Here is a 71,700-nt window from a genome sequence, read left to right as displayed (position 1 = left end):
TTGAACTCAAATTTGTCTGACTCCTAAGTCAGAACTCTTTTTTTTTAAAGATTTTTTATTTATTTATTTGAGAGAGAGAATGAGAGAGATAGAGAGCACGAGAGGGAAGAGGGTCAGAGGGAGAGCAGACTCCCTGCTGAGCCGGGAGCCCGATGTGGGACTCAATCCCGGGACTCCAGGATCATGACCTGAGCCGAAGGCAGTTGCTTAACCAACTGAGCCACCCAGCCCCCCCCCCAAGTCAGAACTCTTAATCATTAGGCCTTACTTCTAAAATGTCACACCTTCTTTCTTATTGCTGAGTCTAATGGTATTCATCTTTGGATGTCAGAAAAGTTGGGAACAGGGCGCCTCGGTGGCTCAGCTGGTTAAGCGATTGCCTTCGGCTCAGGTCATGATCCTGGAGTCCTGGGATCAAGTCCCGCATCAGGATCCCTACTCAGCGAGGGACCTGCTTCTCCCTCTGGCCCTCCTCTCTCTCTCTCTCTCTCAAAATAAATAAATAAATCTTTAAAAAAAAAAGTTGGGAACACCCCCACTCTCATGTCCCACTCTTGTTGAGCTTGAATTTTTTGCTACAAGCATGCTTTTAAATTTTTTTTATTTTTTTAAATATTTTATTTGTTTATTTGAGAGAGTGAGCATGAGCACTGGGGGGTAGAGGGGAGAGGCAGAGGCAGAGGGAGAAGCAGACCCCTCTCTGAGCAGGGAGCTCCCCCTCCCCCATGCAGGACTCGATCCCAGGACCCTGAGATCATGACCTGAGCTGAAGTCAGACGCTTAACTGAGCCACCCAGGTGCCCCAAGCATGCTTTAAAAAAATAAATAAATAAATAAATAATATATTTTTTCAAGTAATCTCTACACCCAGTGTGGGGCTGGAACTCACAACTCCAAGATCAAGAGTTGCCTGCTCTTCCAACAGAGCCAGCAGGCACCCCTACAAGCACACTTTTCAACTAGAAACATTAATAAGGAATTATGTCTTTTGGGGCACCTGCGTGGCTCAGTCGGTTAAGCATCTGCCTTCAGCTCTGGTCATGATCCTAGGATCCTGGGATCCTGGGATCGAGTCTGTGTTGGGCTCCCTGCTCAATGGGGAGCCTGCTTCTCCCTCTCCCTCTGCCTGCTGCTTGGCCTACTTGTGCTCTCTCTCTGTCTGTCAAATAAATAAATAAAATCTTTTTTTAAAAAAAGGAATTAAGTCTTTCAAGATCCTTAAAAAAATCTCAAAGAATATTAAATGGCACAAGAGAAATTGGGATGAAATATTTAAAATATATTACAGATTTAGAGATATCTTTGAAAAATATAAATCTCTACTCACCCCATAGAAAATGAGCAAAGTGCATGGAGAAGTAATTCACATGAGAAGACACAAATAACATGCACACACATGCACACACATACACACATATTCATTGAATCTAAATGACATTATTTAAATGGCATTATACCTTACATTTCATTCGACAAATGTTTTTTTTGTTTTGTTTTTTTGTTTTTTTGTTTTACTCAACTGTGTGTCTTGGAAATCTATCCATCTATCCATGTTGTTACCTACTGTGATATATAACAAGAAATATATTTGGTTTTTGTCTCCAGTTCCTGGCATAAAACTCCTCAAACCCTTACAGTTTCCTGAGTGGTTGGAATGTCTTTTGTCATTCATGAAGAGTCCCTTTTGAGTTTATGCTAATAAGGTGATCCGGGGTTGGGCCCTTTGATAGCTTCAAGATGGCACTGGTTACTAGAAAGACCAAGTTGAACTTTCAGCCCCTTTCAACAACTTTTGTGAAGGGGAAGGTGGGGAAGGCTGCAGACTAAGCTATATGAAAGCTTTTAAACAAGAAGATTTGATGAGCTTCCAAGTTGGTGAATGCATCCACATCCTGGGAGGGTGGCAAACCCCAGTTCTATGAGGACAGAAGCTCCTGCGTTTGGGACCCTTTTGGACCTTACCCTTTGTACCTCTTCATCCAGTTATTCATTCTGTATCCTTTATAACATCCTCTGTAATAAACTAGAAAACATAAGTAAATGTGAACCAATCTAGCAAGTTAATTGAATCCCCCGATGGAGTCATGGGAACCTCTGATCCAGTAGGTGAGAAGCACAAGTGACAACCTGGATTTAGGGTTGGCATCTGAAGGGGGTGGGGTGCAGTCTTGTGGGACTGAGCCCTTAACCCATGGTATTGGACACTCCCTCAGGGTCAGAATTAATTGCTTGCTGTGCTCAAAAAACCCCACGTTAGACCTATAGATTTAGGTCATATGTAACGGCTGCATACATTGCATAGTGTGAGTGAACATACTGTAGCTTATTCCTTAGTGATAGAGACTGAGATGGTTTCCAATGCCTTACTGTTACAAACATGCTGCAGTGAAATGTTTTCTGCATGCCTCCCTGTGCATATGTGTATTTCTCAGGAATTCGTGACTAGAAGGGGGACTGGGGTTATATGGTACATTTAGGGTACACTGCCAAACTGGCCTCTGTAATGGACATTTGTCATCTGAATTCTTGTCAGACTTTGACTGGTCTGGTCCAGTCAGACTTTTGAGGCCAAGCCTCCGTGCCTTTGCCTCAAGCTTTTTTCCCTGCCACTTCTGGGCCTCCCCTTCTCTGTTAAGCAGAATCCTATTCTATCATTAAAACTCAACTGAAGTATCATTTCCTCCCAGAAGACTTCCCTGACAGTCATCAGAGCAAGCTGAATTAGGTGTCCTTTCCTGGTGCTCCTAAATCACCAGGTGACTCAGACTTTATTATTATCATGTGTTAAAACTACGTTTAGGGGCGCCTGGGTGGCTCAGTTGGTTAAGCGTCTGCTTTTGGCTTAGGTCATGATCCCAGGGTCCTGGGATCGAGCCCCGCATAGGGCTCCCTGCTCAGTGGGGAGCCTGCTTCTCCCTCTCCCTCTGAGGCTCCCCCTGCTTGTTCTGTCTCTGACAAATAAATAAAATCTTAAAAAACAAAAACAAAAACTACGTTTAGACATCTATCGCCCCCATAAGTCAATGAACTCCTCAGAGACATTTGTGTCTTATTAATCAGCATATACAGGACAGAACACAGAAAGCACTCCTTAAATATAAGTTTTTTGAACCAATTATCCAAGACTGTGAATCAGTCTGCTCTATTCCAACCTCTGTCATCCAGACCTCAGACTGGGATTGTCCTGGGCCCGTCTGAGAGTCCCTGAGGCCAAGAGTAAGGCTGTGAGTGTGTATGTTGGAGCCCGGCAGGGAAGGCCAGCGTAGCACAGGTTCTGCGCTCTGACCTTGTCTGGATTGTGGGAAAAGCAGCACCACAGTCTGGAGAGGTCCCCACTCAGACCAAATGCTGTTCCTAAGAGAAGCCCCTCCTCACCATGGCAGGCAGCCTGGAGCTGGAAGGGACCTCATTCCTTGTTCTATGTTCTACCATGACCCCTTGCTCCACCTTTCAGGGAGAAGAAGGAGGACATGAACAGAGGCCTGAAGAGGAAGAGAAGCCTCCTGGGCCTCCAGCAAGTAAGTGACAGCCTGGGTCCTCCTGCCCAGCCCAGAGCCTGGTACTGCCTCCCTCTGGCCCAGGTCGGACCTGCCTTCCCAGCCTCCGAGTGTTTCCCAGCAGCCTGAGTTGCTACCCCACCTTTCCTCAGAGCCCCTTCCTTGTTTCTCTGGGCATAGGAGTGGGGACACAGAGAGAGAGAGAGAGAGAGAGAGAGAGAGAGAAAGTGTGAGTGTGTGAGTGTGTGTGTGAGAGTGTGTGTGTGTCCAGCCCCAGTCAGGATGTGGCCAGAAGCAGAAAAGAGAAGGCTCTTGTCTCTGCATTTCCCACTTGGTTATTTCCCCTGGGGCGAAAGTGGGGGAGAGCCTGAGAGCTACAGGCTGGACAGGGCCTGCTGCAATCCACAGCCGCTAGTCTTGAGACCAAAATGCTGCCATGGGTGTCATTAGGAAAGAATGCAGAGGTGGCGGCAGCAGGGGGAACCTCTGAGCTGGAGAGGGCATTCCTCCTGGACTCCAGGCGGACAGGCCCTGCAAAGTGAAACCAGACCTGCATGGAATCTGTGCTCTGGAGAGGCTCAGACGGAGGGGGCTCTGTTTCTGCCACAGAAGGGCAGCCTCACCAGAGAACGGGAATCCCTACACCAGAAGCTCACCCTTGGCTTCCTCAGATCCCCCAGAGGAAGGCCAGGGCCCTGGAGACCGTTGCCATGGCAGTAGCTGCCAGGGCCTGACTGCCCTCCCCCTTGCCTGCAGGGCTGCCCTGCCTGCCTTCTGATTCCTTCAGCTCCTGCTACCTGAAAAGGCCTGTACTCTCCACCCTGGCTGCATGTAAACGTGCCTGGAGCCCACTCTTCTGTCAGCAGCTTTCACCAGGGGAAGACCCCTGTAACATATTCTGAAAAACTCTGGAAGGTGACATGTGGAGAACAAGTCCCTCCTGAATGATATAGGCTAGTCAAGGAATCTAGTAAGAATAGTTGGGATTCCACAGACATGGTTCCAGGGGAATCTCTTTCCTGGCTTGTTAGATGAATTTAGGCATATATTTAATCTTCTTCTGTTTCTATTTTCTCATCTGTAAAATAGGTCAAAAGCATATTTATAAAATTGTATCCATATAGTGTTTACAAATTTATATTTCTTTTTTAAAAACATTTTATTTGTTTATTTGAGAGAGAGAGAGACAACAGGTGCAGGGGCAGAGGGAGAGGGAGAAGCAGACTCCCCACAGAACAGGGAGCCCGACCAAGGACTGGATCGCAGGACTCTGGGATCATAATCTGAGCCGAAGGCAGATGCCTAATTGACTGAGCCACCCGGGGGCCCCATATTTCTAAATTTTTAGTCTAGGGCGCCTGGGTGGCTCAGTTGGTTAAGCGTCTGCCTTCCGCTCAGATCTTGACCCCAGGGTCCTGGGATTGAGTCCTGCGTCGGGCTCCCTGCTCAGTGGGGAGTCTCCTTTGCCCTCTGCCCCTCTTCTTTGCTCATGCTCTCTCTCTCAAATAAATAAAATCTTTTTTTTAAATAAATAAATTTTTAGTCTAGTCCAAATTCAGAGATGTGCAAGAATGACGATTTGGTTTTGGTTCAAAGTGGTATGAGTTTGGTTACTACTAAAGTGGCAAATATACAATGCAAAGGATATAAAAGAGATGATAGTGCATGTGACTGAATGCAGCAATCCAGTCTGTGCCTTGTATGTCACTATGGTATGGCCAAAGCTCGGTGGTCTTGGCAGCCCCTGTAACATGAAATGCTCACCAAGTCAAAGGAGCACAGAACTGTGGGAGCACTGCTTTTTAAACTCCTAATCCTGTGAGCTCTCGGAAAAAATGTTGGACTAACCTACAAGGCAACACATCTGCTACTCAGTGAGCCACTTCACCAAACCCTAATGTCCAGGCTGTAAGCTTTTTTTTTTTTTTTTAAGATGTATTTATTTTTTTGAGAGAGAGAGGATGGTGGAGGGGCAGAGGAAGGGGAAAGGAATCTTAAGCCTACCTGACACAGGGCTTGATCTCACGACCCTGAGCCCAAACCAAGAGTCAGATGCTTAACTGACTGGGCCACCCCAAGACCCTGAGCCCAAACCAAGAGTCAGATGCTTAACTGACTGGGCCACCCAGGTGCCCCAGGCGGTAAGCTTTGACATTTTCTCTAAGATTGCCTGGGAATGCCTCTCTTCTGTGTTTGCTCTTCAGAGAAGGAGTTTTCAATGCAGTGCACCTAAGGGCTTTTTTCTTTTTCTTTCTTTTTTTTTTTTTGTGTGTGTGAGAAAGGCTGGTGAAGATCTACTTCATTGGGAGGAGAATATTTCCAACTATACTCAGTTTGGCAGAAGAAAAGTTCTAGAATGTTTATTCAAAAAGTGCACAGAAGGGGTGCCCGGGTGGCTCAGTCATTATGTGTCTCTGCCTTCAGCTCAGGTCATGATCCCAGGGTCCTGGGATCAAGCCCCACACCGGGCTCCCTGCTAGGCAGGAAGCCTGCTTGTCCCTCTCCCACTTCCCCTGCTTGTGCTCCTGCTCTTCCTCTCTGTCTGTCAAATAAATAAAATCTTTTTTAAAAAAGTGCATAGAAACAACTTGAGGAACTTATAGCAAAAGGGAGGCATGAGAAAGGATGGAAGAAGGGATCAGAAATGTTCAAAGTGAAGGAGATCATGTATGTACCATGATAAGTGATGAAATCAGACATAGACTACAAACCAAGCAATGGGTCTATAGTGCTCTGAAAGAATCCCTTTTTCTTTTTTTTTTTTAAAGATTTTATTTATTTATTTGAGAGAGAGAGAATGAGAGATAGAGAGCACGAGAGGGAAGAGGGTCAGAGGGAGAAGCAGACTCCCCGCCAAGCAGGGAGCCCGATGTGGGACTCGATCCCGGGACTCCAGGATCATGACCTGAGCCGAAGGCAGTTGCTTAACCAACTGAGCCACCCAGGCGCCCAGAATCCCTTTTTCTCTAGGTTGAACTAAACTAGCTGTTTCTTCAGAAGCAATGGTGGTGGGAAGCCTTTGCTGTCATAGGGCTGGCTTCTCATGGCTCTCAGACTTGTGGTCTACTTGTATGTTCTTTTTTTTTAAGATTTTTTTTTATTTGAGAGAGAGAGCACAAGTGAGAGGCAGAGGCAGAAGCAGACTCCCCGCTGAGCAGGGAGCCCAATGCAGGGCTCGATCCCAAGACCCTGGGATCCTGACCTGAGCTGAAGGCAGACGCCTAACCGACTGAGCAAGCCAGGGGCCCCTACTTGTATGTTCCTGAAATATCCCAAAGAACAATTCCTTTATGAGATGTATTTTCCTTTATATTGCCTATTCCTATTCCTTTATACTATCACGTCTGAGGGAATTTCTCATTTTGGGATAATGGTACAGCAAAAGCACAGAGTGGGTAAGTATAAAGCATGTTTGGGTCACACACTGATTAGGGGTCTCTTTTGGCTGGAGCAGAGGAAAAATGGTTGGCAAAGCTGAGAATATGTGACTCAGGTTGTATCCTGAAGAGCCCTGAATGTCAAGATGTAGAATCTAAGATTATTCAATGGATTATGTGGTTACCATCCAGAGCACTTGAGAATGGCAACATGAAGATTGATTTGGTCATTTACTGCTCCTTGAATTTTTCTCTCATAACTCCAATCCACACTGGACATTGTTCTCTCCAAATACTTATTTGGAGACTTGCTAATAATCCCTACCTCACAGACTGCTGGGAGGCCTTGTGTGGAATAACCCACTAGCCTATTCAAAGCAACCATCCTCATGTGGGGCACATAGCAGGCAAAGTATGAGGTTCCCAAAGGTCTCTAGAGAACAAGGACCATTTCTTTGTGGTTGGCCTTTGTGTCTCCCCCACCCTATCTAGCCTCAACCTAACATCCTCTGGTGGATATACAAGAAATCATGACTGCCTTTCATTGCATGCCCAAGACGTAGGGCTCTACCATCCCCAGTCTAGCTAAATGCAAAATTGGTGTTGGTCAATTTAGTTTATAACTTCTGTTAGAACTATAAGCAGTAACTAGTTCACGATTGTGTATGGTTGTGAGGTTTAAGGGTCCTGTTAGCAGGATACAGTTGTATAGGTGAAGTGAAAAACTCAGAATGGGTAGAGGTAATGCAGAGGTGAATTCACCGTGAAGCTAATGACACCTATGTTTCATGGCCCCTGGATTCATATGGGCACCATATAAGGCCTCTGGGAAGGGTTATAGTTAGCGAAATTCTAAGATGGTCCCCTCAGTGACCTTCACACTTATATAGTTCCCTAATTCCCTCCTCTTGATTTTAGATGGAACCTGTGAATATGAGGTATCACACCTGTGATTATGTTACATTACACCACAAAAGAGATTTTTCAGATGCTATCAGAGTCTCAAATCATTGAGTTAATTAAAGGGCAGTCACTAAGTGAGCCTGACCTAAGCAGATGAACCCTTAAAGAGATGGCCCATCCTCATGTGAGAGAGATTTGAAGCATGAAACGGATTCAACATGAGGGGGCTTTTCCACTTTGGCTTTGAAGATAGAGGGCCATGTGGCAAGGAATGTGACACCTAAGCTGAGAATGACTCCAGCTACTGGCTAGGAACAAAATATGATCTTATTAATCCTACAACCACAAGAAAATGAATTCTGCCACAATCATGTAAGCTTGAAAAAGGACTCTAAGCTCCATATGAGAATGCAGCCTGGCTGACACCTTGATTTCAGCCTTAAGAGATCCTGAGCAGAATACCCTGTTATAACACATCTGGACTTCTGACTTACCAAACTGTGAGCCAAATAAATAGGTGTTAATTTAAACAGCTGAGTTTGGTATTTTGTTACATGGCAATAGAAAACTAATATAGGGGCCATGCTATGTCTCATATGTTTTTATAAAGTTAGTTGAAGCAAGAATGTTGACTGCAATTTAAGACTACTCTCTTCTTCCACTCCTACTTCCTGTCGCATTTTTGGTGGTGAGATAGATGCAGTCATGTTTTACATCAAGCTAAGAGGAAGTGATTTGGAATTACATTTAGTTTAGGTTTAATTGGATAATTTATCCATGTGTTTCTCAGTCCCTTCTAGGTATAATTAAGTAATTACTAGTAAGGCTGCACAAGGTGGTGAGTAGAAACTCTAGGATTCAAACCAGGGTTGGTGTGAGTCTAAGGCTATTGAGCCTAATGCTGCGTTCTTAATGCATTTCATACACTTAGCGAACCATGAACAAATCTATTTTTTTAAGATTTTTATTTATTTATTTGAGAGAGAGAGAGAATGAGAGGGAGAGAGAGAGAGAGAGCATGAGAGGGGGGAGGGTCAGAGGGAGAAGCAGACTCCCCACTGAGCAGGAAGCCCAATGTGGGACTCAATCATGGGACTCCAGGATCATGATCTGAGCTGAAGGCAGTTGCTTAACCAACTGAGCCACCCAGGCGCCCCCATGAACAAATCTTATAACTCAAATTAAAGGCATGATTGTTTAACACCAGCCATGTGCCAGCATTTGACACTATTTCCGACTTCATTAGCTGATCCCAAGATATTTTTTTAGTCTTGACTTCCATTGCTGTCCTGTATGTACAATATGATTTATCAAAAATGGATTCCTGTCTTTCTTACACCAACCATGTTTGTGGATTTGCCCAATCATATCTATACAGGTTCATATTAATTTCTGGGTGATTTGGCATGAAATACTGACATTGACTAAGATACCATTGTAGGGGCCAAGGGCAGGCTGCCCTAAAATGTGCCATTTTGGCATATGATTTATTTATTTATTTATTTATTTATCTATTTCCTTTTAAAAAAAAAAGGAAACTCTACTCCCAACATGGGGCTCGAACTCAAGACCTCAAGATCAAGGGGCACCTAGGTGGCTCAGTCGCTTGAGTGTCTGCCTTCAGCTCAGGTCATTATCCAGGGGTCCTGGGATCGAGCCCCACATTGCCTCCCTGCTCATCGGGGAGTGTGCTTCTCCCTCTGCCTCTGCCCCTCCCCCGCTCCTTATCTCTCTCTCTCTCTCTCACAAATAAATAAAATATTTTTTAAAAAGAAGACCTCAAGAATTTTTTTAATCTTTAAATTTTTTATTGTTATGTTAATCACCATACATTACATCATTAGTTTTTGATGTAGTGTTCCATGATTCATTGTTTGTGCATAACACCCAGTGCTCCACACAGAACGTGCCCTCTTTAATACCCATCACCAGGCTAACCCATCCCCCACCTCCCTCCCCTCTAGAACCCTCAGTTTGTTTTTCAGAGTCCATCCGAAGACCTCAAGATTAAGAGTCACATGCTCTACTGACTGAGCCAGCCAGGCACCCCTGGCATATGATTATTTTAAATAAAATTTACTTAAGAAACAGCTTGTGCAAGAAGGACACTCAGACCCTCCTCTGTCCTCCTGATAACAGAAAATAAGCCTCCCATGTGAAAGGTCCCCTCCCTGTCCCAGGGGGTAAAGGAACATCCTTATCACCAGAGATAGGGAATTCAGGGCTGAGAAGGCTGTAGAAACAACTCTTGTTACTTTTTACTAATTTACTACCCCAGCCCAAATTCTTAAAGCTCCCAAAGTTAAGTTTTCTCTGTCCTATCAATTCCTCACAGATTTATTTAGTCTTTTTGTCTAAAAAGTATAAAAAGTAGCCACTTTGGTCATTTCTTTAGGTCTCAATTTCATTCCTGGGCCTCTGTGTGCACATAATAAAGCTTTTATTTTCCCCCTGTTAATCTGTCTCATGTAAATTTAATTCTTAGTCCAGCTGGATGGCCTTGAAGGGGGTAGGAGAAGAAAAATAATTTTCCCTCTACCCTTCTGGGTTCTTGGCTGAGAACCACCCCCAGCCCCGGCTCCTGTAATAAATGATTAACAGGAGAAAATCAAATAAGTTTAATAACATGTATATCTCCTGTATACATGGGAGAAGCCCAGAAAAACTGAGTAACTCCCCAAAATGGCCCAAGTCACCACCTTAAATACCAACTCCAGCTAAAGACAAAGGAAGATGTTGGGAGTGGGGGAGTCAGTTAAGGGAAGTTACCAGGCAAAGCACAGTAAACTAGGGTAAGGCTGTTAGGTAGATTTAGGTCTTTGCCTTCCCCATTGATAAGAGTTTCTATAGATTTTTTTTTTTAAGTAATCTCTACACCCTACATGGGGCTCAAATTCATGATCCCTAGATCAAGTGTCATGCTCCACCAACTTAGGCAGCCAAGTACCCCAAGAGTTCTTAGAGAATTAGTCATCCTTTTTTTCCTGGTACACAGAGAAGGGAGACACCCTTACAAAATGAGATTTCCCTTATAGATGTAAATGTCTCTTTCAAAAGGGTAAATTCTATTCAGTTTTCAGAGCTTTTCCTGTGGATGCTGTTTTTTATTTTTATTTTATTTTATTTTTTAAAGATTATATTTATTCATTTGAGACACAGAGATACAGAGAGAGAGAGAGAGCATGAGCAGGGGGAGACGCAGAGGGAGAGGGAGAAGCAGGCTCCCTGCTGAGCCAGGAGCCCGATGTGGGGCTTGATCCCAGGACCCTGGGGTCATGACCTGAGCCGAAGGCAGACACTCAAACATCTGAGCCACCCAGGCGCCCTTAGATGCTGATTTTTAAAGAATAATCAGCCTAAAATAATCCTTATGCCAAATATGCCAAAGAGACACATTTTGGGGTGTCAAATTCTGTTCCCCTTCAGGACACTGGCATGACACTGCATCATTATTAAGAATATTTAAGATAAGAATTTGCACAAGAAAGTTTAAAATAAATCTTAAGCCCACATAAGAAAGAAACTTGAGAGAGGTTGACAGCAATTTATTCAAATTTGACAATACTAAAAATCTGCCTTCACCATAATGAGTAGTAAAGTTGAAACTTCTATCAATAATCATAATAAATTGATTATAATCATATAATCATAATAATTTAATTTCCATGCAAAGGAAAGATTGAATTATCTTAACATTTTCTCTAGGAAAAATGATATTACAAAGATGTCATATGAAGAGAGGATCAAAGGATTTGTAGCCAAAAAAATTGTAGGGGAAATGGTCAGAGGTGTACGAGGCAGTTAATAAAAATGTTATTTGGGATGAGAGAAAAACTCTCTGTAAAGGCCTGATAAACAAGGGAAGTCATTTTAGATTTCTAAGTCAACATGATTCTATATAAACTTTGTTCAAACCAAAAGCCTGATTTATGGCCTACTATGCATGCATTGTATACCTGCTTTGTGAAAGAGTAGCCTAAAGGAAAACCATCTTGTCCTTGAGATATTGATCATTGCTCCCACAGCCTGCATTCCTTTACAATAAAACTCATGATTCCTGCCAATATGCTATAGTCTTTTGAGTTTTTCTAAGATGTAAAAAGTATATAACTCTGTAAAAACTATTCATTCTCCTGAACACTTTCTTTCCTGCAAAGAGCATGTTTCCTAGGCAGCCGTCCTACCTAGGGCTTGACTAAAACTCTTTCTTACTTTTAGAAATTCTAAAAAGTTTGTTCATTTTGTGTCAACATTTCTATGGAAATTGGGATGTTTCACATATGTCAGCTGTCCAAATTTTGTCATTTCTTTGCTCATTATAAATAAATACTAACTTTGGTACCTAATTGCATCACACATACTTCTTAATGCTTCTTTTCTTAAAGAGGGTCCCCCAAATTGTGTCAGGCCCCACAACCTAGATCTATCCCTGGGGTGTTAAGTAGTAGAAAATTTTTGGTTGCAATTGGAAAGGGTTAACAGGGATGTGAATGTGGTAGGGAAGTGGGAAATAGATCAACTGTGGAGGTTGAATTAATAATAAATTTGAAGACCAGAACATTGTGACCAGCTTTTAAAATTTGAAATTCCAAGGTGTCCTTGGTATTATGAGATTATATGACCTCAGAGGCTGACTTCGTGGAAAACCGTCCCTCCCCCGCAAGGGGAGCCTCCAGCTGCTCTGTACCTTTCAAACTTCCAAATAAATGGCTGCCTAAAGGATCGATATTTGTGTTGTTATTGAGCAGGGAAAACAGGTGGCTGGATTATTTGTTTACTGCCCCCCCACTTGAATCTACCGCCTGCTTCCCAAATGACAATAGATAGCTCTTTACTATTTTCTTTTTCTTTCTTTCTTTTATTTTTTAAGGTCGTTTTTTTTAAAGATTTTATTTATTTGAGAGAGAGAATGAGAGAGCGAGCATGAGAGGGGGGAGGGGAAGAGGGAGGAGCAGACTCCCCGCTGAGCAGGGAGCCCCATGCGGGACTGGATCATGGGACTCTGGGATCATGACCTGAGCTGAAGGCAGTCGCTTAACCAACTGAGTCACCCATGCGCCCCTGTTTTCTATTTTCTAATGACAAACTGGATGTAGGTGGATATTACTATTATCAGTAATGATAATAATCGTATAGAACAGAACTGACACATATATTTTTTAAAAAACTAGTATAAATCTCTCCGTCTCACACGAAGCCTCATTTCCTCAATCCCATTTAAGTGCCTGGGCAGGACTGCAAGGGATATGGCAGATCTCTGGGTCTTGGGGGAGGGGAGGTGGACCGTGTAGGGAGCAGGAGAGAAAAAAAGGAGACATGGTCGATTAACTCCAACGGGTTGATCCTCCCTGATAATCTGAGAAAGGCAAGTATAAATTCCAGGGCAATGATACACTTTTCATGTTTCTGGCAAAGACTGAAAAGACTAAGTCAAATTGTGTGGGAGAGGGAGGAGACCGGCTGGGGGGGGGGCGACCAGGCTTCTGCTGCAGTGCTCTAAGGAGGGTTAATTGGGGGGACCCGAGCTCACTGATAACACTGGCTTCGTTGGGCAAAAAGCAGACGTGAATTTAAGTCACTGTAGTCTGAGTCCTCTTTCCCGCCTGAGCACCGTCTCCCTATTACGTTGGAGGCAGGCGGGTGCGCTTCTGTACCCCAGACAGAACAGGAGACTACCGCCTGCCCTGGATCTAAGGAGGTTTGAAAGGGCAGAGGATATCCAAAGGCGAGGGCGAACACCAAAGCGAGTCAGGATTGCACTGCCTATACCCCTTTTCTGCCCCTGCGCGTGTTCATTTGGGGGCAAAAAATGTGGGCTTGGGTAAGCGAGCTGGGGAGGGAACGGGCGGTCAGGATTGGGTACCAGCTCCCTATTGCATTGAAAGCAGGCTGGTCTCTGGCCCAGGTAAAAAAGAGGAGAAGGAACACGCCTGGGTTCCCCGCAAATCAGTGTGAAGGTGGGAGCCACCTGCAAGTCACTGGAAAGGAAAAGGGAGGGTAGAAGGACCCCCGGCAGGTCCTGTTCTGCACTTCTCACACCACAGCCACGCCCTCTATCCATTTAGATTCAGAAAATGGTGGGCAATGGGGAATGCTGGGGAGGTGGGCGGGAACCCTGCGTGGGTGTCAGCTTCCTAGTGCGGAGGATGTGGACGTGTGGAGCGAAAAGATGGAGAAAGCGAGGTAAGCACCCCGGATACCAGCAGATGGGCGCAAGCGTGGCTGATACCAGGATGCCCCCACGGGTGGGGGCGGGCGGACAATGCTTTCTGGGACGGCATTCCCTACACTCCGGCCCTGAGGTGTACACTCCTGCGCGTGCGTGTGTCTATGTCCTGCCGCGCGCGCGCGCGCGCATGTGTCTGTGTGTACCCGTGCGCGCGCTCGCGCGGGGTGGGGGTTGCTAGGAGAGTTGATAGAACTCTCTCGAAAGGAGTAGTATGGATTCTTTTTTCCATTCCTATCCTGTAGGGAAAAGATGGTCTTTCTTCACAAGAAAATTCCTGACACAATAACATCAGAAGGTTAGCAATATCTCTGTGTGGCAGAAGTCTGTATTTTTATGTTAATTTTTCCTTTTTGCTTGTGTCTTCTGTTTTTCCAAAGAGTATCTATTACCTGGGTAACAAATACTATTATAAGGTTACAAATGAAAATGTATACAATTTTAAAGGATCTATTAAATCAGCTAAAAGAGTAATCATCACTAAGCCATAAATCTGTCCCCCAGTATATTTTTGTGACACAATAGGCATTTTAACAAGTTTCACAAGTGACTATTGTACTCTAAATTTTGAGAGCCATTGTTGTGTTTGTCAGGTTAAGCTAAGCTTATGCTGGGGTAACCACCCCCAAAACCCCTGTAGCTTAACGCAGCAAAGGTTTACGTCTAGCACACAATAAATGCCCAACATATGTTGGTGAAGGTCAGGAGTGAGAGGGCTCTGCTTCCCATAGTCTGTTAGGGATCCCAGCTGACAGAAGCTCCACTATCTGGAATATCACTGGTCATTGGCAAGTGGAGAGTGTCATGGAGATCTCTCACTCCTCCTGAAAATAATAGTCTAGAAGTAATATAAATCACTGCTGCACAGGGCTGACTAGCTCAAGTTAGTCATGTGGCCTTATCCAACAGCAAGAGGCTGGGTGCTCTGGGGATAGGAAGTATGGTTTTCTGTGTGCCCAGAGGGAATAAAAACTATAAAGTGGGAAAAAGAAACTAAAAGAAAATATTCATAAGAATTCAAAGGGGAGGAGGCGCCTGGGTGGCTCAGTTGGTTAAGCGACTGCCTTCGGCTCAGGTCATGATCCCAGAGTCCTGGGATCAAGCCCCACATCAGGCTCTCTCTCCCTCTGCCTGCCGCTCCTCCTGCCTGTGCTCTTTCTCTCTCTCTCTCTGTGTCAAATAAATAAATAAAATCTTTTAAAAAAAAAGAATTAAAAGGGGAATGCTTTTTCCAAAGCACTGAAACAAAAAATTACAAATTGTAAAGAAAAAGTGACACATGTGATATAAGAACATTTTCTGTTAAGCAAAGCAAGAATGAATGTGCCCTTGGCTTTTGATTTTCACTGTGATGCCATTTTGGGAGATCTTCACATTTCCAGACCATTCTTCAAGGTCATGGCAGCCTGATGGATGCTGGTCAGGCTGGATTCCAGTTGGAATGAGAGAAGTTTCCAGAGGCTCACTGTGCCAGTTTGACAAGACAGAGAGAATCCACCCCGCTGGTGCTCAGAGGGGCAGTGCTCAGGTAGGAGGTGGAAAGGCTCACCCAAGTCACACTTCTCTCTCCAGGGTGGGTCTGATTTTGGTTTCTCTGCTCCAGCCTGCAGCAGGCACCAAACCCTCTGAGGCTGGTGGCCAAATTGTCCTGGCCACACTTATCTGGAGGGCAACAGCGGTCCCCATTGCAGGTCAGAGCACTTTGCCTTTCCCTCCTTTGCCCCTTCTCTTTTGGGGAACTTTTTGAAGGGGAGGAGATAAAGTCCCAAGGATTCCTAACTGGAAGCATTGGTTGGGACGGTCTTTTGAGTAGGTAGATGTCTGACCTGGGTCTGACCAGGTAACCTGGGGCTGAAGCAGAAGGAGCTGGCTCTTCTGAGTCTAGTGAATTAGCTTTTCCACAAATGGGGTTAGACCTCAGACAAGACCTCACCCATCCCTTTTCGACCCTCCTTGCGCAGACTCCCCAAAGGGCCTCAGATGTGCCCCAGCCTGTGTCGGTGATTCTGCCCTGAACATTGCTCTGTGCATGCAGTGCCTCTGATGTCTGTGTCAACCCAGGCCCAGAGTCAGAGAAGACTCCGGGTAAAGGGAACTTGCAAAGGCATGTGGTCCAACAGCTTAGGAGAAAAAGGGTTTCACCTCCTGTGTGAACATCCCTATGCATTGCAGGCCCTGCCCGTGACTTGGGGGCCAGGGCCATCATCCAATTGTAAATTGGTGTGAAGATGATTTTGGAGGCATTAATGGTGGGTGGTCAGCAGCCTCCAGAGCCTGGTTCTCTGGGGTTCTCACCACTTCCCAGCTCACACGGAAGGCTGGTATCCCCGTCACATGTCTAATAAGTGACTTGCCTAGCCAACTCCAGAGCAGAAAGCATTGAGGGTCCCAGACCCTGGATAGAGCCCTCTGCTAACCAGGATACCCAGGCTTTTAGGTAACAGTGCTTGAGAGTGGGAGCCCCTCTGGTGGCTTCGTATAGAAGGGATTGGCTTCAGGTTCCTTGCAAAAATTCAGGCTCCAATCAGTAGAAGGTATGTGGATGACTGCCAGGAAAAAGTCACCAGGTCTGTGGTAGCCATGGAGACACACAGCTGTTTCCTCCAAAGAACCTTTGGAGCTCTCCTGACATTTATGCTAAGACCACACTTTCCCCAGACTGCTCCCACACTATCACTGAGCACAGTTGCGCAGCTAGAGCTGGGCCATTTCTGCTCGTTGGAGGATTCCTTTGATCTTTGCTTGTACTCTCCATTGGTCTGATACAGACTTTCTCCTTATTGCACTACAGTCTGGGACTCTTTCTGCCTAATCCTCCCTCCTTACCTCTCTTTTCACAGGTGTGAGATAGACCTGACAGTCTAAAGGCTCTCCCCATCTCCTGCTCCTTCTCCTTGTATCTTTCATAGGTGTTTCCCCCAATAAATCTCTTGTATGTCAACTCTTGTCTTGGTATTTGCTTCCAGGAGGGCCTGAACTGGTGACAGGGTCAGGGTCCTTTCACAGATGAGATTTCAAGTTTCACATTTCTCAATAGTTGTACTATTTTTCCAAGAGGCAGCCTAGTATAATAAAGAGCTTAACTGGGCCGCCTAGGTGGCTCAGTGTTAAGTGTCTGCCTTAGGCTCAGGTCATGATCCTGGGGTCCTGGGATCGAGCCCCACACTGGGTTCAGGGAAGCCTGCTTCTCCCTCTCCCTCTCCTCCTGCTTGTGTTCCCTCTCTTGTTGTGTCTTTCTCTGTCAAATAAATAAATAAATAAATAAATAAAAGAAACTAAGTTAAAAAAAAAGAGCTTAACTAACTGCTTGAGTCCCAGGTCAACCACTTTTAGCTCTGTGTCCTTGGCTTCTGTGCCCCTTTTCTTAAAAGGGTATAATCTCATTACTTTCTCTTAGGGTTGTTGTGAGGTTTACGTGATTTATTATACAGACCACTTAGTGTCTCACACATATTAAATAACAGCTGTTTTACATCTTTGATTGATTAAGGCAGAAGAGGGGAAGGGTATTACCAGGTCCTGTAGCTATTGATGAGTTTGGCACTGAACTCTCAATATAAAGTTCTGGAGCTCTAAGTATGTATGCTTTATTGATTTTCAACCTAGAAGTTAAAATTCAGGTTCAGGAAAACACATGAACCAGTTCAATGGCATGATTGTGTCCCCTACCTTCAACTCTGTTAGATGGGTAACTCCCAAAATGAGAATGGTATGATCATATCGTCCCTTTTCCTATACTGTATCCATTAGACAGCTTACTCTGGAATACAGAAATGGCACTGAAGAACATACTTGTATCTCCCCTTGTTACATTTACAAATGTTCTTTATGGTAGAGAGTGTCAAAGCTATGTTTTTCAAGGAAGGGAAAAGGCAGGATGGGAAGGAACCTAACATTTGCTTGAGTGCCCACTAAGGGCCAGATGCAGTGTTTGGCGTTTTGGTTTGAGTCTCTTAAAACCCTGTAAGAGGGACACCTGGGTGGCTCAGTCGGTTGAGTGTCTGCCTTCAGCTCAGGTCATGATCTCGGGGTCCTGGGATCGAGCCCCGTGTCAGGCTCCCTGCTCAGTGGGGAACCTGCTTCTCCCTCTCCCTCTGCCTCCGCCCGCAGCTCGTGTTCCTTCCCCACCCCTCTCCAATAAATAAATAAAATCTTAAAAAAAAAAAACAACGCATAAGAACCCTGTAAGGCAGGTAGCAGTATTTCCTTACATGAAGAAGAAACAACTCGGGGAGTGTATTTTCCAAGTCCCTAAATCTAGTAAGTTGTGGAGCCTGTATTCTAACCTAGGTTCATTATACTCCAAAATCCATACTCCTACCATTTAAATTTTTTTAAACTTTAGATGGTAATCTTCCAGGACTGGGAGATTGGTTGGTGTAAATATGCATGAGGAATGTTAAGTTGGAAGTTTCCTCTTTTGTACCAAGATTTAACAGATAGGAAAGTGTATCTGTTAAGCCAGATTTTCAAAGGAAATAACCAAGCAGCTCTAAAACTTACAAGGAGGACTAAAAGGGTCAAGAGAGAGGAGATATGGAGAAGGAATTTTTGTGAGGAGGATTTCTTTGGAGTGGGTGTCCAAGGGGGAAGAGTTGGGGTGCTTTCTCCTTCATCCCAAGGCTTTTGGCTGGGCCCCAAGAAGCTTGATATGTATCTCCTGGAGTTTGGAGGCACAGTGAAATGGGATCCGAATCCAGCATGAGAAATCTTATGGGCTAAAAAATGCCACTGTGATGATGGTGGGAGCAAAGGAGAGGTGACTGTATTAGGATGTCTATACTCCCAATTTGTTGGGGGCAAAAGATATATGGGTGTTTCTCATGTATCAAAAGTGGGTCATTGCAGGAGAACAATGTTTAGTATTGAGGGGCCTGCTGAAGAGAACTGTTTGGGGGTGCTAAGGATTCCATCAGAGAAACTATATGGAATGGACAGCTGGAAGACCCAGAGCTGAAGAGGAAACAGCAATAGAATGTTTAGCTTTTGACACAAGAGTTGCAGTGGGGGAGCCTCACATGAGAGTCTGCTTTAAACGTCAGCTAGACCCAGAAAGCATGAAGCCAACTTACTACACAACCATAGCTTTCTGTTTACTCCCTCCCTTCAACCCCAGACAGGCCTGAAGTCAAAATTAGCAAGCTGGGGAGGATGGGGAAAGAGAAGAAACCCAACACATCCCTTACCCCAAAGGTGGGAGGTCCACCTGAATTTGGTGCTAGCTGAGGGGAGAGGTTTAACTCTGAGTTCAGAGGGTTCTTCTTCTTCTTCTTTTTTTTTTTTTTAGGGACTGGGGGTTCTAGTCACTGAAACGAAGCTAGATTTATTATTTAAAGTGACTGTAGGGCTCTTTGGAGTGAGCAGCAAAGCCATGCGGCCTGGGCAAAACTTAAAGTATTAGACAAAAGTAAAGTTGCATTTTGGTTATATCTCACAGTTGTTCTTGATCAGTAGATTGACTACCTCTGCTTGGTATGATGTTTGTGATGTGCCATGCTATTGTGTTTTTGCATCAGTTTTCCTACACCAGCTTTCTTTTGCTTAGTATTTACCTAATATATATTCTTCCATCCTTTTATTTTGAACTTTTCTGGATAATTTTAAGGGCATCTTTGAGAAAAAGCATGAAACTAGATTCTGTGCCTTGAAAAAAAATCCAATCTGAGATTTTCTTTTGAGTTTAATCTATCTGCATTTATTATTATTGATGTAGATGTACTTCTGCCTTCCTAATTTGTTTTGTTTATTGTGTTTTTTCTTTGCATTTTCCCCTTCCTCTCTTTTCCTGCCTTCTGTTGGACCAAGGGAGTTTTCTTTGGAAATTTGGAATTTACACATTCTATTTTTATTTTTTAATTTGATAAACACATTCTATTTTTAATCTTTTCATGCTTATCCTAAGGCTTTTTCTAAATTGTTTATATTTTTAACAAAATATAGACTGTCTCCAGCTTCTGTCCTCTTCCTTAAACACTTTTATATTTTGAATTTTTTTCACAAAAACATAGGCACAATTACTAATAACTTTAATTTTTATATACAGACTGTTAACCATTATCATTCATAGCTCATGATGCACATTTAAATATATTATCTCATTTGATTCTAGAGAAAGCTAAGTGTTACCTTCATAATGAATTAATGAATTAAGAAAAAAAGAAAGTCCAGAAAAGAGCTCTTCAATTCCTTTTTTGAGAGAGAGAGAGCAGGGGGAAGGGCGGGGGGAGAGAGAGAATCTTTTTTTAAGATTTTTATTTATTTATTTGACAGAGAGAGAGGGAGAGACAGCGCAAGCGCGAGCTTGAGCACAAGCAGAGGGAGCGGCAGGCAGAGGGAGAAGCAGGCTCCCCACTGAGCAGGGAGCCCCATGTGAAGGGCTCAGGACCCTGGGATCATGACCTGAGCTGAAGGCAGATGTTTAACCCACTGAGCCACCCAGGCGTCCCATGAGGTCTTCAATTCTTAATGGTATCCTTAAAGTCCCTTAGAAGTCTGGAGACCAAACAACAACAACAAAAAAGTCTGGAGACCTCAGGTTGAGAACCACAGATCTTAGGAATATAGTCTTGACCCTTTCCTTTTGGGAAGGGAGAGAGGAGAGAGAATTACCATCCTTGAACTTTTATTCTGTGCCAGAAATTTGTCTTAGGCAAAACAAGCCTTCTATTTAATGGCTACCTTCTTTGCTTTCTAGGTGTTTGATGGGTGTCACGAGTCATTTCACAACATGCTTCTGTACCAATCCACATACATTCTCCTGAATGGGAAACGGGCCTATTTATGTTGATAATGATATTGATGAAAACAATAAATAACAATTATAATAACTATTTATTATGGAACCACCACTTTAGCTAGGTGCTGAATCTCATGGGAGAAATAAACTCTCAGATCCACCCTTCAGTTTCAGAAGGAAGCCATTTAGTCATCAAGATGGCTAGATGAAACTACATCACCTGTGTGGCTTCAAAACAGAGACACTTGCTAAATCAACAGAGATTCTGGTAATAGTTTGCATAAATTTATTATAATTGCCCTCTGTTTCTTTTTTTTAATCAATGGGATGGCCTGGTTTAGGTCCTAATAAAGTACTTTAGGCCTCTCCTGAATATTCCTAAGGTGTTGTCTTTAAAAAAATAAAGCAATTAACAAGAAGAAATCAGCTAAAGTAAAAAGAAACCACATATGAACTTAATTGGAAATGACTGAATTATCGGTCATTGGGATATTAACATGTGTGTTGGGTTCTTAAATTTTTCTCTGCTCCCATTTCTTACAGAGATCCAGGAGAGGGAGATTTGTGGCAGAGCTGGAAGTAGAAGCTGCTGGAAGCCGGTGGCTTTTATGTTTTGAAAAGAATTGTATTACTTGATAACATCAACCCAGATGTCTCTGGGTGGGAATGGAGGGCATTTGAAGGCAACAAGAGAAGAGAGGTCAGGGTTTGTGGGTCCTTCCAGTAGTGGAGACGTGAGTAGTTTTCCGAATCAGGATCCAAGGAAGACTATGGTGGGCTCAGGAAAGCTGGGTACCTAGTCTTACCAAAGATTCCCCTAATCCAGAGGCCCAGATAGAAGCAGCAGGAGCAACGGATCTGAAGAAATCATGCCAATTCAGTAAATGAACATCTGATCCCTAACCAGTGTGATCAGGTATCTGATGACAGTGGGAATCTCATGCTAGATCAGACCATAGCATGTTTGTGCAACTAATGGAGATAGGGAATCCCTAGTAACAACTGAAGTGGGCATCCCACCAACGTGCTACAGTTTAATGTCAGGATCTTATTTATGTTCATTTAAAGGCAATTTTATTTATTTTTTTAGAGATTTACTTGAGAGTGCGAGTGCACATGCATGCATGTGCAGGGGGGAGGGGCAGAAGGTGAGAATCTTCCAGCAGACTCCCTGCTAAGTGCAGAGCACAGATGTAGGGCTCGATCCCACAACCCCTAAGATCATGACTTGGGCCAAAACCAAGAGTTGGACGCTTAACCAACTGAACCACCCAGGTGCCCCTAAAGGCAATTTTAAAATGTGATTATTTCTAACATGTTCAAGCGTGTGAGCTAAGCTCCCTCTGTTTGCTAGGCCTCCTATTCAGTTTCAAAGAATGAAGGAAACAAACTCTTATACAGTGTTTTCTGAGTGTTATGAACTATTACACGACTGTCCTCTCAATATATGAGTCCTTAAGAACTTTTCTAGTTGGCCAGGCCTTGGTCCCTCAGAGGGCATAATAGTTCTAAGACTATATGGCAAAGTATGAACTATGGTTATTTCAGGTGTACGTGTGCTAGAAATCTTAGTTGTCCTCTCTGATCCATTTTTCCTCCCTGCTCTGTGTCCCCCAAGCTTACCAGTGTAGATTACATCAAATGTTTTCCATGCCCTTTGGCTTCCAGTTTGGTTAAAGGGTAATACCCAGAAGAATGAATTCAGGTATTTTTTATGCCCCCATCCTGGATTCTCTGAGGTCTCTGTGAGCTAACTGCGTCCTGAAGGTCCTGAAGATCACAGCTGTCAGGTGGCCCTTTCCATATAGCTGTCTACCAACCGGTAACCACTCCCTCCTCCCTCCTCCTTCTCACTGCTCCTACTTCCTCCCCTCCCCTGTTCCTCTCCCACCCCTCCTCCACACTCTCCCCTTCCACTCCCTCCCCTCACCCTGCTCTCTACCTTCCTACTCTACTTTTCTTTGCCTATAGGTAACACCATATGGCAGGCTGAATTGTGGAATCTTAACCCCCCAGTACCTCAGAATGGGACTGCGTTTGGAGATGGAATCTTTACAGGGGTAGTTAAGTTAAAATGGTGTCATTAGGCCTCCTTAGAAGAGATTAGGACACAGACAGGTGCAGAGGTAAAGACCATGTGAAGTCATAGGAAGGCAGCCAGCTACAAGCCAAGGAGAGGCCTCAGAAGAAACCAACCCTGCCAACACCTTGATTTGGGATTTCTAGACTCCGGAACTATGAGAAAAGAATTTTCTATTAAGTCACCTAGTTTGTGGTACTTTGATGTGGCAGCCCTGGCAAACTAATACACACCATGACTTTACTCCTCTGCTGACAATTTGGGAAAAAAATTTCTCTATTAAACTTCTCAAATCATCTTTTTGAGTCCCGTTTATTTCCTGCTGGGACCCTGACTGATCCAGTAGGATTATACAGGACTTTTTTTTTTTTTTGAAGATTTTATTTGAGAGTGAGAGCAGGGTGAAGGGCAGAAGAGGGTGAAGGGCAGACAGAGCAGACCCCCTGCTGAGTAGGGAGCTCTATGTGGGCTCCATCCCAGGACTCCAGGATCATGACCTGAGCTGAAGGCAGATGCTTAACTGACTGAGCCACCCAGGTGCCCCCATACAGGACTCTTATTTCTAGATTTGTTCTTACTGTATTTTCCAAAATTTCTGCAGTAACCACGGAATACTTGTTTTTTTTTTGCGCGCTAAAGAAGTAAAAAACACTATCATGGGACAAAACCTGGTTTGGGAAATTTCCATATAGAATGGATTCATAATTATAGGCCTCCAACATCAACCCTCCTCCACAAATCCCCTGGATTCCCACTGTTATGTCTAAGGGATTATGAAAACAGAACAGGACCTCAATGTTGGAACCAGGGAAAGTGGCCATCCTTGGTCCAAAATCTGTAAGTATTTCTACAAGTATTTCTGAAGGTGGCTGCCCATGCTTCTTTTTGTGGGAAAGAGCAAAGCTCTGCACAAGTGTAAGGGACTGTTAGAGTACCCACTAAATATTCTGTTATACCAGCCCAACTTACATAGGGACAAGGAGCATCAGGAACAAAACTGCCTCTTCTAAGCAGCACTAGAAAGCAATCACACTTTGAGAAGCCACAGTGAGAGGGCAGGGGAGGGGAACTGGCATGATAGCATACTCCTGGCTGCCACACCCAACAGAAAAAGGAATTCTTTCACTGGGAGTCAGAACTCTCCTCTGGTACCACCTAGATCTTTCCTGAGCCTGCTGACTTGTCAGCCTCAGTAATATTAAAGGCACGCTGCAAACTACTTGCTTTGAAATTTAGAAACAAATTTTATTTAAGATCTGAAATACAATTCCTAAAATATCAACTTCTCCAGAAAACCGTGGCTACACAATAATGCATTGCCTCTATCATGTTAGAACGTGCATTAGACTCAAATACAAAAACCATGAAACAAATCACCATCCTTCAACAATTTGAGCAAAGATAGAATGCCTAAGGAACAACATAGATGGACTTGCAGAGGATGGGCTGTTTTACTTCAAGCACCATAAAAAAAAAAAGAGCACAAATGCATGGGTTTTCAGGTATATACATTAAGTTGAACCTTTGGCACTAGGAATCAGGGCATTTTGTCACGTAGCATTAACACATATTAGAAAATTGTGTAGTGTCAAAGGGATAGAACCACCAGCATTCAAGCAATGTTGTCAACTAGGCAATAAAATGTTCTACTGAATGTTTCTTCTTTGTCTAATTACTGCGTACACTGGTAGCAACTTTGAAATGAGAAAAGGAGCTTGTGCTCCTTTCATTTTCTGTTCAAAACATAACAGAAAACAAACTGAAACATAAGCCCTGTTATACATTAACAATTTTAAAGAACATCAATTATACAAGAAAAAGACTAAGAACAAAAAGAGTGTTTACAGATACCAGACGTAACAGTGAGTGGTCAGTAGACCCTCACAGGGCTTTGCGGTGGTACTCAGCCGAAGCCACTTTGTAATCACTGGCAGTAAACAGAGATGCAGCATTCTTTGCCAGATATTTTAGGAAATCATGCAAATAGCCCAACAATAATGCAAGGCTCTTCTCATCAAGGGGCGTATATGCCAACATTGCTCCGATTCTCACAAATAATCTCAGTAGGTGTGGGGCTCCATAAACCTGGGACATTGGCGCATCAGGGTGAGCCAAGAGGATTTCTGCATACTGGGGCCTCTCAAATTTGTAGAGCAGCTGAGTGCCCAACATCACATTGAAATACTCTTTTATTCCTGCCACAACTTCATTAACCGCATATTCCTTATTATCAACATTTCCCTGCGACTTCTTGCAATTTGCATACTCTTCCAGAATGGCATCTACATTTTTCTTAGCAGGGAGCTGAAACAGCTGCTTCTGCCTGGTAACTAAGTCCCAGTCCTCAACAAGCCATGGTTTTAATTCTTCAGGAATCTTCACTTTAACTTCCATTCTATTCTTAAATGCCTCCTCACTTTCAACAGTGGGATCTGCCCGGGCCCTTTTCTTCCGAGGTGGCTGGGGTGCTTCGCTGGTACTGCCACCATCTCCGTTTCCAGGAGTCTTCTGCTTGTTCTTTCTTGTCTTCCTCACGGATCCCGAAGGGGGGTTCTCTGCAGAGCGACCCCCCCATCTGCCTGGGAGAGCCGGTTCCAGATTCTTCTGCTGTGGACCAGCAGTCTTCTTTCCTGAGGAGGCCCCTCTCATCTTACTTCTCTGCATATTGCTTCTAGTTGGTTTTTTGAAGTTGTCTTCTTCTGCAGATTGTTGTCCACGAGTTTGAGAACCCTGCTTTCTGGAACTCATTCAACCCTGTTTTTATTCCAACCACTGTAATATATAAAGGATTTTACTTGGTTGTTTTCTATTGTGACCTTTAACACACACTGCTTCTTAAAGGCCCACCAAAGTAAAACAGAAGCTATTCTCTGGGAATTTGGATTTCAAATCCTAGTTCAGGATCATCTGTAAGTGACTTCCTACTTCCACCCTCTTTGATCGTCACTACCAACCACTACTCTCACCCCCCATCCGATCACTCAATCGGACTTGACCAAAAGTTAGTTTTTTGGTGCCACTCAAAAGACAGGAATATAATTTTAGAAAAAGAATGAATTAAATGGAATAAAACTGCAGAAGGCAGAATTGAAATTAAATACTCTGAACAGGAGAAATGACAAGTTGAAAGAAATAAGAAAGATTAGTTGACTGGAGGCAAAATGAGTAACAGTAAAATGTTTTTGTAGGAGTCCAGGTAGGCCTGAACTAGGGTGGTGACAGAGTCAAGAGAAACCAAATATAGAACTTGGTAAATGAAGAGGGAGAAGTCAAAGGTGGCTCTGTAATTTTAAACCTGGGTAATTAATGAATTAATAAAAACACTGATTTTAATGGTTAGTTTAGAATCAGCAATAAAGTAATAGGAAAGAAATAATTCATCCATTCAATTAGTCATCATACATTAATGCATATTTGTTTTGGGACAGGTACTATGCTAGGTGCTAGGGATTCAAATATCTCAAGTGGCAATTAAAAAAACAAGGTTAGTACAATGACAGTTATAGGCACAGAGTACTTTGGAGCAAACAAGAAATGGTACATGACACTGCTTTCAGTCTCAGCTTGTTGGAGGAGGTGATAAATCAGTGAGGGAGAAGTCAGTGATGATTCCCAGGTTTTGAGAAGGGGTATTAGGTCATTAATATTATCACCAAATGAGAGTGCATCTAAAGGAGGAAGTGGATTAGAGAGGAAAGAAGTTCAGTACTGGATCTACGAAGTGTGAGGTATACAGTTAGACATTTAACTTTAAACCTCAGGTGAGGGTCAGAGCCATAACGGAGATCTGAGAGTAATCATCAAACAGCTGCTACTGGAAGCTATGAAAGCCATCAAAATCATTCATGGAAAGAAGAGGAAGAAAAACTGCACCAAAGTATGAAATTCTGGAAAAACCTAAAAAGAATATTTAAGGGGTGAGCAGAGAGACCAAGAACAGAACAAAAATGGTCAGAGCAGCCATAGAAGAATTAGGAGAATGTTGTTTTGGAAGCCAAAGAAGTTGAGAGTCTTAAGAAGGGCAAGGAAGAATATTCAGTACAAAATGCAGCAGAGAGAACTGTGAGATAAAGATGAAAAAATAGTGTTCTATGATTCTTATAGTGTGACAGATGAAGCAATTTTTTTGACTTACATAATCCTCTTCCTTCTTTCCCTTCCAAGAACTCCTAGTGTTTTCCCCGATGGAACCTCCTATATCTCCTGGGATGGTCTGGAAGAATGAGGTGGGAGACACAACCTAGAAAGGAAAACAGGTATCTGCAATGAAGATGAACTTTTATGAAATAATACAGAAAAAAGAAAAAAAAAACGTAATTTTTGACTGTAATATCAGAGAAAACATATGAGCTATATATATGATATATAATATCAGAGAAACTGTAGTATCAGAGAAAATATGAGCTCCACTGTTAGACATATTTCTACTTCAATTAGGCTCTGCCATTTATGAATTGTGAGGACTTGGGCAAGATATATAAGCTCTCTTAGCCTCTTTTTCCTCATCTATGGAATGAGGCAAAACTATCCCTTGACTTCACAGGTTCTTAAAAACTTTATAAATACGATTTGGCTAAACACGGTATCTTGCAGGAATACATGTGAATATGGATACAAAGATGTTCACTGCAGTGGTGTTTTTAATATTGAAGAACTGGAAACACCTATATATTCATAATACAGATTATGTATGCACACTATGGAAGAACATTGAAATGAATTAAGCAGAGAACCATGTACGAATATGGAAAGACGCTTGAGTCTACATTATTAGGTAAACAGGCATAAGGTATAATATGTACAACAGGATACTGAAGAGAGAGCACAGGTCGAGAAATTTTAACTATCAGTCCTATATAGTTCTTACGTAGAGTGAATGTGATCAAACTCCTGTTTTAAACTGATATAAATGCATAGGAAAAGTATCTAGATGAATCAATACCATACTGTTAAAATCAGGGTAACCTCTGGGAAAAAATGAGGGATGGTGGTGGATCAGACTTAAACCAGGTTTCTCCGATAACTATGACTTTCACCCACGTAAAAAGCTCCTCAGCCAATCCTTAGCCCTTAAAACGATGTGAGCAGGTGTCAGGGAAGCCCTAGGTGGGGAAATAAGAGGTTAAGAAATGCTAGACAACCAGAGCCTTGAATCAGAGAAAGCAGTTATTGGGGAGAGAGGCCTGAGTGCCAGAGCTTTCACTAACCAAATGAGATCCTCTCACTAAAAGGACACAAAGATCTAAGTAAAAAATAAAGGGCAAAGGGCTCTCCCCCTCAAGAAAGCATCAAAATCTGTGAATACGGATACTGACCCTGTGGGAATCAGACACCTGCCTGAGAGGGATAAACAGACACATCCTGTGAAGGATCAGACAGTGGCCAGCGTGTCATGGCATTACATTGTAAGCTATCGAAGCTTACAAAAAGGATGTTTCATTTCTAAACAAACATTCATTGTGCCCACGACAGAGGGGACGAGGTATATGAGGGTATCAGAGAATTTAGTTAAGTAATATAGACGAAATTCAGAAAACCCACCTCAGTTAATACAGTGCAGACCTTCCACTAAACAAGGGGTGTAGTTAAAATACCAACTAAAGAAACCAGGATGGCTCAGTGCCAGCCAGACTGTGTATAACAGAAGCGAGGCCAGGCTGGACAGGAAGTATTTTGGAAGTCTTAGTCTTCAGCAATTCCTTACTGAGGAGGAACTTGAAAATGATAGCTGAACCTACTGTACATCCTTGGCATTGATCTCATATATTCATTCATAGAACTAGAAAAAGGAATTCTATGTGGTTCTAATTAACTGGGTGAGTTCTGTCATTCTCTACAAATTCTTCTATCACTCTTACAAAGTCTCAATGAAATATCTGACATTATACAGAAAAATACCTGCACGAGTCAACATTTGTGACCAGTGAATAAAGCCATGGAAACAGCCTTTATAGAAGTTGTCTCAGTACCTTTATTTTCATCCGAGTATCCTACAGATCAAACAAGCAACTATTACTACCTGGAAGTCAGAAACCAGACATCAAAAGAAGGGAATACCTGTCCTTTTGATGTCTGGCTCCTACTTGTAATACAAGTTTCTGGATAGTTTTCCACTTTGTACCTCCCTTCCCAGCTTAACACTGCTCCATGATCAGTGACGGATGTGCTCTGCACTCATTTAAGAAGTTTGCACTATAGATTACTTAATTTGGGGCCATTTTAAACTTTGAGTTTGCCAGCTTGTCTTCAGTTTCAGGCTTTAATAATGGTTGTTTACTGGCTTAGTATACCTACTCTTTGCTCCCATCATGCTCTCTCCCTTGTCTCCATCTAAATACCACAGAAGTCTTTTCTCCTTTAATCTCCAACTCTAGTCCATGTTTCTCTCCCACCTCCAATACCATACGAAGTGGACGTTACTACTCCTGAGTTCAGTATTTAAATGTCTCGTGTTAGTTTTTGCTTATAGAACCACACCATTAATCTATTTGCCACAGGTCTTGTGTTACACATATAGCATATATTTTGGAGCAGCACTTAGGTCCCTGGTGGGTATACAATAGCGATTCAAAGTGAGGAAGTGATTCAACACATGAAGAAAATGGAGGCACAAATTAGGGACGAGTCTTCAAGTATTTTCTCACTTGTCTTCTACATGTCAGCTCTAGGGTAGGCCAGACACTGAGAAAACACATTCGTAGGTTTGCCCTAGTTTTCTAAATTTCTGTGTAAATGCTTAAACAGAGGTGAGCTTATACTGGTTATCAAACCTTAACCTTCCCTTTTAAAAAACGTGGTATCACAACTAGTTATTTTTTCCCATGTAACATAATATACGTAGATCTTGAGAGCTGTGTATTTCACCAATGGTCATACCTTAATCTAAACACCCTTAATGGAAAGTGATTCCTTTCCAATTTATCCTGCAGAAACTATTACAGCATTTTTGTCATTTCCTTTTATTATTTCCAGATGCAGACTTAGTGGGTCAAGAGGTAATAACACGTTGCTAAATTACTTCCTCCCAAGCTGTACCAGTTTTGAACCTTACAAGTAGTGTGTAAAACTATCACTTGTACTCTGGTCAGCAGTGGCTAGGCTCATTTACAGAATTTGATAAAATGTTTAGTTGTTTTTATTAGAGATGCTTTAACATTTAAAAAGCCTCTAATGGCAATATATGCTTTTGTCATGTGCCCATTCAGTTCTTAGTAATTTTAACATCTATAGGAGCTCTTTATATACCAAGAGTTGTCAGTCTGGGGCAAATATTTCCTAGTGTTCTTTTATAGTGCCCAATGTTAAGATTTTTAAGTTTTATATAATGAAATGTTAGTTTCCCCTTCCACTGTTAAAAGATGTCATTTTAATGGAGGTTTTATATTTTCTTAATCCATCCAGAATTTATTTTATAAGTTACAGACTGAAAATCTGCATTATTTTCCCCAAGCAGTTAATTCTGTGGTACCATTTATGGGTAATCTTAACATATGTATAAATTCCAAAATACATAAAGGTGGGGGAATTCTCCCTTTAGCTCCCCTCCCCAATCCCAGAATGACTGTGTAAGCTTTCAAATCCTATGTGCATATTCACACCAATATATAACCTTTAAAACTAAATGTGTATTCTATATTTGATTTGGTGAGACATATTGCTCCACACCTTTTTCATTTTGTCATGGGCATCTTTCTGTCCACACATACCTAGCTCATTCTTTTTAATATCCACATTACTCTATAATCTCTATGTGCCAGAATTTAGCCAGTCCCTTATTAACATTTAGGTTGTTCCCAATACTTCATTTTTACAGAAATGCTGTAATAGTCATAAGTGTACAGATATATTAGAGCATTAGGGATTTCAGGACTATCCTCAGAAGTGGAACTGTTCAAAGGATTGGTATACTTATAACTTTGATGAGATAGAGGCAAATTCAATTTGTAAAGAACCACTTTAATTTGTACTCCCAGCAAAAATGTTAAAGTTTATTCACCTACAGCTTCAGCAACATGGGATAAACATCTTCTGGAAAAAAATTTGCTTATCTAGTATGTAGTTAATATCATTGAGCATCTTTCACACATTCATGTGTATGTTTTGCTTATGTGAATATTTTTGTTCTTTTTTACACTAGGTTGTTTGCTTCCTTTACTGATTTCTAAGAATTAAATCGTAAGTATTCTTGGGTATGTTGGAAACATTTTTTCCAAACTCACTTTCCTTCTCTGGGTGTGTGTGTGTGTGTAATCACACAAGTATGTCAACCTTTTCCTTTGTGAAGTTTGGCATTTATGTCACATCCAGGGAAAATGCTCCCAAATCAATATTCTAATAATGATTTCCTGTATTTCTTGGTATTTCTATGGTTTCTTCCAAATATGGGACTTTTCCTAATATTAAAGTGGTCATCCTTTCCCCACTGATTTGAAATGCTATTATAGAACATTCTAAATTCCTAGATGTACATGGGTCTTTTAAGGTACTCTCTTCCCAATGATTTCTGATTATTCAATTGTTAGAGGTTATCACTATTTCTAGGTCACCTGGTCTGTCACAGTGGTATCTGTTCTCACACCAGTATCACATTGGTTTAATTATCATAAAGACATAAATGTTGCCCTAGAATAATACTTGTAAATGATTTCCAAGGATGTTTGATGCATTATTTGAAGTAGCAAACACTGGAGTCAACCTGGAGGTCTATCACTAGTGATTTGGAAAGATAAAATGTGGTTTATCCATAACATGGATTATCATTCTAGTTAAAACAATGCCACTGTGAAAGGAATCAAAAAGAACTCTATGAATGGACATGAAGACATCCAAGATAATTCGCTGAATAAAAACAGCAAGTTGCAAAAACAATACCTATAGCGTGATACCATATTTATGTAAAAGAAAACACAAAACATATTTTATATATATATCCATGTATGTTTTTAAACAGGTACATAATTTAGAGATCTAGAAGGAAATAGAACTGAGAACAGTGGTTAACTCTGGAAAGAGTAAGAGTTTGGAGGTGCAGAAATGGAAACCTAAGCCTACTCTGTAATATTTAAACCTTTTCATTATAAGGATAATATATTCACATACCAATTACATGACAAAATCTGTATTAAAATACACATATTCAATGATTTTCTGATCTATTCTTATTCTTAGATCTCACACATAGCTGGACTTTTCAGTGAATTATCACTGTGTATAATACATTTTGTAGGCATACCATTCAGACTGGTTTCCCTCCCCCCTCCTAGGTTCTGCCCATTCTTGGAGGCGCAGGTCAAGGTCCTTTTCCTCTCTGAGGCTTTCTCCATTTCAGGATACCCTGGACCTTGCCTTCTCTGAGCTCCTACTGGCCTAACAGCCCCCCTCCCTCCCTTTTGCCCTTAATCATTCTCCAAATGGCCTCCTGTAAAGGGGTTTTGTGCCTACCCATCTACTGCATCTTTTCCGCCAGGGCAGCGCCCTCCTCCGCAACCCAGCTTTCAGAAGAGAAAAAAAAAATTAGAAGGAAAATATAGTGACTCCACTGGAAAATGAAGCTCTCAAGTCACTGAAAAAACCTTCCCTCATCCCCTCACGCAAGTGATGGGCCACTTAGGAATGCAGACTCCAAAGGCTAACATTTTGGTATGGGTGTGTCACAAATGAAGTGTGAACAACATCTCCTATGGTTTGTTGGAATAAACCTTTAAATACACATATACCATGCCAGTTACATTTATATCCATTCTCTTCTGGATCTTGGAACACTTCCTTTATGTTTAACATATTTTTTGAGTCTGAGACAAAGGAGGAATGACACAAAAGCTGTTAGCAGACTGAATATGGTTATGATTTCCTAGTTAAATTATAGCTCCTGGAAATTCCCTTGTAAATAAATATGATCAATATACTCAGTATCTTTCTAGATTGTTAGGACAAGCCAGAAGTCATAATTTCAGAATTCAGTTCTAGTGGTAACTGCTGCTTCTGGAAAAATCAGGGAAGAAACCAACAGTATTAATTTTTTACATTTCCAAACAGAAGAATCCACTGCTTTTAGAAGTTTAAGAGTGTATGTATGGGTAGGTAAACCAGGATGTACCACAAGGACTAACAGAACCATAATCATTATTAAAGCAAACACTTATATGTGCTAAGCACTGTCCTGGTACTTTACATGTAATCCCTTCAAAAATTCTATGAAGAAGGAACTATTATCGTCTTTATTTTACACATGAGGAAATTTAGGGACAAAAGGAGATAAGTATCTTGCCCAGGATCACATAGTAAGTGGCAGAGACAGAATTCAAATTAAGGAAGTCAGTATTTGCTTTCAACCACTAAATTATGCTGTATATGAGATGCCACAAATTTAAAAAAAAAAGAATTATACATATATATACACATATATGGAACTAACTCTAGGGTATCAATTGTAGCATCTTTTATCAAAGAATGTAAGATTATACAGTCCTCTGTTGTTTGGGCACTTGCTATACTGGAAGCACCCATCCTTTCCTTCTTAGAATTCAGAGTGCTTTCCCAGATAGCCGCTTATTAATCTCCAAAATATTCCTGGACAGTTAGGAAGGTTATATGGAATTATCTTGTTTGAGAATTGAGGCCAGGAGAAGGGAGGCACTTACCCAGATTCTGTAATTGGGATGGTTCTGCAATCAGGATCAGATCTTCTGATCCTTACTATACAGCGAACTTAGCTTTTCTGATGATGGCCTGGAAGGTCAAAGAAGGGGACAGAAAAGGACATAAAGTAAAAAGATATGAGATCCTTTTTTTCCCTCCATTAACCAATGCATTTTATCACACACAAAGGACACTATAGCTGATAATGTACAAATGTTTCTTTTTCCTTTCTTGTGGTTTTATTTTCAAAATTACTTTATTGTGCATTTATCTTTATTTTTGATAAAGTAACTGTCTTTTTTATACTTTTTATGAAGGATAATTTCAAATTAATAAAAATGTAGAAGGAAGAGTATTATTAAACTATACCAATCACCCAGCTTCAACAATTACCAACTGAAGGCCATCTTGTTTCATCTATAACCCCACCCACTGCTCCCCCCACTCCGATTTTTTTAAGCTCACCGAATAGCTGATTTTCTGCATTTTATTATGGAAAATGTCAAACATACACCAAGGAAGACGGAATAATATAAGGAACCCCATATGCCCCATCACTCAGCTCAAACAATTATTAACTTAGGGCCAGTTTTGTTTCGTCTATACCCCTCCCCACTTCCCCCTACCGCTGAGATTATTTTGAAGCAAATCCCAGTCATCAACGTATCTTAAGTCATTCCCAGACATTTTATTATTTAATCTGCAAATATTTTCCTATCTCTACAAGATAATTTGAAAACATAACCATTAATGCCATTGTAACGTCTAAAAAATCGACATCAATTCCTTAAAAAACCATCAAACCCGTCTTCAAATTTTCCCGATGCATCTTAAACAGCTTTTTTTTTTTTTTTTTTAGTTGGTGTGTTCGAATCAGGATCCAAACAAGGCCTACTCATCGCATGTGGTTCATCTCTTGATCGCTCTCGTTCTCCATCTCCCTCCACCCCCCGCCTTTTAAACTTTTCAATATGGAAAATTCCAATCCCCGCTATTTTGAGCTAATTCTCAAATAGTAAATTATTTCACCAGCAAAGACTGATGTGTCTCTTTTACAGCTCGAATTTCTTATAGGAAAGAATTTGATGGGCAGGAAAGACACTATAATGAACGATTTTACATAATTTATGTTTTTTTTTTCTCATTCTGTTACGCGGGTTTTTCACTCCACAATAACAGCGAATAGCTTTCGGAACCAGGATTGGTATTAAGTGCCTTATACGCACTAACACACAGTACGAGCCTCTGAGGTACACGTCTCTGAGGTAGATACTATTATTATCACCATTTTACAAACATGGAAACCGAGACGCTGAAAGAACAGGAGCCAGCCCAAGCTGGGCGTTGGCGAGTAGGAATTCGAACGCAGCTCTGCCCAACTGTGAAACCATTAGTTAATCCTGTCAATATATGCGACGATAAAAAGAAATCGTCAACCCTTTCACCCCACCCCCACCCCGAAACCTGAAACGAGAATCCAGTTCTTTCCAGCAGCCGACGTGTGATCACTGCCGTCCCTCCAACCGCCATAGTAAAGCCAGGTTTCTCTGGCAACTGATATCCATAGGCAGACACGTCACCCTGGAGGTGGGCTTATAGCCTCCAGCCAATCACAATCGTCTTGTTTAAGTTTTAGAATGTTCCATAACCAAATGATTGGACGAGGCCTAACACGTCAGCGATGACACTTCGCCGCAGTAAAGGCGGGTGCTAGCAACCTGCTTCTTCACGGTTAAGGCTTGAAGCAAGCCAATCATCTTTCTCCTTTAGTGCGTGCTCTGGCCAATGACGCTCGCCCTCTTAGGTTCTTAGCCCGCCCTCCAAAAGCGCGACAGCCGTTGGGTCATAAGTCTATAGGGCAGGGTGTTCACGTGGCCTATTTTCACGACCCAGAGTTCCCCTGACCAGAGGTTTTTTTTTTTTTTTTTTTTCCTGCAGGGAGGCATTATGGGTTTTTTTTTTTTTCCACTGGGAAAGGAAGTGTCTACGTGGCCTGCGGAAACAGGATGGGCGGAAATGAGCTAAGGTTCCCGCGAGTGGGGAAGCGCGAGGTCAAATTTGGGGCCACGCCCCCAGCCTCTTGCGCAACTGTCGGAGTAAAGAAAAATAAAAGCGGAGCGGGGATTTTAATGTGTTGGGGTGGTGGGTGTATGGGGCGTGGTGTTGGGGCCTGTCTGTTTGTGTGCAGGCGAGCTCGCGTAGCCTTGGGGTTGGGATGTATGCGCGGCAGCCCTCGTGGCGTCGGTGGTGGTGGGTGTGCGCAGGCGTGCGCCCGTAGCGTTGGGACACAGCGTTGGGGCCGGTGTGTGTCCAGGACGGGGGCGTGCGTGTGTGCGTGCGCGCGCGCTGTGTACAGAATGGTCTCTACTTTTGTGTAAGTTTGAAAATTGTTCTAATGAGAAGGAAAATAAGTCAAGGCGACCATAACCAATAAAGAGCCTTTGCCAGAAATATTTTGGCCTCTCCTAGCGATTCAATTTAAGACCCTAAAAATACTTTTTTCCCACGTTTTTCTCTGTTGCCAAAATCCTGTTCTAAACCATAGCCCTCCAATAGTTAAGAGCCAAACACTCCCATCCCCATGTTAGCAATTCCAAGGTGCAGCTTTCCTGTTCCCTAGTATCCTCTCCTACCCCCCCCCAAGTTGCCTGCCATTCTCTTAGCACAAACACAATTTTCTGCCGGTAATATAATGTGATAGCCTTCCCCTCCAGTCTCTTTCTCTCTCTCTCTACACACACACACACACAGACTCCGAATTTCTGTAGGGGCTGAGGCTCTCTTACCTTTTTGTCCTGATCTCCAAGCACAGTGCCCTTCAGGCAAGTACGCACACAGCTAGTTTTCCAGAAAGTTCTCTGGGTGAGGTTTATACCTCTTGAGTCTGCCACTAGATGCCACCAAATCCCAGCAAAGGATTGGCTGTTTAGTCCCTGGAATTATGGGATTTTGTTTCCCTTCTTTCTGATTTGTTGAACTCCACAAACAATGTATAGGGATCATGTATACCTTTCATTGCTAAAGAAAAAATCAAATCAACTTTTGAAAATAGCCCAACCAGGCAGAGGACTATGGCCCTAGATTCAGATGTTTTTCCTTGCTTCTTCTTTAAAAAAATTACCCCTTCCAGCCCTCTCCTTGCCTTTTTTGGGGGCTCAGAATTGATGAATGACCCCAGGCCCAGATGTTGATGATCTGAATCCTTTCTGTGCATCTTCTTTTCCAATGCTAACAACATTCCCCAGTGGAAAATCTAGGTGGCTGTTTAGTCAATAAAGACAGATAAAAACTTGGACCCTGATATTGAAAACTGATCTTTTTCTCTTGAAATTTTTATTAAATATGTGTTTGCACCCTATTTTTGTTGTGGTACTGCTACACTTTGTTATGTCTTTGGAGTTAGAGACCTAATTTTAATTCCCCACTTACCAGCTGTGAGACCTTGGGCAAACGATTTATGTTCTGTGATACTCAGTTTTCTTGCTTGCTTTCTATATTTTAGATGCTGTTGTCATATCCTTTACATGGATATTTATTCCTCACAAAATCCTTATTAGATGGGTATGAATAAAGCTCAAAAAACAAAAATTAATATATCTTTAAATTGCCAATCATACACATTTGTGTGCATGTATATGTGCACATGCACACACAGGGGAGGGGGCGAGATTTAGAGCTGTGGTTCTCAAAGAGTGTTTTCGAGACACACCCGCAGCATTATTATCACTTTGGGGGAAGTTGTCAGAAATTCAGATGCTCAGGCCCTGCCTCAAACCTAATGAATAAGAAATACTAGGGGTAGGGTTTGGTGATCTGTGTTACACTGTTCTGGTGATTCCAATGTACACTGAAGTTAAAACCACGGTTTTGGAAGGCAGAAATGCAATGCTGATTTTTGTACACTCCACTAGAGGGTGCTATAGAATGCAAAGCGAGGTAATAAATGATACGTTTATTGAGATACCCTGCATATTTTATCAAAAATTTTTGTCTTTGGGGCGCCTGGGTGGCTCAGTCGTTAAGCGTCTGCCTTCGGCTTGGGTCGTGATCCCGGGGTCCTGGGATCAAGCCCTGCATCGGGCTCCCTGCTCTGCGGGAAGCCTGCTTCTCCTTATTCTACTCCCCCTGCTTGTGTTCCCTCTCTTGCTGTGTCTCTCTCTGTCAAATAAATAAAATCTTAAAAAAAAATTTGTCCTTTTTCATTGATGTATAGTTGACATACAATGTTTGTTTTTTAAAGATTTTGTTTATTTATTTGACAGAGAGCACAAGTAGGCAGAGAGGCAGGCAGAGGGAGAGGGAGAAGCAGGCTCTCCGCTGAGCAGGGAGCCCGTTGCGGGGCTCGATCCCAGGACCCCGGGATCATGACCTGAGCCCAAGGCAGGCGCTTAACGACTGAGCCACCCAGGCGCCCCTAGTTGACATACAATGTTATATTAGTTTCAGGTATACAACATCCTGCATATTATCAGACCCATTTTAAGATTAAAAACTAATGTATAGAGGTGTTCAATTGTTTTCTCGGTGTGTACAAGTATGGGAGTCAGGATTTGAACTTTACCTGCTTCTCAAGCCCAGGCCCCTGAGAGTACTCTGTTTTTCAGCTATAATAGCTTGTCTTTCTGGGCCTCAAAATACATAACAGATACCTTGTTCCCTGCTTTGGATAAGATTGACTAGAGCGCCAAGAAGAGGGCAGGAAAGCAAACCAAATAAGTGGAAATATTTTGATGATTTCATACCCTCCCTCATATCTATTCTATAATAAGATATCATGTAAAGCTCATGAGTGTTTTCCTTCTTGCTTTTATATTTCCCAAATGCTCTCTCTACTCTACACTTCTCTTTTTTAGTTTATGTCTGAACCTTATCTATGTGTGGGAGAGAAATCAGGGTGGTGAGGAAACACAGTTGTTGAAAGCCTATTATGGGCCACACTGTATAGCTCTATACACATTAATCCCAACAATAGGCCTGTAAATTCAGTGATGTTTATCATCATTTTATAGATGATGAAAGTGAGTTCTAGAGACTATATTTTTCTTTGGTCATACAACTTGTAAGTGGTGGAGTCTGGGTAATTCCTTGTATATCTGACAGTATTACCCTGCTAAGCTTTCTACTGCTCAGTTTTGAATCTTGTTTAGTTACTGTTTATGTAACTTTCATGTTATTTAATTTTTCTGAGCCTCAGGTTTACCATACATTAAGTGGGAACAAATATTCCTGCTTCATAATGTTAGAGTTGCGGTATCCAAAACAGTAGCCACTAGACACTTGGGTATTTAAATTTGAATTAAAGTTAAGTAAAATTAAAAATTCAGTTCCTCAGTTGTACTAACCACATTTCAAGGGCTCAATAGCTACTTAAGGCTAGTATTAGTACCATCTTGGACATCCACAGATACAAAACATCCCCACCATCCCAGAAAGCTCTATGGTACAGTGCAGATTTAGAGTATATAAAGTATGTAAAAGGACTTAGCATGGTGTATAATTCATGGCAGGTGCCCAAGAAAAGTGATTTCCTTTGCTTTTTCCTTTCAGCATTAGGGCTAGGTATGTTCTCCTGTTTTATTGACGGAGTCAGGAGAAGGGAGTAACTTACCCAATGTACTATAACAGAGGATATATCTGGCATTGGGACGTACATCTCCTAACTCTCACTCCAATATTATCTCTAATGGACCCATCCTTATGTGCTACTCTGTTGAATGAGCTCAAGGCTGAGGATGTGAATAATGTGAATTAAGTTTGGAGTCAGGGTAGTAGCAGAAAAAGACAGGAGCTGAATGCCTTCTATGTGCCAGTCAGCACTGTGCTCAGTTCTTTACATTTATTATCTTAGGGAATCTTCACTGAAGCCCAGAGAAGTTAAATACTCACTTCAAGTTGCCAACTAGTAAATGGCAGAGCAAGCATTCACAAGCATTCAGACTTCTGACTCCAAAGCCCATGTTTTGTTTTATTTTCATTATGCAATGCTACCCTCTCCAATGTGAAAACTCTCCTGCCCCTTCCACTTACTAAGTAGGGTAAAGCTTCAGCAGATTCCTGCTTCTTAGTGGGTCCTCAGAGAGTGCAAATTACTCTTCCTTTTGCATTTATAGCTGAATCATTGTCTTCACAATCCATTTCAACTGGAAAGGAAAGATAGCTGAAATTACTTTTTGTTTGGCTTCAAGACCCAAGTCCAGACAGAGAGTTTACAGTTCCAGCCTTCAGAGAGAACACCAATGGCTCCAAGATCTCTCCGTTAATTTTCAAGGCCCCCATTTGCTCATACAATGCCTTTGTGCTCATTAGAAATGTGAGCCACCTGGGGGCAGACAAATTGTAGAGAAGTGTCCACTCCAGTGAAACAATGAGAAAAATATCTCTCTTTCTCAGGGGTGTTGGAGCTCCACCAGGGCAGTGGAAGAATGAATTTCAGCCTCTGCGTGTTCCCTCTCATTGGGCACCCTTGTGCAGGGGGCACCCTGCCCTGTCTAACAGTATCTGTTGCCCTTACCTGGTGGCTAAGAGCCTTCCTAGGTCTGGAAGGTAGTGTCAGTCTTTTCTGGAGAGAGTAGATAGGGTCACCAGTATCCTCTCATGGCTTCTGGATAGTAGATGAAATTGTTGCATTCTTAGGTTATTTTGATATTTTTTCATTTGGTTCTTACTAGTTTTTTGGATGATTTTTAAAAGACTTTGGTTAATTTAAAAGTTAAAAAAAACTTAATATTTCAAGGCTAAGCAAAATGGTATTTCTTTAGTAATAATGTTTTTCTATCTATTTATACCTGCCTCATTCCACAGGGATTTCACAAACCAGTTCAGCAAATTACTCTGTGTCAGTCTAGTTTGCTCGCCTATGACAGACAGGGCAAAGGATGGAAATAGTCATGGGAAAGTTTTATCCTTTTAAGGTATTCTCTTCTAGCTCTTGTCTCCTCCTATAATCAACCCACCCCTGCTTCAACTGACCCATCCATTTAGTAGAAAGAGGTTACTTCAAATGACTGAGACCCTAAATCTAATCAATGTAGTCCTTGGGTGACCCTGCATTTAATGCCTTGGTTTCCCCTTCTTGAGTCAGTAGTTTAGCATGAAATATACTGAAATTTGTGGTTTTGTGAACCACAGGCTTTACTTGGAATCATCATGTTATGTTATCCGTGTTACACATCAACCCACAGAGATGAGGACTGATTATCACCAGTGTATGTTGACTCCTACAATCTGATCATTGCCTCAAGAGGATGCCTTGAGCCAGTTTTCCAGAGATAACTTGCTTATGCTTATAACCTGCACCCACAGTCCCCATTTTATTGGGAATGAAGAAAGCTATGTCTTTTGAAAACTTCAGCTGCCATATTATTAAAGAGGACAAACCAGAAGTACTTAAAGTGCTGCATCTTCAAATTGTTGAAGCTTTATGATGTGTACATGGGGGTTCATTATACTATTATTTCTACTTTGGTGTATTTTTTTTAAAGATTTTATTTATTTATTTGAGAGAGAGAATGAGATAGAGAGAGAGAGAGCATGAGAGGAGGGAGGGTCAGAGGGAGAAGCAGACTCCCTGCTGAGCAGGGAGCCCGATGCGGGACTCGATCCCGGGACTCCAGGATCATGACCTGAGCCGAAGGCAGTCGCTTAACCAACTGAGCCACCCAGGCGCCCTTGGTGTATTTTTTGAAGTCTTCCATAATAAAACATTTAAAAACAACAACATAAAAGTGCTCCATCATTCAGGGGGAGGAGAACTCTTTAGAAGAGCACTAATTAACCTAGGGGTGGGGTGGAATGTACACCCCATTAGTAGTGATGTGCCATGTAAAAATCTGGGGAGGGGAGATTTTAAATTGAAAAGGCCTGTGCATCAGACATTCTGATAAGATCTTCAAGAAGGAGAATCTCCTCTGGCCTGTAGTCCCCCTCCACCAGACCCCTGAAGAAGCTGCTGTAATCAGCCACTATTAGTGAAAGAAGTGTATCATATCCCTTGTGCAAATGGGAGTAGGGGGAGTTTGAAAACCATGGAAAACCAGGCATCAGGTAATTGATGGAAGCTGTGTTAGCCAGCAGGCAGAGAATCACAGGCAAAGGGAACCTGGGGGCAAGAGACTGCTAGTAGTATAAAAAGGCTTCATTCTCATCCCAGATGAGTGCTGGAGAGGGCAAACCTACTAAGAAAGGAGGGGCCCAGGGAGCAGAATATGTGGCAAAGAAGACCCCACTTGGAATCTCAAAAGGTATTCTTTGAAGACTCCAGAGTACACACACACACACAGACACATATGTGCACGCACGCATACATGCACTCATACCCAAGGACCTGGAACCTGTCTGCTGAGCTTGGAAAGGTAGGCTCCATAAAGTACAGATTGAAAACGATGTGGTTTGGTTCTTGTCATTGTGCTTTTACTGTGCCACTGAACAAAGAAGGGTATTGGTATGCTGCTGGGAGTGAGACATGGTTGGAGAGGTGGGGCATTGTTTAGGGTGTGTGGACCTAGGAGGACATGTTCTTTCAAGGCCCTGAATGTTGAGGTAACATGATTAGAAACTGGGAACAGAGAAGAGAGCAAGGGCAGTTCCTAAAAAGGTACAAAGCCGAGATTCACCCAGCGGCTCCTAGGCCAGAGTTGTGGGTGGGACGTCAGTGAGACCCAGGCGGGTGCCGCCAGCTTTCAATAGAGCTGGTCTGTGAAACTTGGCTGGGAGGACAGAGGAAGATTGATGTTTGCTTCAGAGTGGGGCTGTCAGCTGTGCTCACCACCTCACCATGGTCCCAGCTGTAAACAAAAGTCCTGGCCCTCCATGGCACTGTAGAGCCGTCCAGGCTGGCGTAAGTCTCTGAGGACAGCTAGACCATTTTCTCATCCTGGCTGACAACCAGAAGACAGAAGAAACAATAGAAGGTGGTGGTGGTGGTGAGAGGGGGGTGGGATTGGAAGGGGGTGAAAAGCAGTGACCAGTGGGAAGGAGCTGTCGATTTCAAATTTTAGGTCTTTGAATGCAAGTAACAGAAATCTTTCAGAGAAAGCAGACCCCTTTCCAAGTCAGCTTCACAGATAATAGTGAGTTACTAAAGGAGCCCTTCAGGGACTATAGTGCTTCATTCACTCATTCATTCATTCATTCATTCATTCATTTTTTTTCCAGTAGGCTCCACACCCAATATGGGGCTGGAATTCATGACCCTGAGATCAAGAGTTGCATGCTCCACCGACTGAGCCAGCCATTCATTCATTTAATAAGAGTAACTTAATGTACTCATCACTGGGCTAGGTACCCAGGATGATGCCAAAGTAATAGAAGACTGTTCATGAATTCAAGGATCTTACAGGGAGTTTGGGGATATGTGTAAAGATAAGTAAAAATACTAAATAGCGTATCTTTAAATGCTAAGTGACAAACATGGGATAGGAGCTTAGAAGCAAGAGAAGCCATATCTGGGCATGATCAAAGAAGGTGGGATTTGAGGGCGCCTGGGTGGCTCAGTTGGTTAAGCGACTGCCTTCGGCTCAGGTCATGATCCTGGAGTCCTGGGATCAAGTCCCACATCGGGCTCCCTGCTCAGCGGGGAGTCTGCTTCTCCCTCTGACCCTCTTCCCTCTCGTGCTTTCTATCTCTCATTCTCTCTCTCAAATAAATAAATAAAAAATCTTTAAAAAAAAAAAAAAGAAGGTGGGATTTGAGATGGCCTTAGAAAGATAGACGTGAGGGCACCTGGGTGGCTCAGATGGTTAAGCGTCTGCCTTCGGCTCAGGTCATGATCCCAGGGTCCTGGGATCGAGTCCCGCATTGGGCTCCCTGCTCCTTGGGAGCCTGCTTCTCCCTCTGCTTCTCTCTCTCTCTCTCTCCCTCTCTCTCTCTCCTCCTCTGTCTCTCATGAATAAATAAATAAAAAAATCTTTAAAAAAAAAGAAAGATAGACGTGATTTGCCTAGAAGAAAAAGGAAGTTGGCATTCCAGGTTGGGACCAGAGCATTACAAAAATAAGGACTGCTTTGGCTAAAGCAAAAGGTTATTGTGTCAGAGACTTTCTTCAACTCCTCACCCCCGAACTCATCACTATAGCTAACCCAGACTTTGGGTACTTGAGATGTCACATCTTCAGGAAGACTTCCTTGATCTCCAGGTTAAGTACCCTTGCTTTATGTTCCCCTAGCACCCACTACTTTCCACTTTTTAAGCTATGACTATTTCCAACTAATGACCTACTCTTGTCTCCCTACAATTTTTTCTCACACTGCACTCAGAATGTTCTTTGCAAAATGCAAATCTGTTACAACACTTCCTTCTTTAAAACTCTCCTCCTCAACCCCTTCATTCTCCTTCGCCTCCCTTTGTGTACTTCCTGCTTCCATTCCTCTTACTTTCCCTTTAGGTCATATCTTAAATGTCTCTGTCTCAGGGAAGCCTTCCAGGACATCCCTTCCCCAAATTTCAACCACAACTAGGTCAAGTCTCTCTCTTAAATATTTCCATAATACTTTCACATTTTCTCCATTTTATTATTCTCTAATAACTTAATCCAAGTTTGTCTCCCCCACCAGAATATAAGCCCTCTGAGACCAGGGCTGTGTTTCTTCTTCACTGTATTGCCCTATATTTAGTACAATGCCTGGCATATTGTGGTGGGTGTTCCACAAAAATTTATGAATGAATCCAAGGGAGATGAGGCAATATTGGTAGGTGAAAGCCAGCCTGAAGAGATTGTTCTTACATCTAGGGGCAAAGAGAATGCTTTAAAAGTTTTTGATTATGGAATGAGGAAATAATTACATAACACTGGCTTTTAAAAAACAACAACAAAAAAACTATTCAAACAAAACCCAAAGAGCTCCAACCTCACCTTACCCCAAGCCCTAGCCTCCCGGTTATCTTGTGACTCATATTCTCTCATACCTGTTCCTGATACCACTTACTCCTCCAAAAACACAAGAAAACTTACTCATTGATTATTCCAACCAGAGAGATTTGGCACTAGAACCCAAAGCACTTACTTTAACACTTGGATTTGTTCATTCAGCTGATATTTATTGTCCACCTCCATTGTTTTAAGCACTGTGCTCTTAGTTACAGAAGAAGAAGATATTCCTACCTTAATGGAGTTCACAACTGAGCACACTCTTCATACTGATCACCCACTTCATAGATTCAAATTTCTAGTGAGGGATTTTGCCTTACCTAGGCTCAATTAGGGAGACTTTTCAGGGCATTAAGAGCGTGAATCTCTGGGTTAGATCCTCTGTAAAACTGGGAGTTTTAGGAGTCAGACTCAGAGAATGGATGCTTGTGCCGACCCACACTAGACTTTTACCCTTCCATGAGGAGACTAAATGGCGGGGTGGAGAATGTCTGTAAGGGCATTCAGGGAATAGCCATTCCTTAACCTTATGAGGCTGGGCCTAATAAAGTAAACAGGTCTCCAAGGTGTACCCCTTGAGTGAACCAGAGTGGAGAAACTCAAGGAATGACAGGAAAAAGAATTAGATTTTCCCATAAAAATTGAGGAGTTGTTCTGTCCCCTGAGGGGGGCTGAAACAAAAATGTGGCTCCAAGAAACCTTCCAAAGATAATCAGAAAGTACCCACCCTCACCTTGGGGTAGACATTAATGCCAGGGGATGGATTCTTTTCATCTTAGATTCATTTCCCAAATGGTTAGGAAGATAGCAAATGGGGATGTCGGAAAGTCAGTGCACCTCTGCCGTGCTCCAAGGAAGAATAAAGGGAAGAAATGGAAACTGTTTTGTAGTTGTAGTCCTAACTGGTTATCTCTTGGTTGAGGGATAACATCAAAAAATGGTATTAGTAACATTTTGAAAATACGTTCATTGGTTTTGACTCTCTCTTTCTCCCTTAAATCCTTTACCCTGAATATGAATCCATCACCAGGCTATCAGGGAAAGAGAATACGGAAGTAGCAGATAGACATGAATGAGATAAATGTCCATAATCCATTGCTCTTCTCTGTTAGGTGGCCTTGGGTGAAGAGGGTTCATACATCTGGAATTTGAAATCCTAAGAGATGGGCAGGAAGAAAATAGTAGAGTATATTTCATAGAAGGATAACAATGTATTCTGAAACCATATTGTATCCTTCCTTAAAGGACAAACCTGAAGCTTAAGCCACTCAAATGGTCCTAACAGGTTGTTTCTTCTAGGGAAAGGCTAAAAGAAGTATAAGCCTAAGGGATTCACAAATAAATTCACAAGGGAACCCTGGAGGACAACGAGTTTGTAGAATTTGGAGCTTGGCATGACCATTTTTAAAAATAATTTTATTTTTAAGTAATATCTACACCCAATGTGGGGCTCAAACTTAGAACCCCAAGATCAAGAGTCACATGCTCTACCAACTGAGCCAGCCAGGCACCCCTTGGCATGACCATTTTATACCTGTCATATCCTAACAGGTGCCAAGATTTGAGCTATCCTCTTTCTATGGGGACTGTGGATATCTAATATGGGTATCAGCCAATGATTAACATGGCAGAGATTGAGGATTGAATGGTCATCACAAAGACCGTTTCCTCAGCTACAGATTACCTTTGGCCTTTAAATCGTCTATAGTCTATGTGTCACAGCAGTCTCAAAAATGTGCCTCTGAGGCTGATATGATATGACACACTTTGGTCCTTCACTTTCTATTCCATTCTTTCCCTTTATAACTTAATTAAGTTGGAAAAAAAAAAGGAATTACAACTAGGGCCTGGAGGCCCTCAGTGTCCCCATGTTGTCTGATAAGCAGACCAGACTAAATGATCCGGGAAGGCCCTTCAAGCTCTGTTGTGCCAGGTTCTGGGATTCCAAGACTTTGTGATCCATTGACCCAGTTGCATTATGGGGAATCCCATGAGAGATTAGTTTTCTAAAAGAGCCAATTGTTTGTTTCTCTGTGTGGGAATAGTGGTAAATGCAGTCAAGATAGCAAATGTGCTGCTGTGACCAAAGGTCCCAAGCATTCTTGCCCTTCTGATGGACAGGGCTGTCTTTATAATAATAATTCTCACTGCCTGAAGTAGTTAGGATCAATGCTAAATTGAAGACTGATAAGACTATGATCAGTCAGCAAAGCATTATCAGTAAGTGAAAGGGGAGGGAGGCTAATAAAGATTCAGGACTTCTGTGGGTTGATAATTTAAAGGACAGCGTAGAGTCAGAAAGATGCCCAATTGCTAGATTCCTTTGTCATGACTGTCCTTCGTTTTGAACTATTCTCAAAAAAATAAGTCTTCTTATATACTATTATTCAAATAATACAGTTCTAACACTCCTTGACCTGTTAAATGAATTACCTTTGAAAGTTGTAGATGATGTAGTTTTGTTTCTCATATTTTTATAAGCAGGAGTAACCTCTCTTCTTGCTTCCCCTATCCTTACCCCAAACAAAATATTATGGTGAACTAAATATATCAGCTGAAAGTAGAGTTAGTCTGACTGAAATGTGTGTATAGTGTGTGGCGGGAGGAGAAGAGGGACTGCCTGTTCTTTTTTTTATTTTAAGATTTTATTTATTTCTTTGAGAGAGAGCACAGAGGGAGAGTGAGAGGGAGAATAGATTCCCCGCTGAACAGAGAGCCCGATGGGGGGCTCGATTCCAGGACCCTGAAATCATGACCTGAGCTGAAGGCAGCTGCTTAACTGACTGAGCCACCCAGGAAGTTTTTTTCCCCTTTAGAAAACATGCTGTTTTGGGGCGCCTGGCTGGCTCAGTCAGTGGAGCATGATTTTTGAACTCAGGGTCATGAGTTCAGGCCCCATGTTAGGTGGGAAGCCTACTTAAAAAAAAGAAAAAAGAAAAAAAATGTTGTTGTAAAACTTAAAATCACTTTTATATGTGACTCAGTCAGAAAGTAGGTTCCAGTAGTTCTTCCAGGTTTCTGGAGGGGTAAGTACTGTGAGGGTAAATGGAAGTGACCTTCAGGTGAGTCTCTTCTATCACCTCCTGCCAACTCACTGTGGTGAAAAGGGTCCAAGTTCAAGAATGTCATGATTGAGTGGATTGCTAAGTGTCAGATGTTTCTAGCGGGACCCAGTTTTCCCATCTCCCTTCCCCCATGCATGTGTGGGAAGGGGGAGGAAAATGAAAGCCATTTGCACCTGATTCTGATACCATGTGTCTCTCTTTTCCCCTTGGGGGCTCTGATGGGAAGGGACAGTACCTTCCACCTGGCATTGCCTCTGAGTAGCTTTGTGGACTCCTTTGGGCTATTATGTTGGTTGGTACTTTGGCTTCTTTGGCTCCCAGCACCAGCTGATGCCCTGATCTGAGTCCCAGTTGGGCAGGCTCTATTGCTCCGTGCTGTAGCTGTCTCCAGGGCATTGTTCTTGAGACTTCCAACAGGGCAGATTTGTGCAGTTTGGCCCATCTGGACAAGATCTATAACAAGTAGAGCTCTGTGCAGTAAGCTCATCTCCATAGTCCACCCCCCACTACCCCCGCCTTCGGGCTGCAGCAGCCTGACACTCCAGCCCTGCCATGGAGAGTATCAAAGAGATACTCTCTGCTCCTTTCAAAGGGGTATTGCTTGTAGCCTCTCATTGATTGGCACTACCTGGGCAGAAATGGGAAAACAGCGACTCTCTGCCCTCTTAATTTAATCTCCTCCCTTAAGCCAGTCCTTTAGTTTTGAATCTCATTGGCACCAGAGTTATAATTAATATCATCAGTAAGGTTAACTCCTGGTCCAGCTACCCTGGTAAGCCCAGAATCCTCTCCTCAAAGCCAAGAGACAGAAAAGAGGAGTATCTCAGTGAACAGGAAAGAGCAGACAAGCTCAATAGGACAAAGGGGGAAAGAAAGGTGAATATTTGCTTTGACTATAGGATTTGCTTTGGTCATTGGATTTATTTACTTTCAACTTAGAACACAATTTTGAGGATGAGAGGGAGGAAATGGGAGGGAGGAATGAAGCAGAGGGAGAGAGATTGGATTCACCTAGTTAATTATTCTAGGTCCAGAGAAAAGGACAAGATATTTAAGAGATAATTTGATCACCTGTCTTCCAGCTATTAGCCCTGTACTTTAATATTCCCTTTTTCTTTTTTTTAAGATTTTATTTATTTATTTGAGAGAGAGAGAATGAGAGATAGAGAGCATGAGAGGGAAGAGGGTCAGAGGGAGAAGCAGACTCCCCGCTGAGCAGGGAGCCTGATGCGGGACTCGCTCCCGGGACTCCAGGATCATGACCTGAGCCGAAGGCAGTCGCTTAACCAACTGAGCCACCCAGGCGCCCTAATATTCCCTTTTTCAGTTCTTCATAGTTGGGTCACTTCAAAGGATTCAGCATACCAGACCCATGCTTCCCCATGTCCCAGTGGTATTTTAGGCCTGAAATGGGCTCTTCCATACCCTCTCTATTCTGACATTTCTGGTAGCTTCAACTGACTGCCACCCTTCTTCACTGTGGAATGAGAAGGGAAACAAGAGAAGGGTTAAGAAATAACTCCAACTTATGGCTCTTTAACTTCTACAACTACTACCCTGAGGTTGGTCAAGCCAATGTTTGTCCAGGATAGGGGTCCTCTATATGCCTAGTTCCTTTCTGGGAAGCTTGAAGCCCACTTTATCCTGGACAAAGTTGAATGGTAAGGAACAAAACAAATATTTCTGAGACCTGGAAGTTCAGATAGATATGGAAGGGTGGCTTTTTTGAGAGTCCAAGATTCCTGCCCCCATTCTGACAGTGTTGAGTATCCTATGAGATCTGAAGACCTCTCTGTTGAGTCATACAGCAGTGCCCTACCTCAGTGCAGCTCATGACTGTTCCAACCTTGCTGAGAGGTGGGGAACCTGTCACTTTGCCTTCCTCCCTCAGTCAAGGAAAACTGACTGGGTCACACAGGGCAGCACTTGTGGATGGAAAGACTTTGAGCCTGTGGTAGGAGTGACAGAGGGCAGAGTAAAGCCAGGCTCTGGGTGGGGGTGGCAGGGCAAAGAATGGTGCAGGTTAAGATAACAAATGGCAGAATATAGTAGCAATGATCTGAATATTCTCCACTGGAGAATTGGAAAACAGAGAGGCTCCAGCAAGGGAAGAAGGTCATCCTTGCCCCAGGAACATGGCCAAAACTTGCTCTCATGAGAAATGGGATAACATGAAGAAAAAACAGATTAGAGCAGAGGAGTCATCTTTCTAAGTACAGCCACCATTGGCACCATGCAGTGTAGACCTACATAGCTTTGGGACTGGCCACTGAGGTTCTGAGTGGGCGATGAGAAATGAATTGTCCAAGCCCCTGATGGAATCTAATGGAGGGAGAAGGCCCACCCAGGAGGAAGCAGGAAGCCAAAATCTGGACTCCCTAGCCCTCACCCTATTCACAGTGCCTGGTGAATATCTTCTGACCGTAGCACTTTGTAGGCAACCCAGTAGAAGATGTTGAAGATGAGGAAAGTGAAAGGGAAGACAGCCCGGGAGATGGTGTCAATCCTCTTGGCTTGGTCCACATAGAGTTTCTGCAGGGTTTCTCCTCCCCTTAGAAGAGGGGCTGGAGGTTGGGGGGTATAAATGCCAGAACCTTCCATTGGACCTCCATCCCTTGCCTGCAGGCAGTGGCCCAGGCCATAACCACGGAAATAGAAGCGACTTTCTTGGATGATATCTTCCTCCTGAAATTAAATGGAAGAAAAGACAGAATTTGAGGTTACAGCTCTATCTAAGGATAGAGACCAGGCCACACACATATATCTCATAGGTGATGCTATGCAGACTGGTGGCTAGGTACACAGGCCCACTGCATGCTTTTTTTATGGCCACAAAACTATTCATTTGATAGATGTATGCTAAGCAGCTATACATGGTACATATAGTATATATTATGATTTCATTTGCAGATAAGCCCCGGGCTGCCTTTTTAAAATGCATAACATCATTTACAGCCATCTAAAACCCAGTGAAGTGCCAACCCACTGTGAGAAAGATATCTCAATTCAAGTTATCTCTGACTGGTAATCAACAGAGTAAACAGAACAATAATACCTTTAGAATGCACAGCTTAGTTATTTGGACTTGGTGAACTTGACTTTAATGACTTTCAAAAGCTGCAGAATTAATTCTCCTTGTATACAGTATCTTTTAAAAAATTGTTTATCTCAACTCAAAGCTGAAAATTACAGAAGTTTTAAATAACCTAGTGGGTCATCCAAATTAGGGTAAAGCTGATAATCTATTGCAAATACATGTGCTTCTCTGCAAATCAGCAGATTTTGACAAAGGGATCAGTACATCTAAGATAACATTTATTACCCAATACACATTCCATTTATGTACAATATATGCATTATGATGAACACATTCGCACTGGGGAAGTAAATTTTATATCAGCATTAAGAAATGTAGCAGACTACACAAAGTTCATTTATCCAATAGTCAGCTGACAACCTTAAGTAGCTATAACAGCTGGACAGCCAGGAAGTAAGGACAGGAAGACAGAGACAGAGATAGAAATAGAGGGAACGGGAGACATAGAAATAAAGAGAGGAGAAAAAGGGTCAAAGCCCCTGAGTGATTAATAGAGAGCTTTACTCATATGAGAGCCTTCAGGCCCCTACTCAGAGCCTATTTACTCTTAGTTTATATACAAACCAGACATGCCTAATTTTGTCTACTTCTAAAGCACACATTGCCATCAGAAGTGATGGTTCACAGCCTGGAAATTAGACATGAGACAGGTAAATATATACCAGAACCTAAAAATACTTCATTCAAAGATGGTTACAATTTTTGAAAGTGTTGATGTTTACAGCAGTAAAAGCTTCAGCTAGCTAAGAAATCACCTGAAGTGAAATGTTGCCTTGTGGGATGATACCAACTACCTTCTTGGTTTGCCCAGGACTGAGTGCTTCCTGAGACTCAGGATATTCAGCGCTAAAACAGAATAGTATACATGTATATTGAATAAATATGCCATAGATACACATAAAATGTGGATAAAGTAGGTTTTATACACATTGTGCAGTTAGAAGGACATCATAGGGTCTTTATAATGGGACCTCTGCAACGATGGTAACACACTGAAAAGTGACTTCGTAGATGAGATATTGATGTTGGTGGGTCCCAGTAGCCCTTGATTATTACATCACTAGAAGGTTGAGCCTGTCACTAGGCATCAGGGGGCAGGAAAGCTCAGGCCACAGATTCACTAACAGATCCCATCTCTTTCTCTCCTTCCTGTGAGCTCATAGGACAAACCTGGGAAAGGGCATTGGTCTTGTTCACTGCCATGTCCCCAGCACAGTGCCTGGCATCTAGTCGGCACCCAGTAGATATCAGTTGAATGACTGAATGGACTGATGAGCCACATGCTTCAGAATATAGGACAGGGAATGGCTTTGTTCTCATGAAGCCAACATCCTTTCAGGGTCTCAAACTGAAGAGTCTACTCAGAAAAGAGTCTTACTCAGTTACAAAGTGCTTGGCAGGAAAAACGATCACTCCTTGCCCCAACCCTGCACAATGGCTTGGTGCCCATTAGCCTCTAGAAAAAGTGGCACTTTTGGCATAAGAAAGAATCTAAGTCAGCCAACAAGAGAGCTTTGCTACCTGATCTTTAATTTTGCCAATCTCTGTGGAGACAGTTGTATGTGTGTAGATCAGAGGCAATTCACTACTGTGGCTGTGCTTTGACCCTGAGTTGTGGTTGGGGCAACCTTAGCTCTCTGCTCAAAGTTACTTCCATAATCTGTCACCAGAGGCCTTGGCTCATCTCACCTGGTTTTTTCTCGTTCATTTTCACACTTTTCCTACATAGTTTGTGCTGGACCCATTTTAGAAATGAAGAACCAGAGGAAAACAAGATATCTTCCAAGTAATTGAAAAATGAGGGAGTAGGGACAACTGGGTAGCTCAGTCGGTTAAGCGTCTGCCTTCAGCTCAGGTCATGATCTCAGGGTCCTGGGATGGAGCCCTGTCAGACTCCCTGCTCAGCGGGGAGGCTGCTTCTCCCTCTCCCTCTGCCATTCCCCCTGCTTGTGCTTTCTTTCTTTGTCAAATAAATAAATAAAATCTTTAAAAAAATTAGGGAGTAAATAAAATGATTTCCTCTTTTGTTTTCCATTTCAGGGTCCCTTACACCCCCAGTTCTCCACTGCTCATTCTGATCCCCTCAGCCCCTCAGCTAGAGGATAAAAGTGTGGAATATATTTGTTTGCAAAAGGCTCTGAAAGAGAAAGTTGAATCCAACTGTTGTTTCTGTTTCTATAGATTTAATTACTTTTCCTTTTCTCCAATCATAGTAAATCTAAAGGGAATTATTTGGAAATAGTTCCCAGGCTGAAAAAAAGCTATGTCACATGGGAGAAAAAATGTGACCACTAGAGTAAGCTGCCCTTGGCTTTTTTTTAATTTTAACATATTGTACCATTTGCAGTTGGGAGAGCAAAGACAAGTGGCCTGAAATCCAAGGGTGGGGGTTCTGGATATGAGTATTATCTATTTAAGCCAAATTCTGAGGTGTGTGTGTGTGTGTGTGTGTGTGTGTGTGTGTGTGTGTGTGTGTGTTTGTTGGGGAGAGATAATGGAGACTTAAACATCACTTTGTGGCTTCCATGGCTGTTGAAATAGAACATTTTTGTTGCAGCTATCTATAGGGAGGAGGGCTGGGGAACTAGAGAATAAAGATAGTCCAAAGCCAAGTTGGGGAAGGAATGCACAGTGTGGGAGGTAAGGTGTGGAGATGGGAAAGAGTGATAGGTATTCAGTGGTATGTATTGAAGTGAATGAAAAGAACAGATTGAAGAATGGGGGGTGCTGGGGGGATGGAAAGAGGCAAGCAGGGTTCTGGGACCAAACCCCTGAGAGGACTCGGCAGTATTTTGAAATTTCTTCCATTTCTCAAGTCATTCTGTTGATAATGGCAAGGCTTCCTCTCTGTCCAGCTTGAAAGAGAGCCCTCGCCAATGAGCCTGCAAAGATTGGTGGAGTAGGTAACGTGGCTGCTACGTTCAGAGCCTGGTGCAAGGGTGTGCTGAGGTTATAAAAAAGAGAGACCCCTCCCTGTGAAGCATATAGGCTAGCTGGGAAGACAAAGCAGAAATATATGGAAAAGAAATTAAACTACTTTAGACAGTGACATGGAGGGAAATCACCAGGCGGTGGAGATGGGTGGTTGAGGAGAGATTAGAGAAGAATATGATTAAACCTGGAGCTGGGTGAATAGCTGGCTGGCTCCTAAAATACTCCTAATTTGCTCTTGGCTAAGGGCTCCCTGAAAATCATATAGATGTTCACCCCTTCCCTAAGAGGGCTCTTTTCAGACCAAAGACTTGCTTTTCTAAGCAGGAATGGCAGGGCCCAGAGAGAGGTTCTAGAAATAGATGAACTCTGCATCAACTTTTCCAGCTTGCTCAGTGACCTCCAGGACTCCTGCTCCAGTTCCACTGGGATGGAAATGGCTTTAAAGAAACTCGAAAAAGGACATGGGCTAATGGCACAGGTTTTGATTTTCAGGTTGTATTACCATTAATAATAAGCCCAGCCCACTTTTTGGCAGGATCCAGGAGCCTAAGCAGGGCCCAGGCCGCTGTTACAACTTTGTAATAATTGAGCACTGCTTATGACAGACTCCATTATGATATCAGGATCAGCTTATTGATATATGACCACAAGGGGATGAGCTGTAGGCAGTTGGGGGTCAGAGAGGTGAGGGGAGGGGGGCGGGACTAGTGTCAACCTGGAGTAGCTCTACAGTAACTGCAGCAGCCTGCTGTTGCTGGAACACCCACACAGGCAATTTAGCTGGCAAAGGGACACTGGAGACTGGTTGGCAGCCGGCTCTTCTTTTTCAAGGTAGGCATTGAGAAGGCATCAAGATCAAAACCCCTATCAAGATAAGATTTTGGTAACTGCAGGCAGGTTTAACACAGCTAAAGAAGGGGTGGAGAGTTAGCTTAGAAAAGGGAGCATTCTCTTTTCTTTCCCTTCTGTTAAGTCTGTATGTATTTTTTGTAACCCTCAGCATGGGATAAGAAAGCGTTTATTTAATAAGCTCTTGAAGGAGTCCTACTCAAGGAGATGCCATTGTGGATCAATCCACTAGAGGGCGTGTTTCACAGAGCCTGACTAAGGTCCGGGCAAGAATTGATATATTCTGACAAACCAATAGATGAGACAGGAGCCCTGCTCTCACCAGAAAGGGATCTTAGCCAGGGATATGAGTTCCCGGAGGTAGTTTTAAACATGTTTTTAGTGTGGACATATGGTCGGGGCACCCCAGGAACAGCTGAGGTGGGAGGTGTGTGTTAGGAAGAGAGAAAAGTCTTAGTGCTAGAGTGGCCCCAGTAGGCTGGAGCCAGCAGGGTCAGATCATCATTTTCTCTACCTCCCAGAAGTCATAGTGCATCTCCTCTGGCTTGACAGCCTCCAGGTTGGGCAGAAAACAAGGAGTCAGAGCTCAAGGTAGACCAGAACTGTGTCTGATGATTAAGGGGCCAGTATGTAGCTCAGCAAAGGATTTTGACTTTGCTTATAATTGGGCACTTGCTTCCAGGTGAGTGGCCCAGGCACCTCTGTTGTCATGACAACATACCTAGCACCCATTGTCTGGGTAATGGGGAGGGGCAAACTGCCTGTTGTTCAGGGCATCAAGCTTTCTATTTCCCCAGGTGATCATTCTACTGTAGAAGAAATGGGGTTAACAAACAAGAGTGAGGGAGAACAACAACTCACACCCAACAACTCTGATACACCCAACAACTCTGACGTGCCCAATGAAGAACAAGGCAAAGAAATCCAACAGCCAGAAGAGGCAAGTAGTGGTTTTCCAATTCCAGCTTAACTATAGGGACCCTTTTATAATGCTCCCCTAGAAAGGTCCCTGTGCATGACTCTTGGATTCTTAACCACCAATCAATGTATGGCAACCTGGGGTATCTTCCTCCTGGGTGAGGGGAGAGCCAGGAACAACCATTACTACTAATTCTCAAAATAATCTCATATTGACTAACTTGATAAGGCTCTAATGTGAGCTAACCTTTTTTTCAGTGCTTACTATGTGCCAGGAACTGTGCCCATGCTCTCTCTCTTTTTAAAAGTTTATTTATTTTTAAGTAATCTCTACACCCAACATGGGGCTCAAACTCATGACCCCGAGATCAAGAGTCGAATACTCTTCTGACTGAGCCAGCCAGGGCCTCTGTTTGTCCATGTTCTTAATCACTTTCCTAGACTGCCCTACAGGGATTAATGTCCCATTGGACAGATAAAGAAATGGAATCAAAGAGGTTAAAGTACTCAGTTTATCTATGACCAACCTAGGACTAGAATCCAGGGTTCCTGATTGCCTTTTTAGTCCTTATAGCCCTATATGGAGTCTTGGTTTGTGGGAGGAGTAGTAGGGAGGAAGGAGTCCAAAGGAGAAAGGAAGTGGGCCCCTCCCTAGTTATATTTACCATGCGTTGGCGCCTCTGCCTTCTTCGAAGTCGTATGAATTCCTTATGCTGACGAGAGACAAAATTGACAGCAGCGTACTCCAGTAGTGCAGCGAACACGAAGAGCAGGCACACAGCCATCCAGATGTCGATTGCCTTCACATAGGACACCTACAACATCCACCAACAGAGCAATCAACCTTCTTGGAGCCCTTCCATGGCCCATCCAGTGGTTCGCCAGCCCATACCAACTGTCTGCTCTTCTTCAGTTTTATCCTGAATTTCTTCTGGTGTTCAAAGAAGCTTTCCAAGATATGTCCCATTGCCTGAAGGCCCATGTCAAAGAGATCGGGCTACCCATCATCCTTCACCTCTCTGAACTCTCCACCCTCCACTTCTATCTGACTTTCCTCCCTACACTTCTTTTCCTTTCTTTCTTTGTTCCTTTCATACTTCTGTTCCTGCTTCTGCTTCTTATTATTCTTTTCATTCTTTTCTTCTTCTGATTCTCTTCTTTCAATAAACAGCAACAAACATGAACACTGCATTTGTTTGCCTTCTGTTATCTCCTAGTGTCCTCACAGCTCTGATGGAAATTGGGCAGGGTTTGTTATTCCCATGTGAAACATGTGAGGACACTTGAAGCCTATAGAGGAAAAATCTTAGCTGAGATTGCCCAGTGAGGAGGTGTCACTCGGATTTGGGGGTTCTGGGCTTTCAATTTAGTGGCACTGCCATTCACCTAGGCTGCAGTCTCAATATCAGACTAGGAATTCCTTCCTTTCCCTCCTCCACCCCCATTATTCTCTTGACTGTGGTTTTTCCTGCTGATCTTTATGAGAGGACCTGCTGAAGAATTGAACTCAGTGGCCCAAGGGAGTGACATCCAACCCCCGGCTATGGACAATTCTCTAATTTCAAGGCACTGTTAGCATCTACCTATCTGGTTCTTAGGGCTCTCCTTCCACTACCTACCTGCCTTGGAAGCCTTTAAATACTTTTCTCTCCCATTTCCCTCATGATGATTGAACACCTACCTCTCCTAGAATGGGGTTTCAGCTGGATGGGGCTGGGAGGGGTACAGAACTTAGGTTTATGAAGTCCTTTCACCCCCTCAGCCAGATGGACTCCTATATAGTTTTGAGCAGCTGAGCCCACCTCATAGGGCTCCCCAGTAGGAGTAGGTTTCATGACAGACAACCTCTTTCACCAGCTATGTTGGGCAGCGAGGGTGCTATAGGCTCCAGGTAAGGAGCAGGTCTCACTGGATAACCTTCCACCTTAGTGGTTCTTAACCTGCTATGCCCCCCTACCCCACCTCCTCACCTGAGTGGCATTTGGCAATGTTTAGAAACATTTTTGGTTGCACAATTTTGGGAAGGGTTACTACTGGCATCTAGTGGGTGGAGGCCAGGGACAATGCTAAACATCCTATAATGCACAGGACACCCCCTCACACACACACACACACACACACACACACACACACACACAATTATAAGGTCTAAAATGGCAATAGTGCTAAGGATGAGAAAACCTGCTCTGTCTCCTTTAAGGCAATTCCGCTAAGGTGGTAGTGGTGGGTTGCTAGGCACCCCTGATTAAGTATCCCTTGGTGTTTCCACTTTGCCACCTATTAAGAGGGCAACCTATTTCATTCATCATCTCCCAGTCTCACTGTGTCGAGTAAGTGCTCTGAAAACCCATAATGAGGTAATGACAAGGGAAGTCCACAAAGGGCTTTGGACCATCAAAAGAAAAGGACACCTTAAGCAGTAGAAATAAAATCTTATTACTAATGAGTGTGTCAATAATGGAGTTGTATGGGGAGTGAAATTGCTGTGCCTTTCAGAAGCCTCTGAATTTGTTCCATCTCTTTCCTTAAGGCTCCCACTAAATCTAATGAACAAACTCAAGGGAGCAGAAGCTCCCTGACTTAGTCCCTTGCTTTGTGGGCTGGCCAATGAGTCTATTTAGTTTGGGGTGAATGCCTACATATTTTGCTTACTGGCCAATGAGGCCACAAAAAGGTCATCAAAATCTGATGAGAAGGCACCAAATACTGCAAACAAACAACCCTCCAACAAAGTCCATTTTTTTCCGAATGAGGAAACTAAGTGAGTCCTAGGAGCAGACAGATTGTGCTTGTTCACAGGAGGGGGCTGGAAAAGGAAATTCTCTTGGCAAGAATGAGGCACTAATTGCAACCTCTCCGGGTTAGAGAAGAATCTCCTTCTTGTGTGGCAGCTGCAATAAACTAGGACACATTTCTAAGATCTGAACTACTTTTCTGCCTCTAGTCTTCCTACAAGGCTACTACCACACCACAGCCATCACAGCCCCTTCTGGTCCTTGGTCCTTGCCTAAGCCCCATCTGTCTTTCAGAGCCTCTTCAATACCCCTGTCCATTTAGGAAACACATTTATAAGAAATAGTTTCTGACAACTTCCTCTGAGACACCTGATCCTAATCTGAGCTTTGTCATCATTTATTACTAGAGGCCTTTGGATTACCTCAAAAGTTTCCCAGCAACTCAAAAATAATTGGGAACTTCACTGGTTGCTCTAGCCCTAGGTCCACCACTCCACTCTTTTCACCCAAACACCTAACAATTATAACAATAACGAACATTTATTGAGTGGTTATTAGGTGCTAAACACTGCTGTCTGTGTTAATACAATATCTTATTTATTTCTTGCAATAACCCTATGGAAGAGATAATATTCTTATTCCCATGTCACAGGTAAAAAAACTGAGGTTAAGGAATTTAACTAAGATTGCCATTGGTAAATGATGAGGCTGGGACTTAAACCAAAATCTGCTTGACTCCAATCTCCTACTCTTTTTTTTTCTTTAAATTTTTTATTGTTATGTTAATCACCATACATTACATCATTAGTTTTTGATGTAGTGTTCCATGATTCATTGTTTGTGCATAACACCCAGTGCTCCACGCAGAATGTGCCCTCTTTAATACCCATCACCAGGCTAACCCATCCCCCCACCCCCCTCCCCTCTAGAACCCTCAGTTTGTTTTTCAGAGTCCATCGTCTCTCATGGTTCGTCTCCCCCTCCGATTTACTCCCCTTCATTCTTCCCCTCCTGCTATCTTCTTCTTTTTTTTTCTTAACATATATTGCATTATTTGTTTCAGAAGTACAGATCTGTGATTCAACAGTCTTGCACAATTCACAGCGCTCACCATAGCACATACCCTCCCCACTGTCTGTTACCCAGCCACCCCATTCCTCCCACCCCCCCACCACTCCAGCAACCCTCAGTCCCAATCTCCTACTCTTAACCACTACACCACCCCCATGGCAAATTTGTAAATTCACCATGGATGCCCAGATAACCCCCTGTTTAATTCCCCTGTAAATATCTTCTTAGGAATAAGTACTGGGAGATGGGAGATCACAGGGCCTGGTTCCCATCAAATCAAAATGAGAGGGCATATGTTCACAGTAAGATCCACAAGGAACTATGTTGCTTTTTCTTCCCATTATTTCTCCATGGCCTAGAATAGTGCCTGGTACATAGTACATGCTCAATAAATATTTATTGAATGAATAAGCTTACTCCCTGATTTCTCAGAGCCTTGCTGAGTGTAAGGACATTGATGTGACCTCTAAATTTCATACATGAAGGCACAAGGCAGGAAGAACCTGGGCCCAGTCTCATAAGCACAAATCTCTCTGTGTAATCAAAGCATCACCAGGCCACAGATGTTCAGAGTCCACTGACTTTAACTGCTATTTGCTACCTCAAAATTTCCCCACCCTAAAAGAATGGACATTATCTCTAGAGGTCTTTGTAATAGTGTCCAGCTTCTGACATAGTAAGAGACAGATGTTGGTTTAAAATCCTTATATATATATTTTTTTCTTTTGGGGCATGACCTTGAAAAGGTCGTTCTATCTCTCTGGGCTGTATTTACCTCATCTGTACCATGAGGGAGTGGGACTCTCTACTTGCTAAGGGTCTTTTGATTTTGGACATGCTAGTATTTCCTAATGAAATTTAGAGTAAGTCAGGCACTGTCTCTACTCATTCCCTAGCCAGACAACACCCACAACCCCAGCTTCCACAACTTTAGCAATATCATTAGTCGTATGTTGTAGGGGAAGAGAAAACTCTGGCCACCTGTTCTTGCTCAATGGCTCTCGTCTACCTTAAATCTAAGGCAAATAGTGAGCAGAAGAGAACAGGGGATGAAAGGGAAATGGGGAGCTCTATGGCAAGCAAGGTCCCTTGCATCTTTCTTCACCTTAGGCAAAGAGGCCCGGGAGCCAGAGCTCTGAGTTGTCATGGTGAGCACAGTGGTGATGCCTAGGCCCACACGGGCAGGGGCAGCATCCATGTTGATCCAGAAGGAGACCCAGGACAGGATGACAATGAGTAGGCTGGGGATGTACATCTGAATCAGATAGTAGCCCATCTGCCGCTCCAGGTGAAACTTTACCTCAATGCAGGTGAATTTCCCTGCAAGGAAAGAGGTGATGTATCAGGCCTCAGGTCCCCAGCCTGGAGCTGAGCCTGAGGGGCAGGACTAGGGCATCCCTATGGGCACCTCAACTGGGCAAATAAATGAGCTTTTCAAGATGGACCCACGAACACCAAATGCATGTTCTGAGGAAGTTCTCAGAGCAGTCATCAAAGACTTGACCTCTTGCTCTAAGCACTAGTTTCCAGCAGAGGGCCTTCCACTTGACCACACAGCAAGAAGATTAAGAACAGAAGGGCTCCAGAGCCAGAATGCCTGGGTTTGAATCCCGAACCTTCCACTCACTAGCTGTGTGACCTCAGGCAAAACACCCAAGCTATTTGAGCTTCAGTTTCCTTGTCTGTAAAACAGAGTAACAACAATATCAATTCCATCATTGTAGGAATTAAATTAAATAATGTATCTGGGGAGTTGAGCTATAGGTAGTTGGCACTATCATCATTATTAACAAAGCAATGAGTTTAGACTCTGCCCAAATCTCAGCAGCCTTGCTTGAGCTTGCTGGTACCCCAGAAGATCTCTAGCAACAAAGATTCACTGAAATAAACATTGCCTGTGTCTCAAGCAAGTGATAAGAGCTGGATAGGAAATATCTGGAAACAGTGTCCAACAGAGACCAGCTCTGGACTGTGGGCAGTGGGTACCCAGAGAACATCAGGCAGCAGCATTCTATCCCACCAACAAAAAGTGCATTGGTCCAAAGCACATGTACCTGTGCTCTGTCTACTCTGCCAGCCATCTTCATTTTGCTCAGCTTCCCATGCCCTCAGGCTAAGAAAACCTAGCTCAGAGCTTCTCCCTGTGGCAGAGGTATAGGATAACCAAAGCAAAAAGCAGAGGATGTGTATATTGCTATTTTATTCTGGACTAGGCTTGCTCTTATCAGACCTGATTCCTCAAGGCTAGTAATTTCATCAATGATTGATTATGGCTTTGACATACTGTGTGATGCTGTGATCTCCTACTGTTCCCTGAGTCCACCTCATCCCAGGCTTCTTGTTATGACATAGCTTTGCTAGGTACCATATTTTCTTTGCTTCCTTCCTTCCCTCATTTTATATCTATCCTATCTATCTATCATCTATCTATCTATCTATCTATCTATCTATCTATCTATCTATCTATATTTTTGGTAGTGGTGGTTTTATTTTTAATTGCAAAATTAACACTTGTTTAGTACAGGAAAAAAGTGAGAAGTAGAGAAAAATAATAATATTTATAAGCTCAGTAATATTTGTAAGCTCACATTTATCAAGCCCCTACTAAGTGCCCTGACTTTTTATAGTTTATCTCATTTAAATTCCATAGCAACTATTTGGGGCAGGTAAAATTATTATTTCCCATTTTACATAGGGATATTGAGGCTCAAAGAGATTAAGTTATGTTTCTCAAGGGCACCCAACTAGTAGATAGTGGAGCCATAATTCAAACTCAGCTCTGACTCAAAAGTTCTTGGTTTTATCCATTGTATCACTCTATGTTAGAAACATTTAGTGCTATTTCTTCCCAGGATTTTTAAACACATGCTTTTGGTTTGTTTCTTTTACCACAATATAATGATCCTGTGTATACAACTTTGAATCTTAGCCTTTTCCACTTGTACTTTCCATGTTGATATAAGCAACTTGCAGGCATCTTTTTTAACATCTGGATAATATTCCACCAAGCAGACACACTGTGAAATTTATTTAATCTCTGTCCTATTGGTGGATATCTAGAAGAGTGCCAAGTTTTTGCTAGTATAAGCACTGACCCAGTGATATTTGGAATATTTCCTTATAATAAATTCCAAGGAGTAGGATTCCTGGGTCAACAGGTAGGGGAAAAATTTTTAGCTTTTACAGTTTCTCAGAGTATGCCCCCTGGACCATCTGCAACTGAATCCTCAGGATGCTTGCTCAAATGCAGATTTCTGGGCATCACTCCAAGTGCACATAATCAGAATCTCTGAGAGGCAGTGCCCAGGAATCAACATTTTATTTTTTTTATTTTTTTTTAAAGATTTTATTTATCTATTCATGAGAGACAGAGAGAGAGAGAGAGGCAGAGGGAGAAGCAGGCTCCCAAGGAGCAGGGAGCCTGATGCGGGACTTGATCCCAGGACCCTGGGATCACGACCTGAGCCGAAGGCAGACGCTTAACCATCTGAGCCACCCAGGCGCCCAGGAATCAACATTTTAACAGGCTTCCCAGGGAAATATAATGCACACCAGAGTTTGAAAACCACTGACCTATATACAAATTGCCAGTTTTCTCCCCAGTAAAGGTTCTACCAATTTCCACTCCCACCAGCATTTTCTAAATTCAATGGCTTGTTCTTCTCCCTATTTTGCACACCCTACATACACAAACACACATATTCACAGGGTGACACCCAAAGCATGTCAGTCCACTATAGGAGGTATCCAGGATCTCTCCTCTTTAGCCTCTGGCCTCTATCTCAGGGTCATAGCACTTTGTATCCAAATTGCCAGGGGAACTAAGGAACAAGTAGCTCTTAGGGAAGCTGCAGGGAGCAGATGCTCAGGCTGGAAAAGCAACCTTTCTCCACTTCTTGGCTCACATTTTACACCTGGGAAAATAAGCCAGTTCAAGAGTTGGGCAGTGGTGGCTGTGGGATGAGGTGTGGATGGTAAACTTGCCAGTTCCCTAAAGTCTAGTGCTTTCTGGTTCAGCGCAGCCATTCGCTGCTCCCAGATGTAGATTCCCCACCTTCCACACAAAGTTGGCCCCAGAACTGGTGGGACACTCCTGCCACTCACTGGCACAGGCCCATCTCCTCTGCAGCATGTGACAGGGACAAAAATATGGGCTTTGGAATTAGATCTGGATTTGAATTCTAAGTCAGCCATTTTCTAGGTGTGTGACTTGGACAATTGATTTAAAATGGGGCTGATGATTTCTTACCATAATGAGATAAGGCATATGAAACACTTAGCACATCTGGTACAGATTGGACTTTCAATAAAAGCTAGCTACCTTGCCCCCTTCCCTCCCATCGAGAGGCCCTTCTATGACTCACAGTCAGTAAAGATCCTGGTTTTTACCTGTGTTGTAGTGCTTGGTACAGTAGCCTAGATCCTTCTCATCTCGTAAGATAAACTGGGGCAGAGTCAGCCCCTCAGCCACTTGGACAGCAGGAGCATCTTCCAGCCACTCAAACACGAGGTCATTCATGGTGTAGCCAACTAAAAGTGACAGAGATGGCAGAGGACTGCAGAGTGTGGTGCTGGGTGAGGGTAGGGAGAGAGTTAGAACTAGCAGGAAAGAACAGATGAAGAGGTAAGGCCTGGGTTTTAGGAGCTTCGTGTTCATCTTGGAAAGGGAAACCTTTCTGAAGAGGGTACTTGGTCAATTGTCTCATGGACCCATCCTCACTAGGTAAATCAGAAAGATTCCAGACTCCTCTTCTACCTAGTTCTCAAGCTTTAGAAAGGCACAGAGAGAAATTATTCTGGCAGACCTAGAAAGCAGGACAAAAGGGTTGGAATGATGTCAAGGAACCCAGCTGGGAACCTCCTGCCGTATCTCAAACACAGGGGAGTAAGCATGTGTACTGGCCACATATCTTGAGCTGAGCCAGCCTCAGAGCTAGGGCTTCTGCCACCTCACCCCAGGGAGAAAGGAGCTATTTATACCCTGCCAGTCATACATGGGACAATGTACACACCACAAACTCCTAGCCAGGGCTCTGAACTGGGGCAGATTGAGAGTTAACATCTGAACATGCCAAGTTGCTCACAGATAGTTAGCCCTTGGCTGACCTTGCCACCCTGGGCACTGTCCTATACTAGAACTGTCTTCTCCCACTTCTCTACAAAAGTTATCTGTGTTCATGAAGAATCAGGGTTCAAGAGTACTCCCTCTGCCAACTCTGGCATTTTTATAGGTATCTTGAATGTCTTAACTCAGGCGGAGTAAAGGTAGAATTACCTCAAGCACTGTGAGAGGAATACTTTGGGCAGAGGAGGTGTCCTTCAAATGCTTCTCCCCCCAAACCAACACAAGCACATTTGTATGTAAAGTTGGTGCCTTCCCATTCCCCAGCCCTGTGGAAGAGCCAAACCAGTAAATAGTGTGAGGAAGGAAAAAGACACTGGGTTGGGTGTTAGTGAGTCCTGGCTCCTAGTCTCATCTGTGCCAACAACTGACTGTGTGTGCTTGGGTAAGTCCTCACTCTGGGTTGCCTTTTTCTCATTTGGAATATCATGAGAGGGGTTTAACTACCTGGTATTCCAGGCCTTGTTCTGTGACTCTCTAGAGACACTTACAGCTCTCCAGCTGCATGGTGCATGTCTGGATGTCCATGGGGAAGTTCTTGAGGTCCATTGGGCAGGACAAAATGAGGGTCAGCCTGGCAGGGACAGTAGAAAAGAAATGACATCAACTTACTGGGGCCTGGAACAGCACAGAGGACACTCTTCCCACCCCTCAGCCTCCATTCTGTCTTCTTCCCCTTGACCCAAACTCTCCTGGCTATTCACCAGGTGCACCTGATGCTGTAGAGCACATTCCCGTTCTTGAAGATTCGCAGTAACTTGTTGTCTGTGGTCACCTCATGGAAGTTGGCCCCTTTCTCATTGGCAAAGAACAGGTCTGGCTTCCAGATAGAATCCAGCATAGAGGGATTGAGGTCCAAAGAGTCATCAGGATATTCTCGGTAAGCTAGGCGCAGGTCATTCCACTGTTGCCGCAAGAAGACATTCACCCGATAGTCCTGAGAGGGTGCACAGATGGGCCCATCAGAGGCAATGCTATTCCAGGGGCCCAGCAAGCCTACATGGGCAGGAGGGCCATGAGGAGGAAATGCTGGGAGCACATCTCAGGGGCATTGGGCATTTTCCACTGGAGAAGGAGCCTGCTTTGGGCTGATATGGCAAAGATGGGAAGGGAAAAAACATTTATTAACCACTTACTATTAGCTGGGCGCTCTGCTAAGTGCTTTCTTTATATGCATCGTCTCATTTAAATCTCACACCAACACTGTGAGGAGGCTATTGTTATGATTACCACTTTATGGATGAGGAAATGGAAACAAGGAGATATTTAAATAACCTGTCACGTAGCTATTAAATGGTAGAGTCAGGATTTGAACACAGGTTTGTCTGATTCCAAAGTCTGTGCTCTGTACCAAGCTACCTCCCATGCTTGACCATTTGTTTCTTAGGCTAGTCTGCCTTTGGCCACTGAAACCCAGGCTGGGGAAAGATATCTCCCGGTGACCAACTTCAGACATCCTATGGCTTTAGCCATGACCACAGGACAGGGAGAGGACAGCAGAGGGAGGAAAGGCTTAATATCTGGTGGGCTTCTCTCATTCATACTAGAATGGAAGCAGGGAACAGGGAGACTCCTTACCATAGTAGTCTCGGTGACAGAGCCAAAACTGTTGATGAAGATGTTGCAAGTCACGTTCACAGGTGGGCCTAGGGGTGGCAAAATACAACCATATTGGCAGGGCATTCCAGGAGGCTGGGCGCAGTTTTCAGGACTTCCTCCCTGAGCTTGAGGCCAGGGCACTGCTAGAAGGCAGTGCCAGCTACATAGACCCATAAGCAATAGGGAAGGGAAGCTCCTTCTGAACTGTAAGAGTTAGCCCTGTACCTCCAGCCTCCTGTCAATGGGGTAGGCAATTCCCAAATTGCCAAAGCGAACTTTCCAAAAGGAGTGGGGAAGAAAGGGTTTTTGTAGGATGAATGCTTCTTACCTTTAAAATTGGGTCGAATCCTAGCATCATACCCAGATGTTCGCCCCATAAGCTTATCCAGGAAATCAGAAGGGGACATGGGTTGGGACCCCTCGGTCCCAGATTTGGCTTCCTCTTTTGTCAAGGCCACCCTGGACAGGAGAGATAAAGAAGTCTGAAGCCAGTTGTATTCTACATTTATCACAGACCCTTTCCTTTCCTGTCCCCACACACCTCTGGCTGGTCTCCCCATCAGGCAGGAAGATAGGAGAAGATGGATCTCTAGGTACCCATTTGCAAAACGAGGAAATCACAAACAGCCATAAGCCAACACTGCAGCTCAGTAGTTAGTCCTAAAAATGTGCTTTTACATATATGAGATCTTTTTACCCTCAAAATTCTCAGTGTGTTGGGGGCAAAGACAGATGAGAAAAGTGACTTGTGGGATTATAAATTGGAACAGCCACTCTAGAAAATAGTATGGAGTTTCCTCAAAAAAATAAAACTAGAACTACCATATAATCCAGCAATTCCACTTCTGGGAATATATCCAAGGAAAATTAAAACACTAATTTGAAAAGATATATGCACCCCCATGCTTATTGCAACATTATTTACAATAGCCAAGATAAGAAAACAATCTAAGTGTCCTTCAATGGATAAATGGATAAAGAAAATGTGAGATATAATATAGATATAGATACACAATGGAATACTATTCAGCCATGAAAAGAAGGAAATCCTGGCATTTGCAACGACATGGATCTTGAGGGCATTATGCTACGTGCAGTAAGTCAGACAAAGACAAATACCATGTGATCTCATTGACATGTGAAATCTAATAAACAAACAATCCAAAAGAGTAGTGACCTTCCCAAAGTCTCAAGGCTGGTGAGTGACAAGATCAGGGCTCAAACCCAAGGGGCTGAGGCCTCATCCAGTATTCTCTTTCTGAAGGTGCTTTAAAAGCACTCAAAGAAGAATGACAACTCCCTGCAAATAATGTGGCTGTTTCAATGTTTTAGCTTAACCAAGGATGGGAAGGACTGAAGGACAATCTGTATCTCTGAGAGTTGGTTTCAGTTGCTTGGCCTTCATGTGGAACCACTCAGGAGCTGGGGACCCAGCTTCTAGAGAGGGAGCCTTGGCTTCTGGTGTTTGCTCCAGCAGGAAACTATGTTTTGAGCAGGACCTCAGTTCATTGTTGGGGCAGTAGCAGGCTTGTAAACTCACTTTGGCAACAAAACAGGTGAGGAAGCAGGGCCCTAGGAGCATAAGAAAGACTCCCAAATAGGATGGCCATGCTGAGAAGGTCAACTTCCATCTTTTCCCCCTAGCAGCTTGATTTTGAGGAAGGGACCAGTGTGCTTTGGCCTAATCTAGAGGCTGGTCTCTTCTCCCCTGACAAGTTTCCTTCTAAGAGCAGCAAAACCCCTTCCACATGCTTGCTTATCTGCTTACCAGTCAACAACTAGACTTGGGACCAGGAGCTCAGCCCTGAAGGGTGGCGTAGGGCTCAGGGCTGAGCGCAGGCTGGACTGCTGGCTGGGCCTGGTCCTCCTACTCCATCATGCCATCATCAGTGTGCTAGCCACCAGAGCTAGCTCCCCCACTGCCACGGCTGCTGCCAAACTCTGGGGCTGGGAGGCAGGGTGACTGCTGTCCTTCTGGGTCCAGCCCTCTTTGAGCCAACAGGCCCCTGTTTACCAGTACATCTATGTACCCTGCTAAGCCATATAGATCATATGTGCTATGAGACATTAAATAATAAAAATAGCCGAGGCACCATGCTACGCACTTTACTTACCTTATCGAGTTTAGTTCTCATATTGGTCCACCCGGATAAGGGTTATTATTATCCCTCTTATATAGATGAGGAGACTGAGGATCATCAAGGAAAGCAACTTATTTGTGATCATATGGCTAGTAAATGGCAAAGCCAAGATTCTAACCCAGAGTCATTGACTTCAAAACTAAGTCCATCTACAACAGCACCATGACGCAAGCAGCCCAGGATAGGCTGCCAAGGAATCAGAGTGGAGGGAAGGTGGGTGGAAGCCACATCCTGACCTCCTAGAATCCTGCCTCCTTGAATCCTCTGAACAGGAGGAAGCCCTTACCCTGGGAACAGAGGCCACTGTGGCCCCAAGCAGGGGCTGCCAGAGCAGATGGCTTAAGCAGGCTCTGAAAATCCGAAGAGGCTGGTAGTGGTGCTAGAGCAGCAGAAGTCTGTGGCCTCACCACAGGGTGTCCTTGCTGGCCAGGTGTTGCTCCTGGCTGCCTGCCACTTGCCTGCTGGGAGGCCACATGGCCCTGTACATGGGGCAGCTAGACCCTTGCTGCCATGTTCAACCCCACTCTCAGGTCACCTCTCCCGGTTGTCCCAGCCCCAGGACCCTGTGACAGGCTGTGGGCTCAGCTGTCTTGGGCCCCAACTCCTGTCATAGACCTTGTTTTTTGTGGCTGCCTTGTCTATGGGCCTGAGAGCAGAGTCACTGTGTGCAGCCACTTTTTCCTCCCTTTCATTCCTGGAAAGTCCCAAATACTGGCAGGACCCAGGAGGGTCTGGAGCTGAAAAATCTGGCTCATGCATGGCCCTGGGGGTGGGGTAGGGGAGAACTCTGATTTGTTACTGGGTGCTCGAGTGACTTTGGACAGGTCATCCCCCATCTCTAGGACTCCATTTCCATAGATACAGTGAAGGACTTGGACTCAAGACTTCCTAAGGTCCTGTCTTGCTCTAGTTGCTCAAGTGGGAATGCTGCCATCAAAGCTTGGGCCTTGAGGCAGTCTCCCCTCCAGGAGGGCCAGTGAGCCACCCCCCCCTCCGCATTCCCCCTCCTGCCTGAGTCCTCCTACCAACTCCAACTGAGCTGCCATTCTACTTTGGGCTACTTTTCGCTCTTAGGGAGTTTGCTGCCCCACACGTATTGCATCTCTACCTTCCTCCCAGCCAGGGTGTCTGCAAGCTGTGAGGTGGGAGGCACCTCAGAGACAAGCAGTCCTGGTGCGCTCCTTGAGGTAAGAGGAGGAGGAGATCTATTGCAGTGGCACCCGCCACCTTGGGACGTACTCTTCTTAGAACCAGGTCAGCCCAAGCCACAGTCATCTTTCCTCCTCAACTCACCCGGTCCACCTCGACTGGCTCCTGGTCTCATGAGAAAGTGGGAGCGGGGAGGGGACATTTACAGGGAGCCCAAAGCATGTCTTGCCCTCAGAAACCCAGGAAATGACAGCTACTGAGTGCCCCTTCGGGACAGGAAGCTGCCATGTGTGCACAGGCTGGGTGACTGCAGAGGGCCAAAGTTTGCTCAGCCCAGTTTCATTCTGATATGGTTCAGGGCAAACCCCTGCTACCTGAAGCCTCTTTGGTGGGCAACTGACAGATGTTGGTGTCATTTTTAGGAATCTGAGCAGTGTGTGACCACGTTGGTAGGAAGATAGGACAGGATGGCAGGACAGATGGCCTCCGTTCTGGGGCTTGGCTACCTAGCCCCTACCGAGGCCCAGGAAGCTCTCCCCCATGCAGAAGAATTCCCACCAGCTCTGGGGCTCCAGCATGCCTCGTGAAAGGCTCCTGGGGCCCAGTTAAGGGAGGGCGTGTCCTTCCCTGGAGCCCTCCTGACTGTGGGCTTTTTGTAAACTTAGAGGAAACTGTTCCAGAAGCCCCCACTGCCCCCGACCAGGGTTTGCATGCACCTCCTTCTCACCCCAACTCAGCTCACCTGAGGAGGACCTGCTCTGGCAGCGTCCAGAGGAGAAGGAAGGAGAGGGTTGCAGGAACGAGAGTTGTCATTCCGCAGGGATCCTGGAGCCCTTTCTCAGTCTGGCTGCCAAGGTGAGAGGGATGTCCCAGCAGGGGGAATGCTGCAGAAAGTACAGAGCTTTCCTCCAACTTGGTCTGCTCACAAGGAGCCCCTGGGGCTGGGCTAGGAGTTGTGTGCTCTCTTTCCTCCTCTGCTTTCTTCTCCTCTGCCCTGTCGTTAGGAGTCAGGGGCCAAAACTGGCCCCCTGGAAATGATCTTGACACAGATAACCCTTCGGGCTCCTGCTCTGGCTCGCCTGGGGTTCCGGAGGGCCTCAGCCCGCCTGCCAGGGAGCTGAAGGAGATTCTCTTTGGGCAGCAATCACTCTCCAAACCTGGAGAGTCTTGGAGGGGAACGAGGAGGGAGACTGGTAGGAAGATGTTTCCCTCCCTCCCACCTCCCCCTGGATGCACCCTCCGAAAGCAGCAATTTAAAGGCACAGTCGCCGGCAGCTGGAGTGGGGTTCGGAGCATGTCCGTGTGCTGGGGAGGAGCTTGGGCTGCCGCTGGGAGAGGGCTGGAGGTGGTCCGTCCAGCTTCTAACTCTCCAGCTGGAGCAGCTCATGCAGGCTGCGCTGCTCCCAGCTCCCCAGCAGCATCCCTTTTGGCCTGGGGTTCTAATGTCCTAATGATTTTTATAAGGGGGGATAAAAGACCCGAGAGGGTTTAGGTGAAGCCACTGGGTTTTCTCAAGCTGACAGCTTCAGGTTTGAGAGGAGACGAGAGGAAGGCCGAGGGCAGGGGCGGCTTTTCCTCCACCCTCTGGATGGAGGTACAGGGCATGGATGACACAGGGGAACTTTGAAATCTTCTTCATATGGGGTCTGCCTGCTTGTCAGTCTGTCCATCTGTCTGCCCCATCTCCTTCATCCTTGTAGTTGCACATCCTTTTCCCTGCCTGCTTTCTTCCCTCAGGTTGTCTCTGGTGAGCTTGGCCAGCCCTCCGTAGTTCTTGGAAACCCCCTTTCCCTGATACCCTTCCTGCAGCCAAGCTTGGCTGTGGGAAGGGATAGGTGTCCCTGGCAGGGCCAGACCGAGCCTGGCACACAGCAAGCTTTGCAAGCTTCAGAGGAGTCAAGGGGGCCAAGAGCAATGACCTGGCCACCCAGCCCTGAATGGATGAGAGAGGCCGGGAGGGTGAGTCTGTCTCCTTCCTGGCCTCTGCCCATTTGCTTACAGCATCCAGGTGCTCTAGCAGCCACATGTCTCTTGCTAGACCCTTCCCCAAACTTTCCCAGGCAGCAGCTCAACTGCTCTGGGGCTTCCCCCAGTGCCTCTCCCTCTCTCTTTTCCTTCACTCTCTTCCCTCCTCTCCCTGATGCTTTCCTCCATCTCTCCTCTCTCCATCTCCACCTCCCTCCTTGTTTCTTCTCTGGGTCTCACCTTTGGTTTCTATCTCTCCCTCTTCTTTGGCCCTCACTTTCTCTCCATCCTCGGTTTCTCTCTCCATCTCCCTGTTATCTCCATTCTCTCACTCTCTTCTAAATCGCAACAGTGAGAAGCCAAGGTGTTTCATTTCTTCTTCAACGGAAACTCTCACACCAGCTCTGCTGAGTTCTGAGTGTGCACAGGGGAAGGGTCGGTGCCTCTTTGTAGGGGTCAATTCTAGAGTTGACTGCAGCATGCCCCCCCCAGCATCACCAGATGGGGGTTTGTGGGGATTTCAAGCTGTCTAGGGGCCCCGTTGTGTTGTTAGAGGGAGTAATGATGACAAGGTAACAATGGGTAGAACTTGCACTGTATCTCCTTTGGTTTGGGTTATTATTATTTTTAAATCACAAATGACAGGGAAAGATCATTTTAAACAATACACACTGAAATGTTGTTGGGAGGGGCGCTGGGCTTTTGGAATTGGGCCTAGGGACATTATAAGCCTC

General features: G+C 43.8%; 2 protein-coding genes across 2 annotated transcripts; both read right to left on the bottom strand.

Moving 5' to 3' along the window:
• Window positions 1-24,043: 24,043 nt before the first annotated feature.
• On the bottom strand, window positions 24,044-35,010 carry MORF4L2 (mortality factor 4 like 2). The gene is made up of 4 exons (XM_028095592.2): window positions 34,922-35,010; window positions 33,460-33,547; window positions 26,955-27,059; window positions 24,044-25,591 (listed from the first exon to the last, which is right to left on the bottom strand). Exon 4 carries the CDS (start codon window positions 25,565-25,567, stop codon window positions 24,701-24,703), a length of 867 nt encoding a protein of 288 aa, XP_027951393.1. The 5' UTR covers window positions 25,568-25,591; window positions 26,955-27,059; window positions 33,460-33,547; window positions 34,922-35,010; the 3' UTR covers window positions 24,044-24,700.
• Window positions 35,011-49,780: 14,770 nt separating this feature from the next.
• On the bottom strand, window positions 49,781-69,814 carry LOC114202417 (glycine receptor subunit alpha-4). Its single transcript, XM_028095593.1, has 9 exons — window positions 69,744-69,814; window positions 66,040-66,170; window positions 65,691-65,758; window positions 64,826-65,049; window positions 64,604-64,686; window positions 63,380-63,520; window positions 60,096-60,310; window positions 55,850-55,999; window positions 49,781-50,071 (listed from the first exon to the last, which is right to left on the bottom strand). Exons 1-9 carry the CDS (start codon window positions 69,812-69,814, stop codon window positions 49,781-49,783), a joined length of 1,374 nt encoding a protein of 457 aa, XP_027951394.1.
• Between the last annotated feature and the right edge of the window lie 1,886 nt (window positions 69,815-71,700).

This window comes from Eumetopias jubatus, unplaced genomic scaffold, assembly GCF_037043125.1.
Source record: "Eumetopias jubatus isolate StellerSeaLion01/CBP00866 unplaced genomic scaffold, mEumJub1_p1.0 scaffold_11, whole genome shotgun sequence".
Classification (NCBI taxonomy): Eukaryota; Metazoa; Chordata; class Mammalia; order Carnivora; family Otariidae; genus Eumetopias; species Eumetopias jubatus.
Note: the sequence above shows the minus strand (reverse complement) of the source record. Positions and strands in the feature narration are given on the sequence as shown.

Coding starts and splice junctions, on each gene's coding strand:
- MORF4L2 (XM_028095592.2), bottom strand. CDS start 25,567: ATGAGTTCCAGAAAGCAGGGTTCTCAAACTCGTGGACAACAATCTGCA.
- LOC114202417 (XM_028095593.1), bottom strand. CDS start 69,814: ATGACAACTCTCGTTCCTGCAACCCTCTCCTTCCTTCTCCTCTGGACG. Junction 63,521..64,603: donor CACCATGCAGCTGGAGAGCT/GTAAGTGTCTCT, acceptor TGTCACTTTTAG/TTGGCTACACCATGAATGAC. Junction 60,311..63,379: donor TACCAAGCACTACAACACAG/GTAAAAACCAGG, acceptor CTTTCCTTGCAG/GGAAATTCACCTGCATTGAG.